The 72,089-nt window shown below is 39.7% G+C and overlaps 2 protein-coding genes across 2 annotated transcripts; one reads left to right on the forward strand and one right to left on the reverse strand.

The window, feature by feature from the left end:
- Positions 1 to 31,691: 31,691 nt before the first annotated feature.
- LOC125226440 lies at positions 31,692 to 34,076 on the reverse strand. Its single transcript, XM_048130423.1, has one exon. It carries the CDS (start codon positions 34,074 to 34,076, stop codon positions 31,692 to 31,694), a length of 2,385 nt encoding a protein of 794 aa, XP_047986380.1.
- A 20,462-nt stretch (positions 34,077 to 54,538) lies between these two features.
- On the forward strand, positions 54,539 to 71,936 carry LOC125226291 (interferon-related developmental regulator 2). The gene is made up of 9 exons (XM_048130228.1): positions 54,539 to 54,712; positions 57,143 to 57,262; positions 63,026 to 63,273; positions 63,487 to 63,585; positions 64,303 to 64,410; positions 64,812 to 64,994; positions 66,129 to 66,329; positions 67,046 to 67,261; positions 70,624 to 71,936. Exons 1-9 carry the CDS (start codon positions 54,682 to 54,684, stop codon positions 70,708 to 70,710), a joined length of 1,293 nt encoding a protein of 430 aa, XP_047986185.1. The 5' UTR covers positions 54,539 to 54,681; the 3' UTR covers positions 70,711 to 71,936.
- The last annotated feature ends 153 nt before the right edge of the window (positions 71,937 to 72,089 follow it).

A 72,089-nucleotide genomic window follows, 5' to 3' on the forward strand; every position in this document is an offset into this window, starting at 1 on the left:
CCGAGCTAGTGAGGGGAAAATAACTATTATACACTAGTGGATAAAATGCGTTTTTACCCGCTGCTATTAAAGGACAAAACAGATGTTTCCGAGCTGGTGAGGGGAAAAAGAGGATTTTATAAATTCTATCCTTTGAGGGGTGAAATGGGTGTCAAAATGTTTTATGGGGACCTAGGTTTCTTTTGACATATGAACATGAAACTTCGTGTTTAGGGTAATAAATTAAAATGGAAGAAAAATAATTTCAACGTTGGGGTGTGGGCGATGGGCTGGCTACTTGTCACATCAATATCACAGTAACGTTTTCTTTCATGTCATTAATGGCTAAGAAGAATGGCACTGACCCTTGAGCAGTTTCATGTGCTCTGCCTACCACGTTTGGGAATACACGCACAAAAAGATGCATAAATTAAGAATTACAGTATTTGTCTGCACGTGCGAAGCCGCGGGCAAAAGCTTGTAATATTATACATATGTATTGCCACAGAATATTATAATTATGTATACCTACCAAGTGTATTACGAGATAACAAGCGCCTGGTGCAAATTGATCGGCAAACATGCAATACATGACATGTTATTCATGTTTATAAATGAGCAGTAAAAAATGTGGTGATTTGACCGATGTCACGTGTGATTTAAATTTTATTTTGACAATGTCTCAAAAAAAAACAAATACTGCTTAACGATGTCTTCTGTGACCTTCTATGACTGATTGAACCTCCGAGTTCAAATCCTACCTGGGTTGTCCACCTGGGACGCTGCGCCGTCCTGCTGGCCATCATAAATATCTTTGGGCATATAGTGTGGACGCAAACCTCCGTGAACTCGGCGTCAGCAAGAACTGGCGAGAGGTCGCTCTGGACCGCGTAAACAGGCGTGCTCTTGTATTGGAGGCCAAGACTCACTTTGGATCGTCGCGCCAACAAAGTAAGTATAGGTAAGTTCAAATCCTAACATATAATCCGAGCTCATGTTTTGAGCAATCATAGAATTACTAAAAGTGCAAAAGTAATAAATAATGATTTATGTTTTAAATGATTATTTATTTCTTGTTTTATGTTCATGTTTGGAGAGAGTTAGCTAATTACACACAAATATGCAATATTACCGCCAAATGCTTTTACTCTGCTCAAAAAATAAATAAATAAATATGTATTGTGGACACCGTACACAGATCAACTTAGCCCCAAACGCAGCAAAGCTTGTACTATGGGTGCTAAGTGCTAAGCGACGATATACATACTTACATATGTACAGAAATAGTGATTTAAGCTGAAAAACCGTTTATAATTAGCTATTAATAATGGAGGTCACTGTCCTATTTCCCAAGACTTCGATTTGGACACCTATTTTGAATAGAAAGCTGGGTAAGCAAAGTTGCAGCATTTGACGATACTTATTATTTTTAATGCGTAGGTAAGTGCGTTTTCACATTATCCTATCCGATATCGGATGTCGGAAGGATTTCAATAGAAAAAATCCAATATGACGCCTGTAATGTATGGGATAACGGTCCGACATCCGATATCGGATCGGATAATGTGAAAACGCACTAAGGCAGAAGTAATGAATAATTTATGTGCATTTATTACATGTATTACGAGAAAACAAGCGCCTGTTGCAAATTGATAGGCAAAACATACATAATAACATAATGAGCAGTAAAATTTTTTGTCGTTGATTTGACCGATATCACGTGTGATTTAAATATTATTTTTGGCAGTTTTATGAGGTACAGTTTAGGTACAGTTTATTGATATATGATCCAGAACATAGTTCCCACACGTTGGGGCGATACACGGCTATGCGCGCCAACCTGACGTCAGAATGGCGTGTCCATGTAGCTATCTATTTAATGCGTGATTGCTTGAGGTACAGTTTTTTTCGCTATAGGTACAGTTTAGTACAGTTTTGGTACAGTTATTTGGCGCAAATTTTGTGACGATTCAGACATCGTTCACGCCATCCTGACGGACACTTCCCTTTGTGTTTGCGTCGCGATATTTTACCGTCACCCGACGCTTTTGAGTGAAACGGAATATTTATGCTTTTTTTTCGTATATTAGACTGTAATTGATGTGTTGTGATTTATACTTTGTATATTTGACGGGAGAAATGTAATGCGGATCGTGCGGCGGTCACTAGGATATTTATGAAAGAAAAATGTTTTCACGAATCATCTTTCATCTATCTTTCCATCCTTGCATTTAGGACTGACTTCGTGTTTTTAGTCTAAGACAAGGAAGAAAAGTGTTCGATCGCAACTGGTTACGAATAAGAAGAAATTAGACTTTGATCGCAACTGGTTACGTACAAGGCGGAAATAGTCTTCGATCGCAATTGGTTACGAAGCTCCGGTTGCGTACGCGGCCGAAGGGGAAATTCTCAAGTATTTGAAATACCTTATTTATTTACAGTATGCACTGTATGGGACGTATGTGACTAGAAGAGTACAGTTACCTGTAATAAAATGTTAACTTTTCAAATTCCACTAAAATATCTGACACGCGCGTTGTCATGGCTCTATAAATAAGATAGTGATAGATATTGTGGAGATTGCGTCCTTTGTACTTAATAATGAATTAATGATTGACACATCTATCAAAAATAGTTATTTGTTATACAAGGGGGCAAAGTTGTATTTTAACGCCGAGTGTGGAATTGAAAAACGAGCAAGTGAAATGATTCTATAGTTGAACCACGAGCGAAGCGAGTGGTTCGAGAATAGAATCCTGAACTTGCGAGTTTTTTAACACACGAGAAGTAAAATACATTTGCACCCGAGTGTAACACAAAACTTTTCCCCTCACTATAGCGAGGAAACTACAACGCAAAAAATGCGTTTATCACTGCTTCCAGTAGTTTCACAGGTGGTAAATCATCTTTATTACTAGATTCACCTACTTTTATCAATTTTAAAGCAGTTAATTTGACTTTATTCAAGGTCAAATTACTTTACCCACTAGTGGATAAAATGCATTTTTACCCGCTGGTATTAAAGGATAAAACACGTGTTACCGAGCTAGTGAGGGGAAAATAATATTACTGTCGCAGGGTGATAGTGCAACCAGACCCTTTAGCACAACTTGCCTTGTCGCGCGCGACTCCATACAACAAGCGCGACTTCAAGTATGGACAAGGCAAGTTGTGCTAGAGGGGCTGATGGACGTACTTTTGATTACAAAATTACTGAAGATCGTCTGGATTTTCTAAGATCACTGGAAAAACTAAGTGCTAAAAGACAGCTACTGGACCGAAACAGCTTTAGACAGGGACGATGGGACGCATGGTAATCTTTCCAAGATCAACTTCGGGCTATCGCACTAAGGAGTGGGCAGCCCAGAGAAAGTACCTAGGAAATCTAAAAACAATGAAGAATAATAATTATTGAGCAAAACTGTCTTAGGTGAATAGAATATAAAGTATTACCGAATAAGAAACTCAAACTGAAAATTCCGTACAAAATATTGTGAAAAATGGACGGTAATCTCGACATTTTTCTGCAACGGCGACTTCTAAATGAATTATATTCGTTTCAAATCAAATAAGCCCCAAGTCGGGCCACAATGGGCTCATCAATGAAATTAAGCGACATAATTATTCTTTTCTGGAATAAAAGAAGTTCTGTCGGAAGAAAACAATAATTCAAGTTTCTTTAGCGGTCCGTGTGGAAAACGACTTTAAATCTGCTGTCTTATGTTTTTAGCGCTTCGCTAGACGAGCGTTCGTTTACAGGATTTTCTAAAGAACCGACAAGCAGAGCCATAATTTATAAAACTCGAGGACGTTTTTTTCTTAAGTATTGTGTCGTGTAAGAAATGTAAGTTAAAATGTATTTTTATTAAACATTTAGATTAATTAAAAATGTCACACTACCTCACACTACGTTAGGTATGTTAAAAGCGATTATTATTGTATATTAGTTGTCTTATGATGTTATTCGTCGTGTTGAAAATTACATTAGTATTTTATAATAACAATGATTTGTCTGTAAACACTGCGATTGATTCAGTTGTGATTTTAATGTCCCTATGTACCAGATAAGAACAATCTAATAACTAATTCGATAAACTGTTTCAGCAAGTAATTAAACAATAGCCTTAACTGGACAAAAATAGCCGCACTAACAAAGTTTGGCCATGAAATCAGTCGTAACCCCAGGAGTCTACCTCCCAGCCTCTAATAGTAATTTCTGGAGAAACATTCACTGGCCCAACTTTTGATTAGATTTTGTGGTTCTGTTCTTTTATTGTGATTTTATTTCTTACTATGCTAACTTTTCCTAACTTACACTATAATATTTTTTACTAACTAAAATTTAACTTATGTATCTGACGTTAGGGTAAAAATCATCTTCTCTTCTCTTGACCAATCATATATATGTATAACATAATAGATATGATGGACGATCGCCCGATCGGTCTTACCTAGTGGATAGTAAATGCCTGGAAAACCGCTGTTCCTGACCTCGATTCCCGGTTGTAGCATTTATTTATGTAATGATCGCACAGTCATATTGTTTCTGAGAATTGTATGAAAAGTGGGTACATTCCTATACCATTTTCTAGTTATCCACAACACATTTCTTGAACTTACTGTGGGGTCTAGTCAATTCGTGTAAGAATGTCCTATAACATTTATTTATTTATGTAACTAACTAACCCACAACAAAATGGCAAAGAAATCCAGAACTCCATTTTCCTGACAGTCCGATAAAATTCTTATTGCGAGCGACAAAGTCCAACTCATTCCCGATTTAACTCAAATCTCTAAAATAAACAATTTTATTATTACAACGTACATAAAGAAATCTACTTTTCTCCAGCGCCATCTTGTCTCAGCTGCCTTAGACTCCAAAAGTAGCCTTAAAACGGTAGAAAGGGGAAGATCGGGCCTTTCATTACTTTCGTCCTGTTCGAGGGAGATACGTTAATCGTAAAACTTTGCAGTTGGTAACAATACATTTGGAGGAACGTTGTTATGAGTTTTCGGATTTCACACAAATCACTGAGAAAGTGTTGTTTATGAGAGATGGATTTTTCGCTGAAATGTGGCTTTGTTACGAGAGAAGGCTGAGATCTGATTAAAAAGGAACTTTTAACGATGATAAGTAGCTAATATTATAGAATGTCATCTCGGTCGTCTGTATTATTCGGCAGAGAAAATTGTAACAGTGGACAAAACGGCTACAAATCGCATCAGACCTTTAGACATATAATTACAACGACAAGTAATATCTCTTAATTTATTACATATTGTAGAATTCAAGTGTTGGTATGGTATTCATTACAATTAGGGGTGCCTACCTACTTGCTAATACTTGTCTAATTTGATAGTAAAAAAGTATCAAAAATATTTTTTCTACTCCAGCACTTAAATCTGTCAATTAGATTATTGTCAGCGGTATCCAAATTAAGTTCATTTGAGTAACGATGAGAAAGTCTATTTGTCTATAGGTTCATAGGATTACTGCTAGCAGTAATCATATGAATATAGGAGTTCTGTTAATTTTTTTTTAAAAGCACAACTTCCATTTATCAGGTATGTTTTCATTTACAGTAATAAGTAACTTTTAATAAATAATATAATATTTAGGTTCATAATTTAAATCAAGATGAAAAAATAAACTTAAATGCGTTTTACATATTAGATATTGCAAAACAAAGGTAAAAATCATAAGTTTATCCAATAATTTTACATTCGACATTTAAATATTCTTGAACGCAACCACATTTTTCGTAATTGAAAACCGGCTTATTTTCTATTTCTCTTGTCTATGGTATGTTTGACATTTGTAAACTTATCACGAAACTATTTTGAACTATTTCGGTGGTGTGTAGTTTGTTTTAATTCGACGTTATTGTGCAAAAACATAAGTAATTATGAGTGATTCTGGTGAAAAATTCACTTCCGAAGAAATCAAGGCTATGGGCGCTCAAAGTGACTAACAATTTGTTACATGAAAAGTCAGATAAAGCGTACCAAAAATGTTATGATTGTTTTGACATGGAAATTGCAAAAAAATGTTTCAACTTTCTCTGAAACGGCGTTGTTGGCATATTTTGAAGAATTGTGCAACAAGTTCTCGCCATCAACATTGTGGACAGAATACTCAATGCTACGACGATCCACACAAATATTCCCATTCATTACATGAAGTAAGTAACTACCCCATTTTATTATTCTCGAATAGGTATGTATGTGGCTGTCGTAGAAAAAGTATAGTATACAATCGTAACATTATGAAGGCTATAAAAGTCTCGTACCTTACTTAGGCCACTCGGCAAGCCTTCGTGGCCTAACCGCGGTACTCAACTTTTATAGCCTTCATAACGTTACCGTTATATAATATACTATTATGAATGGGGAATAATAATTGTTGCTTCATGGCTAAAATTCCAAAGTTATCAACACTATAATTTACAATTTACCAAACGAATTATTAATTTATTACAAACTAACTTTACCACGATTAATGAACCTCAAGAACTGAATTTAAATGCAAATACAAAACGTATTCTGATTTATTTACCAGCGGCACTATTTGCGTTGATTGCTCGCCGTATAAAATTACAATTCGATTAGGGTTGGCATCTCTCATTTGCATCATTGATGGTTACGGTGTTCGGGAAAAACGAGCATCTTCCAACCCTACTGGAACATGAAATACTTCTATTTCTAGTGGGATGTGGCATAATCATATATTAGGCTCAAATTATATTTTACAGCGTGGCAACAAAGAGTATTAGAAACCACAGAATTAGCTTTAGATCGAAGAAACAAGTTCATCTATTTGTATGGCAGCCGAGCGTGTCAGATTTTGTATTTTATTTTAAATATGTCTCAGGCCCTTGAGTGTTCATGATTTTTGTGTTTTTGCAATTAAATAGGTATCGCGTAACGAGGCATTTTTAATGTTTTTGTTGACTTCAACATACAAAAATTGAGGCCCGAAAGCTGCAAGCTGCGATTAAAGACGGACAACTCAGTGGATTTTACGGAGTTCACATGACACGAAAATGCTAGTTTTAGAGTATATTATAACAACCATACATTTATTACGTCACACAAATGCCATATCAAAACTATCCAGAGCGTCTCACATCCTATATTCATACATATTCAAGGACAAGTCCTTTCCGCATAGTGTCGTGCGTACCGACTTAATATCCCAAAATGTATATTTGATGATGTCCTCAAGTGTAGTCGTGTGAAAGGATTCTCGGGTACAGTGGCGAGCTACCGTTGTACTGGGTCAAAGGCTCAAGAATTTCAAATAACAAGATGTTTCGAGTGAAAGGGAAATACGATTATTAATACGATTTTGACGATAGAATTGAATTGTAATAATGCCCGTATGCGAAATGGCTTTACCGGGAACTATTTACATTTATAAACTTATTTAGTTTGGCGTTGAAACAAAAGATATGGAAGTTAATATAATGCAGTGAGCAGAGAGACCTTATACATCATAGAAATGTACCTACCTATATGGACGCCATTTGTGTCGCTTAACTTAAAACGGGTAAATCCATTCTGATATAAGGTTGACTATCCTTCAGATCATATTACATTTTTTATATAATCAACCTTAAAGCAGAATGGATTTACCCAAGTTTAAAGTTAAGCGACACATTTGTGCATCAGGTCACCAACGAAGATCCATGCAGTCTCTACGAAGTCAATCGAAAGTTTTGATTCAAAATAGATATGATATTATTCAGTTTCGGAATATCGGTGACCATTCTATAGCTTTTATATTCATTTGTATTTAATGAAAAGGTCTGCCTTACCTATGAACAAAGAAATGTCTTATTTGCTTCAGAACGCGACGAATCAGCAAAGACAGCGGAATTAGCGTTTTTACGGCGACGGCCATTACCGCGCTCGATAAAACCATAACTTCCCTCATCTAGCTGTGATTAGGAGCGAGTGAGTTACAAGAACGAGTTCCGTACCTTTGTCTAGTTTCGTAGTCTCTTGTTTAAGTTTCTTTTGAAGGCCATAACACTGACTATGCTAAGCACTACATAAAGCATAAATGCATAGAGCACTGTTCTACTTTTTCCACATACTGTAGTTTTCGTTGTCACAAAGAATAGCAAATAACTAAATAATAATTTTGCTTTCAGTAAACAAATCGCCTGGCCGTACAAGATAAGCTAAATAATGTATTTTTTTGTCTTTGTGTAGTTAGATACCTACATATTAACTAAACGATGACAAACGAAAATATATACTTACTGTTTGCAGAAAAGAACTAGTTTAAGAACATTAATTAGAGTTTTAAATAAAGGTGGATCTTCCAAATAAAATGTCAAATAAGTATATTCTCTACAAACTTAAAATATTTGTGCTGAAATTCTCTCCACCTTGTTATTTTAGCCAATACTTTTTTCACTTCTCCCTCGCTAAAAAGGTTTCCCACTTAGACACCGAACCATAAACAAAAAAGTTTATTTTTAAAAATGGCGGAAACTCAGGCAACTGGGTCAATATGCGGGCGCGAGTGGGCCCGTTTACCCTATTGTGTTCTTTATGAACTAGGGACGGGGGATTGGAGGTTGGTGATACTTTTATTTTCTTAAAAAGTTTAAGTTAGCCAAATTAAAATGAGTGAAGTCTTGTTAAAAAGAAGTTAAACAGACGACCAATGGAGCATTCCATAAAAAAGTCTATCAATGTCCCGTACAAACGCGAAATTTCTCCAAATTGGATGGGGACCCTTTTAGTCTTTTTCTGAAGTAATGTGCAGAATTATTATGCACAGAAAACTGATTGCATGCTTTAAACGCCGAAAAAAAATCGCAACAGACGAAACATGATGCGTTTGCACGGGACAGCATGTGGAATGCTCCCAATTCTGAATAAAGTCGAGAGAAGCAGCGGACGTTTTCAGACTTAGACTCAGTCAGACTTTCATGATGACACTTTTAATACCCTTCAAATCCCTGTAGTAGTGCAGTTTGTCGCCGCGAGATAGATCCCACGTCTTCTTCTAACTGTGTTAATGACATAAGGACGAGTAGTGTATCTCGCGGCGACATACTCTCGCTGCAATCATGTGCTAACCCTGCAGAGTTGACTTGATCCTACCGACTACGCCATATCGGGATATAGAAACGACCATTACCGAGCATAAACTACTTTATTAATTCACAGCTTAGCTGTGATTATCAAAATACCTACAATCTGATTCTAATTAATATTTTATTTACTCAGGTATCAAAATCAATACGTGCGCTTAAAGTATTAAAAAATACTATTGTCTCTAAATTCTGATATCTAAATTCACCAGAGACATACCTGAACTTTTTTACTGCCTGAAACTGGTTGGTTAGTCCAATTAATATAACTTAGATTGAAGGACGCACAACGTGCCTAGGTAGATATATTGTGAACATGGTGGAACATATTTTAAAAATACTTTCATGAATACTGAAACAGTTATATACCATTATATCCACCGCTTTTTCAATTAAAACGAAATTTCCACATGCTCCTAAAAATCACATACAAAAACGTCGCAAAAACCCAATTTAAATTTTCACGTCCAATCACGGGACTTAAAATGCATAATGGGCACTTCGAACATCATTTAAGCAGTTACAATGAATTCAATTAGTAGTGCAAACAAGGGGACTCGTCTAAAGTAGTATTGTTTACAGTGGGGATGGACTGCGTTTGGAGATTAACGCCATACATACATACTTTTATGTATATTGACGTTTGTTAAGTGCCTAATACAAAGCTCTCTAACAATCCTTAGGGTCGGTTGCATCAAACCGTCTGTCACCGTTAAAACGTTCGTTAAATTTTATTGTATGGGGAGTTCCATAGACGTCTGCTGTGTGACGATGATGTGTCTGTCAAATGTGTCGCTTAACTTCAAAACTGGGTAAATCCATTCTGCTAAAAGGTTGATTATCTTTCAGATCATATTATATTTTTTATATATTCAACCTTAAAGCAGAATGGATTTACCCAGGTTTGAAGTTAAGCGACACAAATGTGGTTGATGCAACTGGCCCTTAGCACATCTCGGACACTGGCGATCAAATGTATGAAAGAGGCGCGTTCCTAGCACACATTCTAAGCTCGTGTAGGTGAACGCGTACCATGCTTGTATGAGTGAGATATGACAGGTCGACTGTTCGCATATTTGACAGGCGGTAACTGTGAGGTAACCGAGAGGGGGTGGGCGGCATTTTCAGCGGGGAGCGGGAGTGGCCATACTGTACGATAGTACTCTTTATTATACTGTGCCCTTAGTGTATCTGATTCTTTTGCTCAGGCAATCATCCTTACTACTCTCCTCCATCTAATCTTCCATGTATTTATGTAACATACCTAGCTAAGCCCGACGCACACTATTTTGATTGCTATAATTAGGTGCTAAAACTACTAAAATGCTTACGCCCAATAGTATGCACGTTATCTTGCAGGATAGTACTTAATTTAACAGATCGACTGTTGCGTATGTATTTACCGGCATAATTACTCGTGTGGCGTCGAAATAGGGTTCATTATTGGGAACAGACGTACTGTCTGTAGGTAGTGTATCTAGTAGGTAAATTGTTATTTTTAGATAAGATGGAGCGCATCGCCAACAAACTGTTTTACAGTTTGGCGAAACTTTAATAATATGCTTGTGTACATTGTCTTTTTTGTTAAATAAATAAAAAAAAAATCATATTGAACGACTATTACATTACAGTTTATATTTTAAGCAGTAAAGAGACACTGAGGAATCCTAGAAAATTCCGCCAAGTCTACGTTGACTTACATATTAGAATAAATAACTGGTTCTGGTACCTGGGTACTTATAGGCATTTTAGATCTAGGCTTCAGTGACAGCTGAATTATTTCAGGAATCTGTCTAATATTTTGCTAACCTAACGATTCCGTCGCCAATAAAGTAAAAGAACCGATGAACTGCTATTTTAGAAATTAATGTTGAACCAAATATATGACTACGACGCAGAAATTCGGAGATAAGCACCTGCGGATAAACAACAACTGGATAAAGTTACTTAATAACATAAAGTAATTGAAGAAATTCAAACCCACCTTATGGTGAAGTCGCGAAGTGTTTCAGTGGAAGTGTTCGGGGCTTCATTCGAGTTATAATCGAAACGTGTGTTCTGTTGCGACTAGGAGTGTCGCTAAAGTATCCAATATTTGGATTTTACACGGACTCCTTAGAAATATAGTCTCGGTCTCCTAAACATATTCCAAATATTAAAACCTCAGAAAAAAATTGTTTTTTTTGTTGAGGGTTAGCTTATTTTCACGTTATTTTGCTATAATATGGAAAGTTAGCTATAAAATATCAATTTTTAGCGATTTGACAGAGGCTCCAAAGGTTAGTCTGACTAGATTGTCGACAGTATAATAAGTGCATATATTTTTCAATTTTTTTTCATGATCATCAATATCATCATTTAAAACTTTGTTCTTATAGGTGGAGTAATAGCCAATCCTTACTTTCCTGGACCAGTCTTTTACTTTGGTCGTCTCAGTCTCTTTTTATAAAACAGAGAAACAAACAAACAGACGGGTGCTACGTAGCTAAATTCACAAATGCTTACGATAATATTGACATCGTAGCTAGCTAATATCTCTATCACTCGTTTCGATCGGTTTCTAGCGTCAAAGATGGTCATTTCGGCAAGGCCAGCTAGTAGATCGTATACGATGCATTATTTTTCACTTGGCTCCAATGTGATCGACTGATCGTAGAATTTCTTAACAGGTTCACGGACGGCTAGTGACGTCATCTGTCATAGGCCAAAGAACACAAATGACTACGCGTTATGCTATAGCATACGTGTCCACGAAGTGTTAAGGTAGAAATTGTCTCATCAAATCACGTGGTAACCCCAGGCGTGACACTCGTGAACAAGTTGGCAACTTTAATGTTGTGAGGATTCTCGGCACCTGTTCGCCGCGAGTTCTCAACTTCAGGGAAGCAATACATATGCAATACATCTTATATCGTTTTTAATCGCCGTCTCGCAGTTTATTTAAATAAGAGAAGTGGAACAGTTTTTCCGGTTTGAAAATTATCAGAGATCCTATTTATTACCAAGTCGCCAAGTCACTATTAGGACGGTCCTTCTTTTAAGCGATTCCATTGCTAGAAATCACTTAGTTTTTATAAACTGTACCTACTGTTCAATTTCGGTCTATACTTATTATATTATAACGCAGTCACTGTCAACGTTTTTGTAGCGCCACCAGCGTCAAGCCAAGCACCGGGTCCAGAGTTTTTCCGAATTTTACAGAAATGTCACTACGAGTACAATGTGTTAATGAGATCGTTTGGATTCCATGATTGAACCCAAAATGTTGGGAAGGACATTCAAGGAATCATGACGCGGTACTATTCGTAACAAAACCTGGTAGGGAAAAATCTCGTAAAATTTGACTGTTTATTTATACCACACGGGCAATCTTAGGGATTTCCTTAACAACCTTGAGGATTCGTGTTATTTTCAGGTGAATGGATGAATGGACGTGCCTTTGTAGAATAAAATTAAACCGATTCGGTACAGATACTGAATTTTACGATGTCCATGAAGTAAGCGTTGTTTGCATTACCACCTTAAGAACAGCCTAATGCATCGATTGTATGTTTAAGATCCACATGTTAAAACTATTTTCGTTTACATAATCTTCTGTATGTATATGAATTGGAAACATTTCTTACCTTTTACAGAATCTTCGAAGCTATGTAACTTCCTAACGACGAAGCACCCGGAAATATAATCATTCGACGCTAACACTATGTGATAGTCACACAAAACATACTTCATTATTGCACTATTAATAAATGTCCTATTTTTTATTATACAACATTTCATATTTCACGGTTTTTCTTACAAAACGCGCAAAACAATATTTTTCAATAATTACATCGTCATAAATTGTCATAGCGTCAAGCTCATGTCATGTCAATCCTATCATCTAGAATGCGTTCCAGTTTCCAGCCTTAAAGTTAGGACTGTTGTTATATACAATCATTGCCAGTTGTAGATAGTCTCATATTAAGTATATTATTATACTACCCTTTAATAATTGATACCTAAGCTGCAAGGCATTTACGTCAAAAATTTACATAGTCCAAAGCCAAATATTGCTCAATTATTCGGTCGTGCTTAACATTTTTACTGGGATGCTCCATGAATACTCGAATTAGAACGCAACTGCCATTTTGACGCCTAAATTGACACAAAGGTATTATTTTGAAAGTATCATTATTATCACTTATCAGCTTATTTCAATATATAAATATACAGGGTGGGGCCTGTAACAAAAGCAAAAAATTAAACCGTAGGCTATACTCCTTAAACTGACCAACATTTGTTCAGCGACTTTTAAAAATTAAGACGTCTTGAATTTTTTAATATACAAAATAAATATTAGCTTCAATGTACGCATTATTGTTGTCATTGACGTTATCTGTCACGCTTTAGACTTAACAGAATTCGCAATACATTAACTCTTAGGAAAAACTTTCAAGGGTGATAAAAATCAAAATACACGTTATTTTTAAAAGTTGCTGAACAGACGTTGGTCAGTATAAGGAGTATAGTCTACAGTTTAATTTTTTGCTTTTGTTACAGGGCCCACCCGGTAAACTGCTTAAACTATGTAAGAATGAGAAATCGACATAACACAACGTCCTGAGAACAGCCAGTACACAATACCGTGGTATGACCAACTCCTGTATTTCTCTACGATTTCGGGGTTTTTAATCGATCTTTGTTATGAGATTTTATCATAAAATAAATGGAAAATTACTGCCTTGGATGACTTGAACTCACAGCCTCTTGATCGATACTCCAGCGCTATGCCAACTGAGCCATTAAGACTTCAACCAAACCAGCGAACACAGGTCCCATTGACCTATGTGGTGGAAAATTTCGCACACATACCTACATGTAGGTATATTAGTTATTGAACAATTCAACAACAGAACAATTTAATGATAAAGCAATAAATAGGCCGAATTCCATTTGTAAACTCTACAACAGTAACCTACGCAAATATGTGTATGTTTTCAAGTAAAGGGCACCGCGGGTGAGGCATAAGGACTCTTTAACAGCTCAGCCACGACATTGGTCTAAGCGCGACAGCGGTGAGCGGCGGCCATACATCGGAGCGAGACAGCGATGGGATTTTTCATTCGCACGTATGGCTGCCGCTTACCGCTGTCGCGCTTAGACCAATGTCGTAGCTGGGACGTAATAGTGTACCTACTTGTTTAAAGATACCGTGGCCGTCATTTGAGGACCGATCTGCCTAGCGGGTAGCCTGGTTCAAATCCCGGTATAAGGCGATTCATTTGTGTGATGACTGATACGATGAGTACAGAGATTTGTTCCTGAGACATGGACGTTTTCTATGTATAAAAGTGTTTGTATATTATATATAGAGGTATATCGTTATCTGAGTATCCACATCACAGGCTTTCTTGAGCTTACCGTGGGACAGTCAATCTGTGTAAGAATGTCCTATAATATTTATTTGTTTATTTATTTATTCGTCCTTAAGGTAAACGGCAAGGTAAACCAAGGCAAACCTTTTGATCGAGAACGCCACATGTAGTCTGCTCGTTATTTGTTTGTCGGTTTGCACAAACAGGTGCTTCGGAAGTTCCGAGTTCCAACTCGCAACTTCGCGAGTGAGAAGTTGAGAATGAGAAGTTGAGAATTGGAATACCTACTCCGGGAACAACTAATGAATTTCAGTAGAATAGTTGTGTAATGGTGAAAACTGAAAATGAAGTACAGTCAACATCAAACGTAGCGGGTCAAATAGCGCTTCAAAAAACTACCATTCTCTAACTAACTATTGATGTTGACTTGACTGTACCTGACACGTGCATACAAAGACCGAAACTATTCAAATAATAAACACAACATTAAAATTTTGAAAAAACCCCCGACCGCGACATTGTAGACCGATTTTCATGAAACATGGCTAAGAACACGACTTACTCAGTTTTTAGACAAAAAAACTAAATCCAAATTGGTTCATCCGTTCGGTAGCTACGATGCTACAGACAAACAGACAGACAGACAAACAGACAGGCAGTCAGACGGACAGACAGACAAAAAAACTAAATCCAAATTGGTTCATCCGTTCGGGAGCTACGATGCTACAGACAAACAGACAGGCAGGCAGACAGACAGACACAGACAGACCGTCGTTTTTGCGTCGGGGGTTAAAAAATAAAACTGCGTATTGGTACCTCCTAGATAGGTACCAATATTTTCAAAACTTTATTTAAAACTTTTTTACGATACCTAATTACATCTGTATAATCTATGTAAAAATATTTCAGCGAGTAACGGCCGGCGTAAACAGGACCCAGGATGATGACAACATTGACAACATATACTTCACATTACAGCCATATAAGGTAAATCCAAACTATTGGAATATTTAGTACAGTCGACTACAAAGAAATGTATCACTTTTTCAGCTTATTACAATGCAATAAGGTGAAAACAATGGATAAGTACATCTCTTTGTGGCGGGCTGTACCTATAATTTATCTTAGCTATTCTAACACCAATCAAGGTTGACTGTGATTTCTGAGGTATTGGTACGTATTTTAAGTAACACATACCTGGTTAAGTAAAACCGTTAACTGTCACTTTTGTAATTTTACCAAAATTCCGAAAAAATATTAAAGACAAGCAAAATCAATTTCTCTCCGAACACCGAAAAAGCCGTCACTTATTTCCGTAAAACATTGTTATGACGTCGGACAAAAACTAACCATAGCCGGCAGGTGGGGGCTTGAAATATGTATCAAAGTGCACCACGTGCTGTGAGCAACGCGCTTGTCAAACTGTCTGCCGGACTTGCGTGGACACACTGACATGAAGTTCGTCTAGTAAGGCGTAATGGGTGAGGGCTTGAAATACCGAATTATGTATGTATCAGGAATATGAAGGTAAGTTATCAGAGAGGGCCGCGTGCTGTAAACTACACACTTGTTTTTTCTGTGTCCTTTTTGTTTGCTGGAATTGTGCGGACACTGAGCCAGGAAGAACTTCTAGCAACGCGATAAGTGGATGTGGAGACCTAATATGCGACTTTATGTAAGGCGTTTCAGCGCCGTTTCCCGCAATTCTCTCTTGTCAGGCCTGTGGCGGTAGTCCATGTCGTGTCAGTCTATCCTGTTTGTTAATAAATCGGCTACTTTAGATTGCTAAAAATGATGAGGCAAAAAGTAGTTTTACAAAGAAGACTAGAGCTCAGTTCGAAACCATACATTTGAAAATAAAAATCATATGTTTAGTAGGTACTCTAGGTAGGGACTTTTATATCACGTGTCAAATAACTGTGCCCTGTAAGAGGTCAATACTCTTCATCACCAAAAACATTCTCAGGCATTTCAAGGTAAGGTGAGACATGCCAAGGTGTTCCTATCTGGACACCTAGAAGTGCCTTATATTCCGAAGGGAAGGACCTTGACGTTATTGGACGTCAAAACTTATGTTTTACAGTTGAGTGCTCGCCAACAAGTTAGCCAACGCCATCGGCCGTGTGTCCCGCGCTCAGGAGCACGTACCTGCGCGTGACAGGCTCTCGTTGCAGCCGATATTTTTCTGCTCCCTCCCCTCCGCCCACAGAACTGACGCTAGTCGGATACACTTCAAACTGATGGAATTTGAGCCGAACCATTTTTCTGGAAAGTTCCGTGTCGGAAGCGTCTGAGGTGTTAGGTTAGATTTCCTGGTTTTGTTTTGGCTGTTTGTTTGTTGTTCTTGGTTTGTGCCTCCTAGCCTAGAGCTACCAATATTATTTTTCCTCGTAAGTCGCGGCGTACTTATACAAGTACAATTTATTTTTGAGTTTTTAACTCTCATAAAAATAAAAGAAAGTTCCTTAATCAAAATCGGGAAAATTGGCCTGGGTCTCACGAATTAAGTTATTATTGGTTTTGCTTGTCTTTCATTTATATTCTTCTCTTGTTAGGTAGCAATATTTTTATTTCTCTGTTATTTTAATAGGCCGGCTTAAAATGAAGCTAGGTTTCGAAGCTTCAAACGTGTTATTCTTAGTTTCAATCGATATGGTCGTCGGAACGACAATACAATAAATGTTTAGAGTTCTGATTCAAAGAGCCTTCTAATACTCGTAACGTAATATAATTTTTCTACTTGTCGACTTTAATCTGTCAATTAGGCCACCACAGACTAAACTATAAGTGCTAACTTTTCAGTGTTGGATACTCTATGGCAGTTCCGACTCAATTATAATAAGCTCATTATAGTTGACTTTAGTTAACTGTAATAATTTCAAAAATAGAACTTCATACAATTTCTATACTAATTTGCGATACCTTTCAAATTTTCCTGCATCTGGAACACATTTTTTTTATCTGTCGCTAATCGGCCAAACAGAGACGGTTATTACAAACAATTGGTTGCTAGGTAATTCGATGTTGATATACAACGGTGAACGACTCTATTAACATTAATTTTAACTTGCATGAATGATGATATTTCCGTCCATTGATGATGAAGATTATGACTCGTAGAAAAAGTATTGTATACAATAGTGATATAATTAAGCTTTTCACTCTCGTACCGTACTATTAGGCCACTCAGCAAGCTTCGTGGCCTAAACATGGTACTCGACTGAAAAGCTTTGTATTATATCACGATTGTATAAAATACTATTTCAGTACAGATGGTCGTTTTTTTACGCACTAGTTCGAGAAGTGGTTCATTATATAACAGGTCGAAACTTCGGAGGCTCATCTGTACTGAAAAACGTCGTTCGATACACGTGCGAAGAGGAAATTCGTAACTCGTGTCGATTTAAAACACTCCCTTCGGTCGTGTTTTAATCTATCGCCACTCGTTTCGAACTTCCTCTTTTTCGCACTTGTATCGAAATGTACTATTTCAGTACAGATGGTCGTTTTTTTATGCACTAGTTCGAGAAGTGGTTCATTATATGCCAGGTCGAAACTTCGGTGCGTAAAAAAGGAAGTTCGAAACGAGTGGCGATAAATTAAAACACGACCGAAGGGATTGTTTTAAATCGACACGAGTTATGAATTTCCTTTTCGCACGTGTATCGTACGACGTTTTTGTGTTTGGTGTTTTTTTACGCACTAGTGTGAGAAGTGGTTCATTATATGCCAGGTAACAACTTCGGAGTGCTATCTCTACTCAAACGTGTTGCAGTTTTATTGATAAATGACTTGACTGGTAACAAAAAGCTGAGCTAAAACATGAACACAATACATTATTGCTTGATATTTCCAATCGCGAATTGTCCTCTTGATTTTGTAAAAATAAAGCCTAAAAAAGTATGGCTCTGATTTCCTATCTTGTACTAACGTCGAACAATTCTAACGCCATCGCCATAAGTTGTATTTTCCTCCAAATTGTCTTCCGAAGCCTGAAAGATTTTAGTTCCATACGTTGCCAAACTGTTAAAACGAGCGCATTTATCTTATCACATATATATTAAGGTTGATAATAGTATATTTTGTATCGTTTCGTTAGAGACAGAAACAGGGACAAGTGCCAAGCACGTAGATTCAGTTTCACGGCGTTTGCGGTCACGTGGTTTCGTCGTAGGAATTTATTTTCAACGGTGGAACACCATTTAGAGGCTGGTCTCGGTTGTTTGACGAAAATTTCGCCGAAAATTGTGATATCTTGGTGTGTGCAGATGTAGTTCTAAATCCTACTGCATTTTCATTTTGCTACTGCATTTTCTAGGAAATGTTCATTTTTGTCATGCTACTTCAGTAGGTACTTTTTAGTCAGACTGAAATGAAAATACATAACATAGGAGGAGGAGGTATCAGTTACCTTCATGAGAGTTGAAAAGTACACGACTCAATATATACGTTTAAAAATTAAAAGCTCCTCTACTCAAACGGTAGCTTTAATCCCTAGAGGTACCTACAATAATTTACCACAGATTCCGTTAATAAGTAAATCAAAATCAAGAATACCAATTCAATTTTGAAAATTAGAAGCTCAAAGAGTCAGATGATATTCGGCAACTAAACGAAGCCCAAATTTCTAGTTATCACGTTTTCGACCAACAAAACTTCGGTTAACCCTATAGCCTAGCCCAATGATTTGCTACAGATTCCACTGGCGGAAAAGCCCGCATTTATCTATTACACTTCCTGTAGCCTGTGCAGCAGGAAAACATCTAGCAGGAGGTATTTTATTCGCCGGAGACACGCGACGCTCTGCTTTATGGCAGAAATGCGAAAGTGGCTTCACGCACGTACGTCGGCTGGCACGAGTTTCGGAGTGCAGTGTTTGTGATAGAAAAGGGTTGTTGATAAAACTTTGAAGTTTGGTAAAATGTTTAATTTATTATTTTCTTTAATAACACGTAATCTTTGTACATCATTTTCGGCGTCTGCATTTGTAACTGACATTATTTACATAATGTTTATTTCCTGAACGATTATTATCTAGAAGTTAATTACTTCATCGGCAATACTTGATTTGGACGTTTATAGCACTTTCATCGTTTTTAAATTTGTGTTCTGATTACATATTTACGTAGTAGCACTAAGATAGCTATGTTTAATGGCATAAAGTCGGTTCAATCGGCTCAATAGTGAGGTGTTTTTTCGAGAATCATCCAAATAGAAAACATATATATATATATAAAAGAATACCTATAATACGCTTCGAAAGTGTGAACGATTTCTTCTTTTCTACGCCACGCAACCAGAATACGTTATCGAATAAGTCATTTAAAGGATCTTCACTAGTTTTATTCCACCTTGTACACTTACGAATTCCCTTAGTACTGATAGGTACTTAACACGTTTAAACATTCTAAGCTTCGGCAATATCTACTTCGGATTCGCGTGTTTACTAGTAACTCGCGATAAGCTGTGCGTAGGAACGTTTATTTGCAAAACGATTGCAAACATGGGGCGAGGCGAATGCAGTTTTATCCGAGGCGGCTAATTGCATGTGCGAGGCAGTGCTACTCTTCCTTTATTTACAATGTTTGTATCAAACAACGCAATCATGTATAAATACAATAGTTTACAAGGCGTGCTATAGAAAATACGCAACAGCCGAAATATCTTAAACACAAGAGTGAGGGACACTTTCAACTGAAATTGATCTCATGTTTGTCATAAGGATCATCATTCAAGACGGCAGGTATAAATAGGTCAAGTCAAAGTTCAAACCGTCTCAATAATTGGACGAAACGTTTGCGAAGGTTTTTGTTTTGACGTCTTCATGTTCTGCAGCTCAGGTTTATATTCTCAATTCAAATACTTTATAGTTATATTTATAGTTTATGTAAGTCGATCTGGAGCGGCCAGCCGCTGTTTCCGTAGCGCCGCCGGCTCGCGTGCCTCGTTAGCTACTTGTTGACAGCTCGCGCAATATTTATAGGAGACGTCAACGCTTGAAGTTACAGCTTACTCATGCTATCGCGTTTCGTGCTACTGCTATATTTTTACCTAGTGTGACGCCAGTAGCGGGGAAGGACTACGCTGCCGGAGGTAAGGGATTCAGACAGAGGAACCGTCGAACTATCCACGCTGTGTCCAAGATCACCGTGTTCTGCATCTGACCCTTGATCTAACCACCTAGCGAGTCTCTCAAGATTCTCAAGATGTTGGTCGAAACTGCGCTATGAGAGGCTTGCGTACTTCGTTAGTAGTTGTTGGCAACTGTCACAATATTTATAAGAGACATCAACGCTTGAATCTACAACTTACTCATACTATAACATTTTGTACTACTGCTTTTTTTAACACCGGTTATAAAAATACATTAAAACCTAATCTAGGGTGCCGCCAGCAGCGGGGCAGGGACCAAGCTGCTGGTGGTAACGGCTGCAGAGATAGAACCCATCGGACTGTCCACGCCGTGCCCATCTAGAATGATCAACTGTAAAAAAAGTACCCGTCTATACCTGCAAGCAAACTATGGACACTGAACTACAGAGAAAAATGAGAATAGTGCAACTGCATAGAAGTTTGAAGATATAATTCTTACATTGCTATTATTCATATCGTCAAATCATTATCTGTATTTAAGAACCTACACAGTTTCCGATTTGTAAATCTGTTTTCAAAAACAGCTGAAACGTATTCAATTAAATTTATAATATTCTAAAGGACCATCAAAGGCAAATAATTTAATCAGGTGCCGTGTCAATTTCCGGGAAAATTCGTGTTTGGAAAGTTAGGAGTGCGTAAAACTTTATCGGTACGAGCTTTGAGCAAAGCGCTCAAATATTGTGCTGATTTGACAATAAAATAAATAGGTAGGTACTTATAGAAACAACATTACTACTATTACTAAGGATTCTACAATTCGTTTATGTTTAAATAGTAGGTAACATAGGTAAGGTCGTAAGCAAGAAAAAAGTATAAAATCTTTTATGTTTTAGGTATATACCTAACTAAGACACCAAAGAAAATGTTTCAGAACGAAACGAACCTCAATTAATCCATACTAATATTATAAATAGGAAAGTGTGTGTGTCTGTTTGTTTGTCCATCTTTCACGGCAAAACGGAGCGACAAATTGACGTGATATTTTAAGTGGAGATATTTGAAGTGATGGAGAATGACATAGGCTACTTTTTGTCTCTTTCTAACGCGAGCGAAGCCGCGGGCAAGAGCTAGTAATAATATAAAATAAAGCCTCATACCTACTGACTAAATTGCTGCATTACCCTTCAATTTCAGTCACTACCAGAATCCCGAGTCAACCTTTCTCCCAATAGAAAATTAGAAAAGGTGAATCATTACAGAAAAACTATTATTGGGAACACATATAAATGAAAGCTGTCGGACCTGATTGTTCACAATCAATTCGGGGGGAGGCCGGGCAAAAAATTAATGATGGGAAATCGGGGAGATAAGGAAAAGTGATCAGTCTCGGCTGGGGGAGGCCCGGGTAATATTGATACTAAATTCAGTGGATAAGCGAGGCGGGTAGAGGTTTTTTCGAATTTTCAGAAATTGTATTTGATTTTTCTTTGATAGATAGAAAATGTTAGCGATATAAATTGTAGGTAGGTACCTAAGTATTTGGTTCATTGATAGATGGAGTAGGCGAACCAACTCGAAGTAATTTAAATTTTATGATTTGTGTATGTTGGGGACGATAAAGAGCTAAGTTTCATTTGATTTTGCTTGAACACACGCACATTTGCACCAATCGCACCAATCTGTCGCCAGAACCGCTACCCTTTAATGGCCAAGTCACACAACATAAACTATAATAATAAAGAAATCGCAATAAGGAACCTTAGACTTGCGACGACTTTGTCTAGATTTCATTACTTTTTAGAGATAAACAAGCAGCTCCATCGAGACTTGACTAGTTTAATACAGAATGTTTTTGGTGGGATTGTACCTCTAAGTTACAGTTTCCTTGAAGTATCAAATATCAAATTATACAAGAATATGGGTAGTAAGTAATATACTCATACCACGACCAAATCCAGAAACACATAAATATTCTCAAAATTAACGCATTAAGAAGTGACTTGCCTAGTTGGATATAATCTCTGAAAAGGTGATATCGTCACTACTTTTAAAAAAACTTGTATCTTCGTCTGTCAATGAAAAGAAAATTGTAGTAAGTATGTATGGAATGCATATAGACTTACTGCGTTTTAACTTTGAGGAGCAGCGTGAGATACGAGATTTTTTCAAAGTAGTGACGATATACCTACATACATAACAAACTTCAGCACATACAATATACATTAGCAAGCTTTGGAGGCACCGGAGCATATGTTTGTTTATCACTAGCCTCTCAGCTGGCGGACTTCCGGCGTCCCCTCGACGGCGCATCCGGCGTTTCCGGTCGTGACGTCACAATTAATCTTGCGCCGGTCTTCCGGTTGCGGTTTTTTCACTTGGCGCACCGCTACAGGAACAAACTACAAACCATTTTATATACTAAATTATATTATTGTAGAGAAATTTCTCGAGTAGATGTAGATACGAGTAATGTGTAAGAATAACCCAACAACGTGCGCTTCTTTATCTTTTTAACCCCCGACGCAAAAACGACGGGGTGTCATAAGTTTGACGTGTCTATCTGTCTGTTTGTCTGTCTGTGTGTGTATCTGTCTGTGGCATCGTAGCTCCCGAACGGATGAACCGATTTAGATTTAGTTTTTTTTTTTGTCTGAAAGCTGAGTTCGGGGGTTTTTTCAAAATTTTAATTTTGTGGTTCGGTTATATAATTTATTTATTTAATCAAAAAGTAACACAGCATTACAGTTTACACTAAGGCACTGTGAAACTACAAAATACAAAACAAGACATAAGCGATAAATATTACAAAAAAGAATACAAATTAAACATTAGATTTGGGCGACGACGTAACAGCGTGGCTCCGTTGCGTCGTCTGACTCGGTGTAGGATTCGGTAGGTTGCCCCGGAACCGCCGAAATACCACACCCTTCGGCCAGAAGTCTGCGCACGCGATGGTGTCCTGCAGCGTGCGCGGCACGCGCACAACAAATGAAGTGAATGCGTGTGTTTAGAATATTATCTAATATTGTAAATGGGAAAGTGTGTGTGTCTGTTTGTTCGTCCGTCTTTCACGACAAAACGGAGCGACGAATTGTCGTGATTTTTTAGTTGAAGGTATGGAGAGTGACATATCGTCACTACTTTTAAAAAATCTCGTATCTCACGCTGTTCCTTTAAGTTAAAACGCATTAAGTCTATATGCATTCCATACATACTCTTACTTACTACAATGTTCTTTTCATTGACAGACGAAGATACAAGTTTTTTTTTAAAGTAGTGACGATATGCTACTTTTTGTCTATTTCTAACGCGAGCGAAGCCGCGGGCAAACGCTATATATATATATATATATATATATATATATATATATATATATATATATATATATATATATATATATATATATATATATATATATATATATATATATATATATATATATATATATAAGCAACACGTTTTAATGTCAGATAATACTTATATTTTCAGTACATAATCATGTTTTGAAATAACTATTGGGGATAAACACCAGCCCAACCTACAAGAGCGTTTAGTTAGTCGTACAATAATAACACAGAATGTTTAATAACATTTTTAAATAATATAAAAATACTACGCACAGCTAAAGATATATCGATGAAAAATTAAATGCATTGATCGCTTTATATAATCTACCTATTTATTTATTTATGTTCCTCATCATCATCATCATCAGGCCTTGTACATCTTTACAGATGATTTAAGCAGCGTATCTGATCTAGCGACAGCGGCGCTTGTGGCTATATAACCCGATTCGTGATCGGCATAACCTTCCACATCTGTCACAAATAAATCTAGAATTAGTCTTTATCTCTACACGAGCGCGATCCTCATTATTTCCTAAAACACCATTATTTTCCAATCACTGTTTTATCATGTGCATGAAAGTTTCTATTGTTACCAAAACCTGAAGAGAGCTACCTGTAGGTACTACGGTACATACATTTAGAAGTAAGTTGATGCAGTTGTTGATTGAAAAGAGCTATCACAGTTCAAAAGATTTCCTCTTTGAAGGTATACAAATAGTAAAATAATAGTTAATTGAAAATGTTTGCATGCTACTTAGTACCTGTATAGCAGGTAAAAATTGCAGAATAAGCAACCAAATGTCACCTACCACCTAAGTTTTCACATTATCCGATCCGATATCGGATGTCGGACCGATACATTACAGGCGCCATCTTGGATTTTTTCTATTGAAATTCCCCCGACTTCCGATATCGGATCGGATAATGTGAACACTATTTTATGTACCTACTTATTCTTTGCAAATAAACTTACTTTACTTACTTTCAGCTCACAGAACACACCCCACTAGAAGCCAAATGCAAGCGATATTGTTCGAGACGCAAATCACCAATCCTTGCGGGGTGAGGCGGGCGCGCACGGTGCTGCCATTGGTCGTTTCAAATAATGGCGCGCCTTTATGATTAGCAGTAGGGATGGGAATGGGACATGTCTATTATAGACAATGGTACCGGTACCAGTACTGTGGTGAATTTGTTTTGCAACAAATTATAATATTATAATTAAATTATAATAAGGCCTAGTTACCCTTCGGGTTGGAAGGTCAGATGGCAGTCGCTTTCATAAAACTAGTGCCTACGCCAAATCTTGGTAGTAGTTTCCAAAGCGGACCCCAGGCTCCCATGAGCCGTGGCGAATGCCGATGCCGGGATAACGCAAGGAGGATGATAATTGTGATAGCATCTCAATAAAAATCATTCTAGTAACTAATAACTAAACTGTGCATTTTTACTTACGTTTACTAAGTTAAATAACCAACTAAATATTCTAAACTAATCAATGAACTAAATACCACTACAGACTCTACAGATTCTAGATAATTATTCACTATTACAAATCTGCTTTCTTTTATATTTCATAAAATGGTAGCACATGGTACGAACGGCAGTACGAAGTTCCCGCAACAGACATAAACTAACATGGCCCCATGCCTAGTCGTTTACGTGAAAGGGATAGCATATCACATTGTTAACTCGGTAAAGAGGGATGGACGCGCCTCGGCGCCGCTCAGCACAACCATATTGACCAGTATAAATGAACTCCGCGGACAATAAACAATATTCAACAAAATAATTAATTTGACTTAACTGTGGAATGTTGTTCCATCTTTTTTACATGTAGAAGTGTTAGAAGACTTGCCACACCACTTTATGCTGTAAGAGACCATTGTTTGCAACCAAAATTGATTATTTAAGATTTTTTCCCGAGCGGACACGGACACTGTCAGCGGGTCGTATACTTGGGCGCTACTGATCGGTGTCGCACGCGTTCAAACTTTTATAAACCTGATTTGTCGTATGCTTGGTGACCGCGAGTCGCCCTGTAAGGGCCATCTTGTTGTATTGATCTGTGTTTCAGCTACAAGCACCCACAAAATACGAATTCCGCATTGTAACTGGAAAGTTCCATTCATCATAATTATGGTCCGTCTGACTGCTCCCGCTCGTATCAACTGCAACTCTACTTTAAAATTACAAACAGTCCGAGAAGTTTTACAAAACTCATCCTTGTTCTGCGTGTGTGTCGGCTCTTAGAACGAGGTACAATCACTAGAATAGTCGTATAAAGTCAGTTTGTACACAAACTGCCGTGAAATAGTAAACAGCCCCTATAATTGACATGGCACCAATAATGGACATGCGCCAATCTTCTTCAAAATAGCATTTTCCCGGCTTAGCGACAGGGTCCGCTTGACATATTGAATTTCCTGTAAAATTAAATATTTAACTTCAATTTTTAAACACATGCAATATTTCGCATAATTTAATTATGTTTACAGTTCTTAACTAAAACCCTAGTTTACATATTAAGGGCTGGTTGCATCAAAACGTCAATCACCGTTAAAGCGTTCGTTATATTTTATTGTATGGGAAGTTCCATAGACGTCTGCTGCGTGACGATGATGTGTCTGTCAAATATGGTTGAAGCAACTGCCCCTAAATAAGTATAGAGCTGCTTAAGTTTTTTAAAGAAAAACCACTTTACCTGTAGTACTGTTTATGACTGGATAATGCGTAGTTATTTTTCTAACTCGTGTAACACATTAAAAACAAACGACTAACGGACTCATACTGTTGGAACCTAGCGTTCTTCGGTATTACAGTTACTTAGTCTGAAAGGCGACGAAGTCAATTGGCCGCACAGCGGGACAGGAGCTAAGTACTCCCAGACACGATCAAAGCCAACGACCAGAACGAATTTTCTACCTCACCGCTGTCCGATTTCTTAATATTTTCTTGTGTTTTATTTAATTAGAAAGGTAAATTGATTTCGATTTATTTTCAAAGGTATAAATACAAACAGATTTCTAATTTCGGAAATTGGGAATCCAAATTAGATATTACAATCCTCCAATTCCAAAATTATGATTAAAAATTAGATATTACAATCTCCAATCACGCCTGTATCCCGTAAAGGGGTAGGCAGAGCACATTAAACTACTAAAGCTTCAGTGCCACTCTTGGCAAAATAAGGGGTTGAAAGAAAACGAAACTGTGGCATTGCAGTGACAGGTTGCCAGCCTCTAAAGGAAATCTATAAATAAAATATCCTAAATACACAATAAACGAAGACCAAACATCCATTAGCGCGAAGCAATCTCTTCTGAGCCAGTGAGCTATGGATGATAATGTTAATGAAATCACTTGGTGCCGCTTATCACCTGTCAGTGTCACGTTATCGGCGCCCCTTGACAAGTGTCACTCTGTTTGGTAAAAGCTTGTGTAAAGATTACTTGGCTTTTTTACTGCCCTTGTTGTTTACCCGTTTATTTGATAGTATAATTGGGGACATAAGAGGTTCAGGTTCAGCTGTCGTTATACATTCACAATACGAAGACCATGTTTGGGCATTATGAAGTAGAATTACCTACATAGCGCATAGTTATGTTATGGATGAGCAAAGTAACATGTTGATTTCTATATTAGTCAAACAAGTTTAATTTTAGCTGATTTTTATTATTTTGCCGTGACCAAATTGTTATCCACTTTTAGGCCTACCCAACTTTCCATGCTACATTTTTTGGTAAACGCGGGTGGTCGCAGCATATTAGGTACACTATGAGCTATCTCACTATAAAAATCACAGCAGCCATTGTAAACACAACTCAGCTATCTACTAAAGCAAAATTTCCCAGTAGGTACACTGTGTGGAATGTCTGATTAAATTCTCTCAACTAGAATAGCTCCTTAGAAAATAATTTCCATCGAGTCCAAAACTCATTCCTGGCTCTTCCAGGCACGCTCATCCCTGTCTCTGCATTTTGTAGTACTTTGCACATGAAGTTTCGCGATTTAGAGGCGAGTATGTGAAAACAATGGGGGAAGCTCGGCGCATTCACGGGGTATTAGCCCAATGGAACGAAAAGTAACGCTTTACGGGTATGTAAAGTACTCTTAATACGACTTACGGGAACTCTGTGAGTTGCTTCCTGGAAAGTATTGATATTTTACTAAAGCGTTCGTTTTGTTAGGTAGGTATTACATTTCGATTCTTAAGAAAAACTGAACCCTTATAGAATCACTTCTGCGTCTGCCCATATGTATGTCAGTTTGTCATAGCCTATTTTGCTCTTGAGGGTAAACGAAAAAGTAAAAATAAAAGATTAAGATACAAAAAAATTACGACACGCCCTTGGCCGGTTTTAAGACCCCTCGACTCACTTTTTCATAGAAAACAGATAACATTAAGTAACACATACAATCCAAACAAAATGCAAAGTTTCAAACAAACTTAAGATTATGTTATAAAATACATATGTATCTACCTCCGTTTACTACCAACAGTATCAAATATGTACATTAAACCAGTAACTAAATCCACTGCATGCGCTGTAGTGCGAACCCACACCTCATAACTCATCTCCACTTCCGTCTTGGTGATGACCACAGCCTTCTCGCTCTATCTCTGCGAAAACACTTATGCGAGAAAGAGCAAGTTGCAATTTTAATAACCCTGTACACGACGTCTGATAAGCCGGGCTTTGATTTATGCTTAGACATGAACCGTTAGGAGGTTGAAATTGATATTCTAGAGTCTAGGCAACACAACCTAGCCGCCCATGATCTCTTGCACAACAGTATTTTTGCGACTATATTGTGCAGGGAGAGATCGTCGTCGTTAAGGGCTATTTCTAGTTCCCACCGTTCAGGTGCCCAACTAGAGCATTCCACCATTGTGTGGTAAGCCGTGTCATCTGGGTGACCGCAGTGATGACAAATCGGTAGTGGTTCCCTCTTTATCGTGTACAGGTAATGACCAAAGCAGCCATGGCCTGTCATTACCTGTACCATTCTATATGTTAGGACGCCGTGTTCGCGGTCAAGCCATGCGTCAAAGGACGGGAGGAGCGCACCTATTGTGTAGGTTCCATAGGGCTCATCTTCCAATTGGCTCTTCCAGCGGTCCCTCTCTCTTTTCCTTGTTTCTTGCAGTCGTGCCTCTAGTTCCCGAGGTGCCAGACGCTCATCGGTGGTTCGGAGTTCTACCCTCTGGTTGTAGCGCTCGGCCAATATCCGAGCGTCCAGCTCCCAAGGCATTTTGCTAGCGAGGACACATGCAGCTGCGTGTCCAATCGTCGAGTATCCTCTAATAATACGCCGTGCAATAACCCTCTGAGGTCTCCGGAGCAGGGCCCGGGATTTGTTGTTCAACCTTCCGGCAGTTCCGGCCCATATCGGCGCACCATAAAGCGCCATGCTGCGGATGACGTTTGCATATAGGCGCCGACATGGGTCTTTGGGCCCTCCGACATTTGGCAGGAGTCTGCTCAGCGCCGAAGCAGCCCCGATGAGGCGAGGGACCAAGTCGGTAAAGTGTCCCTCAAAGTTCCAATTTCGGTCTAGAATGAGACCCAAGTATTTAATTTGGGGCTTTAGAGGGACCGCCTCAACCCCAACAGGAATGACTTCATCGGGCCGAAGCCGCCAGCCCTTTCCACCGAAGACTACGGCATCTGTCTTGGCTAGTGACACCGTGAGCCCGAGCATATTGATTCTCCCAACTGTTAGTTCAGTTGCCACTGCGGCTCTCCTTAGAGTTTCTTGGTAGTCTCTTCCCCTCACAGCCACCATCGTGTCATCGGCATAACAAATGGTGGCCATGCGGGGAAGTTGAGCTCCTCTTATGGCCCAGTCGAAGCCGATATTCCAGAGCAGGGGCCCCAGTACTGACCCCTGTGGAACACCGCATTCCATTCGGCGTTCTAAGCGTGTACCTCCTGATTCATAGAGCACTACCCTATCTGCAAGGTAGTGCTCTATGATGGTCCTCAAATACACGGGCACGTCATGGTAGCGAAGCGCCTCTTTTATTACCGAGTAAGGAAGAGAGCCGAAGGCATTGGCAATATCAAGAGATACTGCGATGGCACCCTCCCTTTTCTCCGCTGCCAGATTGCTGAATTTTTGCAGCTCACCGATTGCGTCTATTGTGGATCGCCCCTCTCGGAACCCAAACTGCCGATCACAGATGTTTGGGCCTGTGTCCTCCAGATGTTTGATGATGCGCCTTGCGATGATGCGCTCTAACATCTTGCCCGTTTCATCCAGAAGGACAATGGGACGGTATCCTGAGGGAGAGTCAGCTGGACGACTCTCCTTTCGCAGTAGACACAGCCTGCCCTCTTTCCAGCAACGAGGAAATGTACCCTCTTGAAGGCAGTCGTTGAAGAGATCACGCAACCTGGTCCCTAGGTGTTTCATAGCTAGTGATAGAGCCTTCCCAGGCACGCCGTCCGGACCAGGAGCTTTCTTGCTGGCCCTCATTTTGAGTACCGCCCTCATAAATTCGTCATCAGTGACTAGCGGGACAACCGGGAGACCCTCCGGCTCTTCCTCTGGGGCAGCCATGACAGGTGGAACAAAATTTGGCGCTTCCGGGAAAAGACCCTCTACTACCCTCCTCAGTAGCTCCGGTTCCATAGAGTCCATTGGGGTAGCGCATTTCAGTTTGTTCCTGACCAGCTTGTATGGCCGCCCCCATGGATCTCGATCCAAAGTACGGAGGAATTCCTCTCGAGCCTCGTCCTTGCGCTTGGATATGGCTACTCTAAGAGCCGCCTTTGCAGCTACTAGGGCCTCATGGAGTGTTTCCTCTTCATTCGCCGTGTGATGCCTGCGCCTGCATCTGACATACCTACGGCGAGCAGCATTAGCAGTTACTCGAAGAGCGGCAATTTCTTCCGACCACCAGTAAACCTGTTTTCTCTCAGGTAGCTTCCTCGTTCTCGACATGCCGGCATCACACACTGTGGTGACAGACTTGCGGAAGTGGGCTGCTCTTTGTTCAGTCCCTATGTTGTCTGGTGGAGGGGTACACCACGCCTCGATTATCGCAGCCTCCTCGATTAAGTCCCTATCTAGGCTGGACAAAGACCACCTAGGGAAGCCGTTGGGGCGACGCCCACCCGCTGCTTGGAGCGGAGCCTGTGTTGTGATCGCTGGAGACGGAGAGACAGTCATCCTAATGTAAACATGATCAGAGAGAGTCTCCACGTCCTCCAAGACACGCCAATTATCGATCCGGTGGGCAACAACAGAGGTTGCAAAAGTAACATCCACAATGGATCCTCCCTGTTGGCGCACACATGTATTAGCGCGTCCCCGGTTCAGGACCACCAGACCTAATGCCGCCACCCAGTCCCTAAGTGTTTCGCCCCTCGCATCGGTGACTGCAGACCCCCAGGCTGCGCTCTTGGCATTGAGGTCCCCCATCAAGAGTACTGGAGTTGGTGCGAGTCTCATTATAAGTCTTTCAAGATCGTCCAGGTATGACTCAAAATCCGACAGTGGCCTGTTCGGGGAGAAGTAGGTCCCAATGAGGACGCTGTTGCCCCATTTGGCTGCTGCGACACCAGGGCCTTTATGGACTGCAGTCAGGGGAGGAAAATTGCCAACTGCTGGTACCACTAATGCCACTGTCCCGTCACTTGCCCCTACCCAGTTAGGCTGAGGAAGAACGAAATATGGTTCCGCTGCGATGGCCGCGCCTATGCCCCACTCTGCTATTACCTGCATCAGCAGATCTTGGGCGCGGGCGCAGTGGTTTAGGTTCGTCTGTAATATTTCAAACGGGCGTGGATGCATTACAGTTCCATCTGTTGTCCCTCATCAGCCGTATCGGTGTTCCTCTGGTTGGGCCGTTGGATCCGGGCGGGCTCCGTACGTCCTTTTGTTGGTGGGGGGCAGCAGGATATACCTCCCATATAATGGCCCGCTGGTTTTTTTGCATGGTGGCATACTGCGCAGAAGGGCTTTTCTGTGCATTCAGGCGCTTTGTGCCCCGGCTTGCTGCATCTAAAGCACAGGCTGCCCCTGTCCATTTGCGACGGGCACGTTGCACGTGTATGCCCCGCCCCCATACATTTGTAGCATCGGAGTGGCGCTGGCTCGAGTGCTTGAACGGTTGCACTTGTCCACCCTATGAGTAATCTACCCCCCTCTAAAATTTTGTTGGCCGCAATAACCGGGCACTTTACAAGGGTGGAACCCGTTCCGTTGTAAGAAGTTCGTATGGCCCCGACCTTGACCTCTTCAATTTTGCAGCCACCCTTAGTTGCCACTGCCGCTGCAACGGACTCGGTTGTTTCAGACTCAATGATGCCTGAGATTCTAAGTCCGGCCATTTTAATTGGTCGGTACACTCTCGCATCATTGCCGATCAGCCCTTCCAGTTTTTCACAAATTAAATCTGCCGCTCTACCGTTGTCCGTGCCGGCAACTTCTATGATACGCGCTCCGTCAGCAGTTTTACGGACATTGACGTGATCTACCCCCACCTCAGCGAGGCTAAACGACGTTGTTGCCTTGGACAGGAGCGAGGCATAGGTGGCCTCTGATTCTGGTTTTAACGCCAGTACTATGGCCGCGGACGATGGGGCCACCAATTTTCGCGGTTTCGGCTTGGCAGCTGGTTTAGCGGCTGCTGCCGTGGACTGCACGGCTTTTTTCCTTGCCTTCCTGCCCAAGACTTCTGTCCATGTCTCATTAGAAGAAGTCGGTGGTGTTTGCGTAGCCGCCTGGGGGACCCTCTTTGCTCGGGGAGCCGGGGTAGGTATTATATCTCCCGCAGGAGGAGAAGTCTCTTGGGGCATCTGCTTGGTAGCCCCTTTTTTCTTCTTGGGCCCCGCTTTAGGGGCCGGTGCAGCCCTTGCAGGGGGCATTAGTGTTGACCCTGATGATTTGGCCGGTTCCTCTGCCACTTTCCTGGCTTTCGTGGCTCTAGAAGCAGGCTCTGGGGCTGGCAGCGGGGTCCAGGGATCATCCGGCAGATCAATGACTGGGTCTCTAGGGGAAGATGAGACTGCAGCATTTTCCGCATCTGCATTTCTTCGGTCCGACGCTAATGGCGGCCGAGCAATCGGCGCCGGGGGGAGTCTGCTCTTTAGGTCGTCAATACGCGCATTCACCATGTTACCTATCGAGCGATGGAGACTCGCGGATAGTTCCTCTCTGAACTCCGACAAAGCCTGCGTCACGGTGGTCAGCATGCTGTTGCCAGCCTTAGGTGTTTTCAGGCTGAGGTCGCCTGACGGGGCCTCCTTGTTCCGCTCGGAGAAGGCCCTTCTTAACGCCTTTACCTCGCTAGTCGCGTGGGCTAATTGCTCCTTTAGCGATTTGTTGGATGCTCGGAGGATATTCAGCTCCTCGTTAGCCTCACGCGAGTCCAGTGTGTTCATCGCCTTCACAATTAGCTGGCAAGCCTCATTTATTTGACCGCGGATCGTCCCTTTGATATTCATACACTTCTTGACCTGATGCAGCACCAATTTCGCTGCCTTTCGGGCAACGTCCGCCACATCACCGTCAGCAGATGGGGATAATCGGCCCTCTGGGTCCATGATTTCATATGCTCCATCCCCATCTGACATGATCTGGTCCACCGGTTGTTCCTGTTCCAAAGGTTGCACACGTGTGGCATGCTTGTTGCTGTCTTTATCAGCAGACCCTCTTTCTATATTTTGCAGCAACAGTTTTGCTTTGGCAATACCCACTTGTGCCCCAAGGGACTTGGCTTTAGCGACGCTCGCATTTGCTGTGCGAGCCTTTGCCTTGCCCCATTTCCCGCCTCTGCGTGCAGTGTTGATTTTTGGCAGGTTCACGTGCCATGCTTCTTCATCCGAAAAAACGATATTTCGTTTCCGAGCTGACTTTTTATTAGCTTGTTCCCTCTCAACATTCTCATCAGAATCTGTTTCATCAGAGAGCCGGTGATATCGTCTTGATTGCTCTCCGGATTCACTCTGGTTTTCGACGACGGGGTCCTTAAGCTCCGACCTCCGTAGATCAACAGGGCTCCGATCCCTCTCCGTCACATCTTGACGGCTGCCTCCAGGCATCGACGCCAGGTCGATTACGTCCCTCTCTGGCTGGCTCTGAGAAGAGCCGTTTGCGCTTTGGCCTTTAGAAAGGCCGTTTTTGTGTTGGCCCTGAGAAGGGCCGTTGTTGTTTTTGAAAATTTTAGATGCCATTTGAATTCCCACGAGTAGGTAAGACGAACGCTCCACAGGGGCAGAGATTACCAGTACCCAAAACTGTGGCCCTATTAACACTGTGAGGCTAGGCCCCTAGGCAACACAACCTATTCCAACGAAAGTTTTTAACGAAATTAGAAATTATAATATACCTACTCGTTGGTAATTAAGTATTTTTTAAGTATTAGCGTTTTGCTACAGGGCAAATTTTCGCTCTCTTAGGGCCACTTGCACCAACGAAAATGGAAAGTTAACCCGGAGGTTAACCCACTATTTTTTATATGGAATTTGACAGATGACAGTCCACTCACCCTGAGTTGTGATTGGTGCAAGTGGGACTTAACCATACACCCATACCTTTAAATATCTAGTTCAAAAGCCACTTTGCGGGTCAACACTTTATACCAAAGATTCAGGAAAGGCGAATAAGTCTTGATGCCTTTTTCACTATAGTTGCATAAAGCCTGACCAAAAATATATACAGGGTGATTCATGAGTCGTGAGCAGGAGTGAACAGGGTACTGGGGAGGGTCACACTGAGCAACTTTCATAATGGGGCAACACTAAATTGTGATTTTTTTTTCTTAACTATGACTTATTGACTTAACTATGACTGATAATATATTTTATTATTTATCGCGCGACCATAATTGCCTGACTGCCGGCGTATCATGCTTCGAATTTTATCACTTATCCACGTGGATAAAGCATCCGTCACGCTTTAGCAAGTATGTCAGTGTGAGAGTGACAGATGTCTTATCCACGTGGATAAGTGATAAAATTGGAAGCATGATACGCCGGCAGGTCAGGCTTTAGTTGTAGGTAATACAAACTTGCTAAGTATGTCGCGAAGTTAAACTCCATTTAAAACGAACACAACCGGAATATGTAAAGCCTCGCGGAGAAAGAAATTCTTTGAAAAATTGCAACCTCCGACCGACAGTGGAAAAACATTTTGTTCAACTCCGTAAGCTATGCACATAATTCCCTATGTAAATTGTATAAAGTTCTCAATCCTTTGCCAACTATTTAGAGTCTAAGTTGTTGGAGATCACAAGTTTTCCCATATAAATGGTAATGAGGGAGAATTTCGTTTTTATCGCGTGTTTTTTCAATCTTCCCGCACTGATTGTAGTCGGGAAGTTGGCTCGTTTAGATAGTCTGCACTCTGCGGGAATGCATTGGCCTTTCACTTGGCGAGCTTGAGTGGAAATTTAAAAGCGATTAAATGGCGGACGCTCATAAGGCTATTAATTTTTAGAGGATATTTTAGAACAGTGTCACTGACATTAATGTCCATAAAATGTAAAAAAGTTCCATTATTTTGTAGAAGCCAATTTCCTTGAGAATATAATGGTAGATTACCTATTTAGTTTAACATAATTGTGACAAAACCGTTCTGTGTCTTCTTTCGTCAGAAAAATAGAGCTATTTTACGGCTGCGATTTCAAAGCTAGAAAATAAATGCACAAGTCCCGTAAACACTTTCATTTGAACACAGACCCAATTCGCAACAGATCTACCAATCTAACCCGAAGACAGCCCGATACAATCAAACGCATAACCCCCCATTTTTCATACGGACACGGAGTAGCGTGCCGCACGCGACCCAACACGTTCCAAACTCACTTAGGAACGTCTTATGCGGACAATTAGTAATATGGATCGTGCCATTCACGATAACGCACGTCTTGGTTCATCTTGTCATTCTATTAAAGGTTAGATCTCGCAAATTTGGGCGCCATCTTGAATGGCATAATCTATATGCTGTTACGTCCTTATGGATTTGTTGGAATGCTTGGTGATAATGCTAGTCTTCGCCGTTATGAAGTTATCCGTAAAGCGCGAACGGAAGGGAAGGTGATATTAATAAACGAAACTTTTGGCAAGATTAGAAAATTTAAACCAAAACCGAAATCAATACTTAATTTGATAGCACCAATAATGAGATATTTAAAAGAAAATATTCCATTATTGGTGCAATCAAAATATATTTTTGATATTTCATCGTTACTTATTAACGTTTCTCAGCTGTGTTTTGCAATGTTTTTTGTTCCAGTTGTGGACAGTGTAAAGTCATTCATTCATTTTAAAATAAATTATAATAAGTCAAACCTCTACTGTAAGCAACTCAAATATGTAATATCGCTCACAGACGTTTCTGCGTGATAAAAAAACAAACTCAAATATAAGTTAGAATAATAATAGGAGCGATATAACCGAAGCGAAAATATAACCGGTGTATAAGAAACGATTGATAAGCAAATGAAAAACTTTTTTTTACAGGATTTCCATCCATTACTGGCGTCAGTTTCATTATAGGTATGATTATGATTAGATACCAGATTACTCAAAATAGACCCCACCGACACAAATAACATCTTAATTGAAACCAGACATCTACAGCCATAACCTGGCAAATTATTCCAATTATTCATACAAATTCAGAAACTATGTGAAACCGAGCGTTAACGGGAGTTGCCAACTTGCCCGCAAAACAAGACCATTATGGATATTCGCCGGCATTCTGCGATTGAGAATACGTATCGGGTTTGTCTGTCTAGTTGGCAGTACATTAAATACTTAGCTACTTATACATTTATAGTTTTTCTGCCCAGCCAGTGTGCGTAGCCGAATGTACAAACGCTCACAAAACGCTCACGATAATATCTCTTTCGTAGGTATCTCGCGTCGCTCTTGCGTATTGGCGCGACAGAACCAGACTACACTTCTGCGGCGTTTCAAATGGTTTCGATGGCGTTTCGCGTCGCAGAAATGCCATTCGGCTACGGAGCCAGCCCAGCCAAATGACAATCGTTGACGCTAATAGACGCCGATCAAAACGCAGTCTGGCTCTGTCGGGCCAATAATGATATTAGCGTAAGCGTTTGTGCATTTAGCTATACATACCCAATAAATAGATACCTACCGTCAAATAGGCACTTGTGACAGTTGGGATAACTTAGGACAAAATAAATGTGATTTTCGTCTACATTGGAACATTTTAAACATCCTATTCTAAAAATACTTTACCTTAGGTTATCCCAACCGTCCTAAATTCCCCACTTTTGACGGTACCTACCTACTGTGTTGAAAACAGTCACTGCCACCGTCATACAAAATTACGCCCCCTGTCAGTGAATACGTTAATCCTATCTAGTATCTACATAGCTGCATGTGAAATAAATACTTAAACATCGGATCTAACCGATAGCACGTAGCTTTTTTCGGAATTGAAGTAAAATTATTTGAGGCGTAGCGTACATAAAAAACAGTCAATACTCATTTAATGACATCCTCTGCCCCTCTAGCACAACTTGCCTTGTCGCGCGCGAGACCATACTTGAAGTCGCGCTTGATGTATGGACTCGCGCGCGACAAGGCAAGTTGTGCTAGAGGGTCAGGAGGGGTCCTTAGTCTATCTCGCGTCAATTATGTGCTAACGCTGCTTATTCATCTGCTAAAAAGCAAAACTGCCCATTCACAGTAAATTACAAACCTAAACTAGGTACCATTCTATTTCCACCCACTAGACCAGATCTGTAATCCCCTGAAAATATAAATTATATTTATTGTTTCGGAACTCCCTAACTACTAGTTTTAACGAGGAAAGTTGTCACTATCCTCGGAAACAATAGATGCAGTTTCGCAAGCTTCATACGATTTTGAATCTTGCCACATTGTGCTAAGGAAGACTTAAATAGTTAAAAGTGAAAACAAAAATGAGGAAATAATGGACTTTGCTAACTTTTATTAGAAAAGGCCAGTCTGACATAACAAATAACAATAGAACGGGGTTTAGTGAAACATTAAACATTAAAAAGTTAAGCTTTAATTGGATCTAGGTATCGTTCTTATTTTTCAGAACTCATGAGCACCACAAAACTTCCCTGTTTCATTTTAGTTGATACCATCCTGAGACTGAGACCTTTGTGCTCGCTTGGTCAGTTAAGACGATACGATACATGTAGGTTAATTCTCCATACAAACGCTCTCGACTATTTCCTCCCTGGTTTTTGAAAAAAGAGCAATGATTTTTTCAACTTTGATTATTATTTGTATGTCTTTCCCATCACGGAACAATGGTGTTCCGGACCTTTAGGAGGCGTGCGCCAACGCCAACTACTAAGCCAACGCGTAGAGGCCCTTTTGACACTAATGAAATTGCCCGTATCATGGGACACACGCAGAGGCAGCACCCGCCAGGGTGTAAGGACTGATTATTATTATTGTTATCTGTGTCGGACCGTTTTGGTATTTTATTTTTATTTTAAAAGACGCTAGAGCCAATCAAAAATTTCTAAAAACGGCCTTTTTCAATATGGCTCAAAAAAGGTGTGATACTCAAGATCGGTAACAATTAGCCAAAAAATCTAAACGTTCCGACAGAGATTATTTCACTGTTATTCAGATTCTCAAATTTCGTTTGTTTAAATAAGTTTTGAAGGAGGAAACAGTCGAGAGCGAAACCTCGATTTAGTAAATTTTAAAGATTTTTTCAGTACAGATGGTGTTTTTTTTACGCACTAGTGCGAGAAGTGGTTCATTATTAGTAGGTATGCCAGGTCGAAACTTTGGAGGGCCATCTGTACTGAAAAACGTCGTACGATACACGTGCAAAAAGGAAATTCGTAACTCGTGTATATTTAACCCACTTGTATCGTAATGTACTATTTCGCAATATCTTTTAACTGAGTTGTTCTTAATGGCCCTTTTTTCCGATAAATCTAGTTAATAACACTAGTATATAATATTTAACTGAAATTCCCAAATTGAAAGGGGGACTCCTATCCATTTTAGCATTTTCGCTCCCGTAGCGTCTTAAGAATTGTGATTATGACATGTAATTAATTGAATGTTAGCTTAGCCCGACTCCATTCAAATCCCATTTTCATATTTAAAAGAAAATTAAAAAATAATATTTAAGCCATCTAGCGGATTATTCTGACACCAGGGTCCTCATAATGGCTCCCGCGAGAGCTACAATTTTCCTGCTAAGTCATGCAACGATCAACTTAGTGTGCATGCGTTTCTATAGATGGCGCAAAACTCAATAGATGATACCGTGTAAAATTAGCCTAATAACCGAGCAATTTAATTCAATTTTCGGCTACCCGGCGTGACAAATCACAATGAATTTAATTAAGATGGCTTAATAGATAATGATCGCATCCCGGACAAAAAACGAATAAGACTTGTCCGTTACAAACACATTCCCTGGCCTCCCTGGGGATTTTAGCTGCTATTAAAAAAAATATTAGATTAATTTAATACTTAGTAAACGTACGTACTTGTATTTATTACAATTATATTATGTAAGTATGTATGTTTTTTGTATTCCATGGGTAATTTAAATACAAAAAACAATCATTATAAACCATACGAGAACTAAATAGTAAACTTCATAGATAATATCTGAAAAGTGTTTTTTCACTTTTTTCAAGTGTAATAGTGATGGGAATATTATCAAGTTGCACGTTACACAGTCGAAAATCGATTAAAGATTTTGTGATTTTTTACGTGCATAGGTATGTTTTAATGTAGTAGAACCACCTACTTAATAAACTAATGGTAATAAATGTAAATATTAATTTAATGGTTTGATGCCAATACGTGAACTAATAAAAGCATTATGTATCATCAAAACCAATTTGTTCAAAGAGGTAAGTACCCAATTTGATTCGAGGACTCATTCAATCTAAAAGCAACGGTCATATCATATTGATCTCTAGTGCCATTAACAAAGTAATTTAAATTGATTTTACTAGCGAAGATATAATAACTAATCTGAACATAATGTCAGTTATTACAGTTTATAATATTTTATTTAAAACTCTTATTTGTCGGTAAATAGGCCATCCAGATTCGAAACCAGTATGATACTGTACTGACCAAACTGAGCCACTGCTGCTCCACTGGGTATGATTTGTCTCATTATTTCATTGACATAAGTAGGTACTGGTACTACAATGTTTATCAATCTGTAGTAGGTATTTATGGCGTAGGTACATAAGTTACATAAAATACAACCTAGCAGAAAAGAGAAAAGAATAATATTGGCTCCACCGTCTATGTAAACCGTTTTGCTTGTGGCAACAACTTTTCCAGTTTATAAAAAAAAAACTAAAAATGTAGGTATATCGAAAATTCACACAGTATTAAAACATGTTACTAACCCACTTTCGGTAGCATCCTCGAGAATGTAAGTGGCGCCTGCTTGCGTCCAAGCGTCCGGGTTACCGAAAGGTAAAAAATACAATTCTAGATGTGATTCACCTATCTAGATGTGATTAATGAAATTAGACGTTCCGGGAAAATCGATAACTTATTTGCTAAATACAACCATAGTTTGGTTAGAATCAGTGATTGATTTTACTAAGGCCTAGTCGGTGGGCTACAGCAGACGACAGCCAAGATAAGAATGAAATGCAGGAAGAAACAATAGTTATGTGAACTACTCTCATTCACCAACGTTGTCAACTTTGTCCACAGTCGATGTATCCACGTCTACTGCTGAGTGTCCTGATCTCAGCAAGAAAAGCTTTCCGTGTTAAGTGATACTTGTGAAACATGGGTAAGTTTCTTGTTTAATTAATAAGCCGGTAAGCACCCAGAAAGGTGGGCCAAAATGCTGACAGACTGGGACCCGCGAAATACCATAGCCGATCCAGGCCGGAGTTTGGGTAGACCAAAAAGGAGATGGAGAGGTCGACCTGGACGCTGAACGCACTCTATCCAAACTGGTAGGAAAACGCTGACAAGAGAGTCGAGTGGAAAAAACTAGGCCTTTGCAGCAGCAAGCAGTGGGACACTAAACGAGGCTAATTTAAAAAAAACCGATATAATGAAGCATTGTTGTCCGTGATGGTCAATTCAAATACGACAATGCCTGGTTTTCCTTCTTCCAACCCTCGCCCATATGGGGGAATTCAGCTATGAGCGCAAGTGTCGTTCGGATGCTGCTTCGGGTGCTGTCATTTGTCATGGATGTAAAGGACTAGTATTATCAAAATGAAACATGACTCACGCTGAAAGTCTAGAATTTTATCCATGATCGCCAGAATCAAATTGTATATAAGATATCCTGCAAACATAACTTTAATCCCCAGCTACTACGCTGATGCATTATTCAATTATACTGATATCACTTAAGATGATTACTTCAATATTGTACCTACCTAATGTCTTGTTTCCGAGACGGCGGCTGCGCGTGGGCACGCGAGAAATGACCGGTATGACTCCGACCGAACTGGGGTCAAACTTTTCAAAACATTTCTATAGGGACATGCTAGAAATTATATTTATTTTGAAAATAGGTTCAATATTCGACTGAACTTGTGTACCAAACCAAACCAAAACCAAAACCAAAATTTGCAAAAGCTAAACTAAATCTAAACATTTGTAATTAATTAATGAGCTGCAAAGATATATCAGTCAATATCAAATCATGTAAAACTAATAAATTTTAAACAAGAATCATTAAAAAAAAGTGCAGTGATATAATTAGGCATAGGTAGATACACTTATCAGCTTTCAGTTGCTAATTTATAATCACACTAGGCACTAAGTACTTTCTATTCAAAGTTACTAATAATTTATGTAATCAATGTGGGTCAACGGATGCATTACCATTATATATATACTTACTCTTAATAGAATTGTATCAAAAGTGGTTAGGTCAATAGTTTTATCTCTCAAAGTAACATAGATAATAATAGCGGTGGTTTATTCCCTGACCCCTATATGACAGGTTAACCTAGTTTAGGGCTCAGGACACTATCCCAAGGCTATTTTACATTAACTCCATTATTCATATGTACTTTAAGCGATAACATACATCTCATGTAAATGTAATAAGCTGACACTTTGATACCTAAATAAAGCATTTTTCATTTTCATATTCATTTTCAAAGATTACAAATGTTACTAACTGAAAAGAGCGGGCTTTTAAAGTAATTTTCTGTATTTTACAATCACATCCAGGAAATTTCTAGGTATAAATGATTCACGCAGTATCACGGGTAAACAGTATTATCACGGGTTTTTTACTGGCAGTGAATATTGTAATAATGTATTTGGTAAACACGGGATAGGGCTATAGATGCCTGTAGTATTTTTTAAAGTCGGTAAGTTTAACATAGTCTTAAATAAGCACCGCAGCGCCCGATACGTCAAGCGCGGTTGAAAGCCGCCGCTAATCTTGCGGCTGGCGCAGCGAAGCGGTCAAGCGCTAAGAGCGCTGACGGATCAAGCACACAAAACTGCACGGAAACCCCCGAGGCGAGCCGATCGGAGACCATCGTAAACAGCAAGATGTCAACACCGCGCGCAAACTCACCTACACTTAATAATACTTCAGAACTTGATCACTTAGAAACACCGAACACGGGAACGGATACAGTGAATGACGACTCGACTAGTCTCACGAATACCGAAAACAGTACCTACCAGACTGTGACGTACAAAAGAGGCCGAATGCATCTGAGGCCCAAGCGTGTCGCAGTTACCGGAACCGGCCCAGTAGATAGCGACTTGCACACGGCAGAGCGCGTCAAGAAAATCCATGCATGCTTTTTTAGGAGTGACACATCGCAGGATGCCATTAAAACGTATATTACCAAGAAAACCGGCTGTACAAGCTGCCTAGTAGATAAACTCCACCTTAAACACCAGCATTACGCATCGTTTTCCATTACCGTCCCATGTAGTAAATTTGACGAACTGATGTCCCCTGATACATGGCCACAAGGAACTGTAGTTAGTGAATGGTTTCGAGCCAGCGCCGGGCGCGCCGGGCGCGCTCCCCCCCGCCGCCGCGCCCGCGCCGCCAGCGCCGAGCGCCCCGCCGTCGCCGCCGGCCACAACAACACCGAGCAAATCTCGCCGCGACACACAGCCACCACAAACCAGAGTACTCACGGTTTGTCACCAAAATATTAGAGGTTTAAATTGTAAAACAAAACAATTAGAATGTTCATTAAATGACGATCTGAAATGTGACATATTAATTATTACTGAACATTTTTTAAGAGAACATGAGATTAAGTCTGTAACTCTAACTAATTATGATCTTTTATCGTATTACTGTAGAACAACCATAGAGCGCGGCGGAAGTTGCATTTATGCAAAACCCCACATTAAAGCTATAGATCGACCCGACTACTGCAAGCTATCTTGCGAGCAGATATTTGACGTATGTGCAATACATCTACTCGACGATAACCTATTATTAGTGGGAATATACCACTCAAATTTAACAAGTCACTCTGACTACCTTAAACTGTTCGATACACTGCTTGCCAAAATAAATGACGAAAAACTAAACGCAATTATTATGGGTGATATCAACATCGACCTCCTCGGTAGCGATAGTAACAAAAAACGTCTCCTCGATACCCTCTCTGCGCAACATTTCCAACAACACATAAAGGAAGTTACCAGGAAAGACGGCGATAGTGCAACTCTGTTGGACCACGCTTACTCCAACATTCGAGACGCCCGTGTGTCCGCGTCGTGCGTTATCACCAACCTCAGCGACCATATGGCGCAGCGCCTAGCCGTCCCGCGACCGACCCCACAGCCGCGATCCACCAAAGTTAAAAAACGTGTTTTAAGCCACAAGAATAAAAACTCATTTCTAACAGCGCTAGAAAGCATCGACTGGGAAATTCTAGCCGCTAAACACCATAATGAATGCGAGCAATTCGCGTCAAAAATTATTACAATCATTACTAACTTAATAGATACTCACCTGCCATATAAAACTGTCATAATAAATCACAATAAAAACCCGTGGATAGACTCCGAACTCGTTAACTTGAAATTGCTACTGTTCGACGTGATTGCCGTATCTAAAACATATCCCGACAACACTCACCTAAACTCTGTTTCGACCAAACTACTTAACACCTACAACCGTAAATTGCAGACAAAACGCACAGCATTTTTTAATTCTTCCATACATAATAGTTTTAACAAAAGCAGAGCAATGTGGCGCGCCATTAACTGTGAGCTGGCTAGAGCACCTCGCGAGCGTGTTGACTTCACAGACCTCCTCGTCGACGACGACGGGAACCCATTCGGGTCCAAGCAACAACTCGTCGATGCGTTGAACGGGGCGTTCATATCTGCGGGCGCCGCGTGCGGCGCACCTGCCGCTGATCGTGCGCAGTGCCTAACGTCTATACACTGCCACACGTCACATAGCATTACATCACTCAGACTTTCTTCCTTCACACCGAGCGAGGTCCATACAATTATATCGTCATCTATAGCGGCAAAAAATAGCACTGACATTTACGATATATCCGCAAATCTACTGAAGCATGCCAGTCCTGTATTATGCTTCATACTTTCACAACTTTTTAATAATTGTATGAGGTTAGGAACATACCCGAACCTGCTAAAGAAAGTGAAGATATGTCCTTTATATAAAGGTAAAGGGAGCAAAACCGACCCTAAATCATACCGCCCCATTGCGTTGGTACCGGCCCTCAGCAAGTGCCTCGAGGTGGGCTTAAACAAAAGATTACTGTCATTTTGGTTGACTAGGAACGTACTTTCAGATAGTCAGTACGCCTATCGCCAAGGCCGTTCGACCACCGACTTGATAAGGAGGTGACTCACTGCGCTCTGCGCGCCCGCGAGGCAGGACACCATGTGGCCATCGTTTGCTGTGACCTCTCACGCGCCTTCGACACCGCCGATCACGGGCTCGTGGCAGACAAGCTGGAGCACTATGGGATCCGTGGTCCAGCACTGAAGCTTTTACTCTCATTTATGACCGGTAGGGCCCAAGTGGTTGTCGGAGGACGCGGCAGTGTCAGATCGTCGGAGCGCCAAAATCTATTGGGGGTCCCACAGGGGTCTTGTCTCTCAAACACCCTGTTCAGCATCCTGCTTAACGACCTGCCGCTGGCAATAAAAGGCGCGGACATCTTCATGTACGCAGACGACGTTACAGCAGTTGTAAGTACGCCTACGAAAACTGAACTAGGCGCCGCGGTGAACAACGTAGTGCTGCAACTTAACGAGTGGTTTAAAGCGAACGGCCTAGCACTTAACAAGGCCAAAACCTGCTTCATGACAGTGAAACTTAACGGCCACTCAAGTGAAAGCCTACCCGTGAGTGTGGACGATTCTCCCATTCAGCAGGTGTCCAGCACTCGCTTGCTTGGGTTCCTCCTCGACACCGCTTTCACATGGGAGCAGCACATAGATGAGCTATGCAGCCGGTTAGGTAAGGCGTGTTTCGCTCTGCGCCGCCTGGCGCGAACAGCTGGCCGGGCTGCGGTGCGGGAGTGCTACTTTGCGACGGTCCACTCACTGCTAACATACGGTACGGAACTGTGGGCTCGAGCTGCCGATTGGTACCGCGTTTTCTCCCTACAAAAGTTGGCGCTTCGTGGTATGGCCGGTAAACCCAATGACGCTCCTGCTCGCGACCTCTTTGTAGAATTTAAAATCATGCCCCTGCCCTGTATACTTATACAACAAGTGGCTGTATTCACATACGTCAACCGCGAGAAATTCAAATGCAGAGGTACAAATGATAATTACCCCTTACGCAGCAATAAACACGCAGAAAGATTAATAGCAGAGCGCCACAAATTGGCGAAGTCGGCGAAATCGGTCTATTGTCTCGGTCCGTCAATTCAACCGCCTGCCAGAATGTATCAGGAATGCAACTTCCGCCGCCAGTTTTAAGACTAAATTAAACATGTGGCTGCTCAATAATATGTTCTATGATTATAATGAATTCTTCGACATGCCACTCACCTTGTAATGTTTACACTACTGGATATCGATTGTTTATTTAAATGCAATATTATGTAAAAGTTTAGTTCGACTAAACTGATTAAAATTAAATAAGACATGTAACTATTGTTATCAATAAATTTTTCATTTTCATTTTCATTTTTTCATTTTCATTTTCATTAAATAATATTTTTAAATCTAAACTAACTTTTATAAAGCAGAAACGTCTGCTAATAAATTCCCACTTTTTTTATATTAAAGGAAAATAGTACATTTCGATACAAGTGCGAAAAAGAGGAAGTTCGAAACGAGTGGCGATAAATTAAAACACGACCGAAGGGAGTGTTTTAAATCGATACGAGTTATTACGAATTCCCTTTTCGCACGTGTATCGAACGACGTTTTTCAGTACAGATGACCTACCGAAGTTTCGACCTATCATATAATGAACCACTTCTCGCACTAGTGCGTAAAAAATACACCATCTGTACTGAAAAAATATTTTTTTACGCTTCAGGCAGCACTTAAACCCGCACCATCTGCAATCCGTACAATGCTCTAAAACAACAGATTGATTCCTTATGTATACCTAGTATTTGAGGGCGCCTTGAGGTGGCGTATAGCGTGAAATCTATTCTACTGACTGACAATTGGGAAGACTTTTTAAAACCAGTTTTTAACAACATTTTAAAGCTTCCTAATTTCAAGTAGGTAGTCTCCGATGCACAATTTTCGAATTAAATAGGTACGCATTGATTATATTGACAAGCCAATGTTCCATTGATTAATTTAAATTTAACATTAAAATAAGAAATACAATATCAAATATCTTACAATTGGTAAGTCGATGTGAATCGAGTTAAGTAGTGTAAGATTCAACTTGCCCAATTGCTAAATTATAGTAGGTACTCAACCGGCAAGTGCTTGTCTTATTCGGATGACACATAAAAAGCGTTAGTCTTACGAGTTATGTACCTTTAACCCTGTCCCTGCTGATGATGATTCTCAATACTTAATTACATTTAAATTATTAAAATAAGTAGGCATTTAGAATCATGTATTTAGTTTAAATTAGGGACTAGGGACGTACAAAAAAAATACTTATATCACATCAATCATTCCATTACCAGGGTTGCAAAAAAAACCGTGAAAAAAAAACTTTTTTTTTTTAGTATGTTTTGTTTTTTCTAAAGTACGAAATACAAAATGTTTGCAACCCTATCCATGACTTTATATAAAATTAAAATTATCCGTTTATAAGATTTTTCAGTCCAGTGTTAAGATATTTTACTTTAACTTCAAAAAGCAAAAATGCAACATACCTAATTGAAAAACAGTAGCCCAAGGGTCTCCCCTAGTCCATTAGTTTAATTAGACAAATAACTATAATTATCATCCCGACACATGCTATTTATTAATAATCACCCCCAGTAATTTCCAACTACCAATTTAAATTTTGTCTATCTATTGAAAGCGACAAAAAATATATCCTGATCCTCGAAGGGATACGGCAGTTGAGTGTTAGGTTAATAAACGATTTAATTAAGAGAGCGTTGGGTTCGGCGAGGGCGCAGTGTGATGTTCGCGCGCGTCCAGGCACCATGCTGACGCTCGCGCTTGCGGTGCTCTCGATCGCGGCCGCGCACGCGCAACCGTTCAACATCACTCACTTCATCGTACCTGAACACGTCCCTCCGGGCCAAGACGAGGTTACCATCGAGTGCAGATACGACGCCAACTTTACCTTGCTCAGCTGGTTTAAAGGGCCAACCGAATTTTTCCGCTACATCCCTGGCAAAACACCTAGCACCAAATCATTCCCGATCCTCGGAGTTGGTAAAGTGGATTTGGTTTCCTGCGGACCGACAGCCTGCAGTCTCAAGCTTGGAGCTTTGACCGAAGACGCATCCGGTTTATATAGATGTGATATTGAAAGGAATTCACCGCCGTACTTATTCGAAACTCGATCTTCTTACATGGAAGTACATGGGCACAAGCACAAAAAGCCTTTGCTGGAAGGTCTTGCGGAAGAATTTGGTGAAGGGGATGAAATCCTGGCGTATTGCAGAGGTGCAAGAGATTCAGAATTTCGGTGGTACATTAACGGTCGAGAGGAGGAGGAAATGAAAGGATCGCAAACTTTAAGAAAGAGAAGTTCTAGACTTATATTTTCAGGAGTGCCCCCGACAGTGACAGTGCAGTGTGCTGAGTTCCGTCACGGAAGGCTCCTCGGATCTAAAGAAGCAAAAGCTCGTTGGAGAACATCCGCCCATCAGAATCAAATACCTCAAGAACAAAGAAATAACGGATCATCTCTTAGTGAAAATATGGCTATTCTGAGTCTCCTAATGTTAGTTTCTATATTCAATGAAAAATTATAAGTTATATTCATTCAGTTTATATTTTTCCAAAGACATTGTTCCTCATAGTTATTTTAAATGTAATAAAGATAAATATTATATGGATTAGAGAAGTTTTATGTTTTTTAATTACTTACTTCAAAATGTATTATTTAGGTTTACATCTTCTTATGTAGGTATGTAGTATATTTAGGGGTTACGTACAGTACAAAAAAGGTACAAAACGAACCCTTATGGTACGACTCTATCTAGTACTTGATTCTTCTTTCAATCCCAAAACACTAACATTCGTGGTACTCCTAAGCAGAATCCTTAGGGGTTAGGGGGAACTTGAATTCCCTTCAAATATTGGTGTTATTTTATCTAAAAGACATATAATTTGTAAAATATGTAAAATCTATCGTAATTACTAGTAATGTAGGATGTTTGTGAACAATATTTTCCTACACCCTTTCCAAGGGTCTATATGTATATGCCCATGTAACATATTTGAATGCAAATTTAAAGATCTGTTTAAATAATTTTCCTACAGAGTGAAGTGAGATATACAGCTTTTCAATTTACTTTGGGGATATTATCAGTTTTCTAAACCTTTTCTATGCTTAAAATAAATAAATAAAACCTATTAAGTACGATTAATGTGAAAAGGAAAATTTCAAAACAAATTTGAGTAAGGATAGGACAAGTTTAGATTTTCATTGAAGTTGTGAAATAATTTCGACCAAATGGATTACGAAATACCATTTTTTACTTCTTCCCAAAACGTTATTCCATAATAGGTTACATGCTACCTATGTAGTAGATATGTATAGTATATTCTGACCACAAATATGGGACTACGCGCTATGTTATAAAAATACTTTGTACTGTAAAATTGATTTTAACAACGGCTTTTTCCGTTTTGGCATAGGTACCTTGTCTAATTAGTAGAGAGTTGTCATTTTTGGTGCATTGGTTATTTTAACGTTTACACAAAGATAAAATTAATATTTTGTAATTCGTTCATCATCGTTGACGCTAGTGACGATTGCATACGCCTTTATCGCACTAGTGCGCAAAGTGGTACTTTTCGTGCCTTTGTTGGAACTTTTTTACTACGTCGGTGGCAAACAAGCATACGTTCCGCCTGATGGAAAGCGGCCACCGCCACCTATGGACGCCTGCAACTAAAGGAGAGTCATAACATGCGCGTTGCCAACCCATTAGAAACTTGTACACTCCCCTTTGTGTATGCTGTGTTAAAGCTTGGTATTTTTGCTTCAAAGAGGCGCGTATGTAATTTTGATATTTTTGATGAAGGCGCTTGTAGCGCAATCTCATCTTCATGTTGGTTGATTATATGGCTTATTATTAATCCATTATTTATCTTTTTTTAACCGACTTCAAAAAAGGAGGAGGTTCTCAAGTCGACTGAATGTTTTTTTTTTATTTTTTTTTTTATTTTTTGTATGTATGTTACCCGATATCTCCGAGAATCGTGGACCGATTTTCAAAATTTTTTTTTTTGATCGAACCGGTATAACCCCGAGATGGTTCCATTGGCACCAAGTCAGGGTCTGATGATGGGATCCTGGAGAAATCGAGGGAACTCTTCAAATGTTATAGGCACATGTAATGTTTTTAGTCTATTTTTCAAAGGTACACCAGTATTTACGTCTGATGGTAATAATTTTATGTGGCTGAGCTGATGATGGAAGGTCAACTCCTCAATGGTTAGGAGTTAAAGGATAATTCTTTCACTACTGTACATGTATTCGGACTGATACATATAATATCACTAGGAACCACTAAAAATTAACTGAGCTGATGATGGAAGGTCAACTCCTCAATGGTTAGGAGTTAAAGGATAATTCTTTCACTACTGTACATGTATTCGGACTGATACATATAATATCACTAGGAACCACTAAAAATCAACAAATAAATAAACTTTTTAACAAAAAATAAAACCGCCTTCAAAAATAAGCGCGTTACAAAACACGGAGAAACTAAAAAGCCAAAAATAATAAACCTTTCAATTCAGATTTCTTATCGTATAGCAATAAGCTAAACATCCAAATTATAAACAAATCAATTATTTTTGGAGTCGGTGCAAATAGTTTGAGATCGTCCATGTACAGAAGGTGAGAGATGACTTCACCCTCTCTCCGAAGCCGGCAACCTAGCCCAGAATCCTTCAGCAGGGTGCTGAGGGGATTCAGAGCTAGGCAGAACCATAAGAATAAGAATAAGAATAAGAATAAGAATAAGAAATTTATTTGCTAGAATACTTATAACTAAGGTACAGATGTTCGTGTAAGAAGACAAGTAAAAGTATTCAGTCATCGTCATGACGACATGCAAATGTTTCTTAAAACTAAGTATTAAATTTATTAATTATACAAAATATATACTTAACTAATATTAAAAAATTACAAAATTAAAATCTACACATTCAACAACAATAATAATTAACTTCATTCCATTGTTATATAAATAAAACCGGCCAAGAGCGTGTCGGACCACGCTCAGTGTAGGGTTCCGTAGTTTTCCGTATTTTTCTCAAAAACTACTTAACCTATCAGGTTCAAAACAATTTTCCTAGAAAGTCTTTATAAAGTTCTACTTTTGTAAATTTTTTCATATTTTTTAACCATATGGTTCAAAAGTTAGAGGGGGGGGGACGCACTTTTTTTTCCTTTAGGAGCGATTATTTCCGAAAATATTAATGTTATCAAAAAACGATCTTAGTAAACCCTTATTCATTTTTAAATACCTATCCAAGAATATATCACACGTTGGGGTTGAAATGAAAAAAAATATTAGCCCCCACTTTACATGTAGGGGGGGTACCCTAATAAAACATTTTTTCTCATTTTTTATTTTTGCACTTTGTCGGCGTGATTGATATACATATTGGTACCAAATTTCAGCTTTCTAGTGCCAACGGTTACTGAGATTATCCGCGGACGGACGGACGGACGGACGGACGGACGGACGGACGGACGGACGGACGGACGGACGGACGGACGGACAGACATGGCGAAACTATAATAAAAAAAGTATGTCAACGACTAAATATAATTAAAAGAGTTATTCTCACGTTAATCACAATTATTATTATTCAATATTTCAATATGTTTTAAAATTACAATTAAAAAAATTCAAATTGATTTATAAAATTCAATATATCATTACTAGGATGTAAAAATAAAAATTATAAAATAAAACAATATTCCATTCAGTCACTTCCGTTCATTCGTTCATGCTTCCTTCCCGTTCCACTACCATCCATCCCTCATTCATTCCACGATATTGGCGGTAGCCACACATATCTTTGAAGTTGGCTCCTTCTTCATTTTTATTATCCTCCATTTTGTAAAATTATCTTAAAAATAAAAAATAATTTTAACTTACAAAACGAGATTTTGTGAACCCAGATAATGGACTCAAACTGTCACCCTGGAATATTCCTCACTCAATCCTTATGAAGTCCTGCGGGGGGTCATCCCTGCCTCCTGGTTGACGAAGGACTGTGGTCCACTGCCTCATACATGCAGCCAGGAAGGATATTAAAGCTGCATCAAGTTTATACAGCTCCAATACCCTTCTCAGCCATGAATGAGGCACCGAATCATAGGCCTTCTTATAGTCAATCCAAGCGGCCGAGATGGCCCCCTTGTTCCGCCGAACTTGTTGGCAGATGGTCATGTCTATGAGGAGGAGCTCTTTAGTACCACGGGACCCAACCCTACATCCATTTTGAGCGGGAGCCAGAATGTTGTTAGCGACAATATGCGCGTTAATTTTTGCTCTCAAAATGGATGTAAGGAGCTTGTAAAGTGTAGGCAAGCACGTAATGGGTCTGTAGTTTTTTGCTTCCGTGGTACTACCGGACTTATGAGCAGGAAAGTAACACCAGTTGTTAGGGAAGGTGGGAGAGAACCAAGATCGAGGGCTTGTTGAAATTGCGTTGCCAAACGCGAGTGCGAGCATCGAAACCATTTTAGCCAGAAGTTGTGCAATCCGTCCGGTCCAGGACTTTTCCAGTTCTGGGCCGTACATAGGTTCGATGTTCTCGCACTCGCGTTCGACAACGGTCAACTACGTCGTCGGGGCTGATGGTGATAGCCCCCATAGGTTCGATGTTCTCGCACTTTCTGGCCAGCCAATAAAAAATGAGTCCAGGTTATCCCGCCATCGCCGGTGTGGTCTGCCGGATCCCCGGTTTGACTCGTGGGGCTACCACTCTGTGGTTAATCTTGGCCCACAAGTCGTCCGGCATTCGGCGGACATGGCCAGCCCAGTTCCACTTCAGCTTAGCCGCTTTCCGAGCTACGTCTATTATTTGAGTCTTAGAGCGCAGCGTGGTGTTCCGGATCCGATCCCTTAATTTTACACCTAATATGCTGCGCTCCATAGCTCTCTGGCAAACCCCGAGTTTGGACTTCTGAGTTTTCATCAAAGACCAGGTTTGAGCACCGTAGGTGAGAACTGGAAGTACGCACATGTCCAATTGTCCATGAGCCTACGTTTGAGTGACAGAGGTAGGTCTCCTTTCATTAGGTGTTTCATTGACCAATAGCTCTTCCAGGCGTTTTCAGTGCGTCTTTGAACTTCTTTGTTTTGTCGCGCCTGGAAAGAGACTATTTGGCCTAAGTAAAGGTATTCATGGACATATGCGATGTGTTCTCCGTTTATCTCAATCCTACGATTTGTGCTGTTAGTCATGACCTTAGTCTTTGACATATTCATCTTCAGTCCAACCTCGAGGCTTGCGTTGCTATTAAGGTCTTCTAGCATGTGACGTAACTCGGATGAAGTTGAGGAAAACAAGACTCTTTTCGCCGACAGCTTAAAAATATATATACCTACCTAAATACATACTGACGATTCAACCTGCTCGCATTTAATTAACCTTCGTAGTTCGTAGTAATGCCGGTAACTGAACCTCGCTCACAAAAACATTTAAGACGCTACGGGAGCGAAAATGCTAAAATGGAAAGGAGCCCCCTTTCAATTTGGGAATTCAGATAAATATGCTAGTGGTATTGACTAGATTTATCGAAAAAAATATGTTAAACAACTCAGTTAAAAGATACCTATTGCGAAAAAATCTTTAGAATCGAGGTTCCGCACTCGACTGTTTCCTCCTTGAAAACGTATTTAAACGGAACGAAATTTGAGAATCTGAATAACAATGAAATAATCTGTGTCGGACCGTTTATATTTTTTGGCTAATTGTTACCGATCTTGAGTATCACACCTTTTTTGAGCCATATTGAAAAAGGCCGTTTTTAGAAATTTTTGATTGTAAAAGACGCTAGTTTTAAAATAAAAATAGCAAAAAAATCAAAACGGCCCGACACAGATAAAAATAATAATAATCTGTGTTGAAAAAATCATTGCTCTATCTTCAAAAACCAGGGAGGAAATAGTCGAGAGCGTTTCTATGGAGAAATTACCTGTATCGTATCGTCTTAAAAAAAAAAGTACCTAGGTTTTTTTTTTACCTACGCAAAGTTTACCAACATTTTTTTTTCAAACAATTGCACAACCCAGACGCTCGCTCAATGAGTGTCGAGTGTGTGAGTCATACATTATTTTATGGAATGACCTGTATATCGTCAGCAGTGATAGATATTATAGATTCTAAGCCAATTACAAAATATTGTTGTTATGTATCATTGCGTAAACTTTAAAATTAGCAATGCACAAAAAACGAATAATTATATATTAGGTATGCAACGTAAAAAGGAATTCTAATAGAAATCAATTATACAGTACGAGTACATTATTAACATGGCGCGAAGTCATATATTTGGTCAGACTTTAATATAGATACTATTAACTATTATGCAAGAAACGGTTGAAAAAATTACACAATTTTATTCAATCAAAATCGAAAATTGTCCTATCCTTAGTCAATTTTGTTTTGAAAGTACGTCACTAGTTGATGTCAGAATTCGCAGAAAATGTTACCAAGTATTAATAAAAATATCAAAAAAAGTGGAAAAAATTGTTGACTGTGCTGCTCGTAGATATTTCTTCAGGTACTTAAAAATAGATCTTATACAGATTATATGTTTTATTTATAAATAACATGGTTATAACTTACATGTAAAAAATGAACATAATCAATCGCTAGTATATTTATTGATGGTCCGTTTGAATTAAGTGTATGATTATAATTATTAATCCATTTTCAATTTATTTTACTGGCAACACTAAAATTCAAAATGGTGGCTTTAAATGACAGCTAGCCAACCAGACAGCGCATTGCTCAAAGCAGTGGAGTTGAGTGTGCATGTTACACGGTTAAACATGTTAAAAAGTTTTTCTGAAATTTTAGTTTTATGTTGCATTCGGTGCCCAAATCATTCTATAAGAACTGATATATTGAACTTTTCTCCGTCTTGATTAAGTGGGAAAGTTAGAAAATTATTTAGTGAATATAATTTAATTTCGTTTTAAGTCAGACAACAGCTTTGTGTAAAACCTACACCATGCCGAAAGGAAAGAAAAAAGGAAAATACGGTGAGTGTTATCCCTTTAATTTGGAAATGTTTGGAAGCTTGATGTTAAAACAACATGTGGAGCAGGAAATCACCACGGAATGCAATCACGCGGTGACCTTGTGCATGCAGACCCGTACCGCGTCCACGTATTTCACTTCGGTCGTTATACTTGGGGCATTACCTTTTAGACAGGTAGCATATGTTACACATCCACAAAAGCTTGGCACTAGCTAAAGCCACTAATTTCGCAAGCCAAGTACCTGCGTCGAGTGCTTGGCGCAAGAATTACTTTCACGATTTCATAACATGTGCCAATCTCAATGTTTTTATTCGCACGTTCATTGTGATCTAAACAACAATATCAATACAAAACATGTTTTGCATACAAACAACAGAAAATAATGTTGGGTTATTTAACCAGAATTTACTGACCTTGTAATCTAAAAACATCAATTATGTAATTTGGAATGATAAGTTTCATATTTGTAACGCAATAGTCTGGCAATAACTGTTTACATTCTTTAAGATAGGTAACATTTTATTACAATAGTAACCCACATACATATATTTTAAGTGCAGATAGAAAATTACGTATAAACCATGAAAAAATAGCAACATCAACATAGCTTTGAGACTATTAAATTACTGTAATAGTAACAGCTATTGTTCTAGCTTAGAAAGTGAAACAGTCTTTAATGTCAGTACTAAGTACACTTGTAATCCTATACTAAGCTAGTAAAAGTGACCAGCTGCTTTGTTACATTCACTATAAGGGTTAATATCCTGGGAAATGTACAATAAAATACATGTTTCATAATACAGTGTAAACTCTATATAACGGCACTGAAGGGACTGTGCATTTTATGGCGTTATAGAGAGTTGCCGTTAAGTGGAGGGAAGAAAAATTGGAATTAGAAAAAGAAAAAGTTTATTTCAGAATAGTATTAGTAGTAATATACGTTAGTCATGGTCAAAAACAGCCTACACATGGAAGCAATCCCAATTTGTAAACAAAAGAACCAATTTTTTTGAAAGTTCGGGATGTTTGATGCTGACCTCGAGTTTATTGCCGGCTAGGATAACAAAACGACAAAAGAACGTACACAGCTGCGCAGTTTTTACTAATTTTAGCAACTTAAAAGGTACTTTTTATTAGTTAATTGCTGCCGTTAATGCCGTTATTGAGAGTAGGCGTGATGCTATGTAGAGTGTATCATTGTATGGTAGACAAGCTAAACCAACCAAAGTCAATTGGTTTCGACGCTTTAGAGAGTGTGCCGTTAAATCGAGTGACGTTACATGGAGTTTACACTGTATATATTATTATATTTACAGATTTTTATATTTTGCTTTCTCATTATACAACATTATTCTTAAACAGACCCTGAATGGTACGGTTAAACAAAATACTTACAATTTATCTGTGAGAATTATTAAAAACATCAATATCAATAGTTGTGTAAGATGATGATGATTAATTTAACACAGTAACATTGTATTTCGTATTGCATATCAAATGATATTTGGAATGTCACATACCCCCTAAGGGGCGGACAAATTAAGATTTTCATGGTTCAACAATTATATAATGTAACTGTATTGACCACATGGACATGCAATATAATAAGGAAGTACAATGTTGCACCACAGTGCTAAAGGGGTATTGACTGGGTTTTCCCTGAAGTATTCAGTATTGCTTATGCTATTAGTAAAAAGTAAAAACACACTGCGCTTTAGTGACTTAAGTACTTTGTTATGTGTTTATCTATGGTCCATACATATGGTATAATAGTAAGGTGTGTATGCAAGGTCTATAAATACTGTTTGGCATTGATATAGATATAAGTGGAACCCTATAACAGAAAGCCTTCACTCCAGTAAGGCAGTGCAAGGTTGCTTTATTGATTATTTGCCTTCTGGTATTTCCCAGTTATTTACTTAATTTGTTGCTATTATGCAATTTCATTACATTCATTTCACAACATGATATGCAGATGATTTTTTGTCCTTATATAGCCAATAATAGCACTTCTACCAATTTGGAAAATTTCTGCATCTTGATAAGCCCTGACTCTGTCAGATGAATTTAAAACTTTCTTTAATCCCAATTCCCAGTGTAGTTCAAAATTCGACTTAATTTTGTTCTTTTCCTTTTAAAGCAACGGACTTAGGAGGATAAAGCTGGGATTAGCTTACTATACTGTATGATACATTCTAATGATGACTCGTCTAGTCTGATCTAATTAATAGTAATCCTATGGAGGTAATGGTATGGGGTAAACCCCAGTTAGGACAGTCATACTCGTATATTATCAGCTCAAGTGTATATTCTTAAGTGAAAGGTGTGTTTATGTATTTAAAAATGCATGTATTATAATTCCTTCTACCTATTTATCTACCATAACTTATAGCGCTACAGTTAGTAATTGTTTAACATTTTCTTCCGTAGAGCACAAGAGGACAGAGCAGTGCTACTCCTCCGACGAGGATGCTGGCATTGACATGACGATTGACAACATGTCCGAGACTTCGGGACAGTCAGACCTGCGGAGCATCCACGATGAAGCCGGTATGTATTCACTCTCAAACTTCAAACTCTATGAATTATAATTATATTTTTCTTTTCTATTTTGAAAATTAAGAAATGGATTACTTTTTCTTATATGGTAGTATTTTCTAAGAAACATGAAACATCAAGTTTCAATGGACATATCATTAGTAGGCAGGATGTGTTAAAACATAAATGTGGTGTGCCCTTCAATAAGGACCCTTACCTTATGCTCCAATACTAGGTACACACGACTAATTTTGTAAGAAAACCAAAGCTAATAATTAGGCATACTTTTGCCCAAATTCTATTTGTAGGCTATTTGGCCATTAAGTCATAGGAATGCTTCATCACTCCTACGAAATTGTTGACCTTGTATCCATTGTTGAAAATAACTGTCTGGATAAATTTAATTTGGTTCACAATTGAGAGTACAACCTCTCAGATTACACCACAGTAAGAATGTTTTCTAGTTATGAAATCTGATATTATCTTCCTGTTTATGCAGGAGTTCGTTTTTGTAGTACGGAAAGTTGTCTGGAAACCCCTTTCAAGCCCTATTGAACTGGTTTTAAATTTTACTATGTAATTATACAACTGATAAAGTCGTAACATTATGCAAACCAAATAAACGTCATATGAAAAATTTTACTTTGCAACACTTGTTCAGCTGGTTAAATAAAATGAAAGTGATGTCTTTACCTTGCCTTATAAAACTGTCGTTGCCTGACTTATGTGTCGTTACATACGTAAAGGATTATTATCCTGCCTTCCAGGCCAATGCCTTCTTGAGCTTACCATGTAAATCTATTTTTTTTATACTATGTCGGTGGCAAACAAGCATACGGTCCGCCTGATCGAAAGCGGTCACCGTAAATCCATCCGTATCTATGTAAGGATGTGGATGTATTTGTGTCGCTTAACTTCAAAAGTGGGTAAATCCATTCTGCTATAAGGTTGATTATATAAAAATTATAATAATATGATCTGAAAGATAATCAACCTTGTAAATCCATTCTGCTATAAGGTTGATTATATAAAAATTATAATAATATGATCTGAAAGATAATCAACCTTGTAACAGAATGGATTTGATGCCTTAAAGATGTCCACCTGTAGTGTGAAATGGTTGAAAGTTCAAATTTAAAAACAGACGGCATTACATTCCACAAATAAGTCATATTTATAATTTATTCAGAGCCGGCATAGGTCAACTTACATTGGCCACTTACGCGTATTTATTGGGTGATAAGGACCAGAGTAAAGTCAATACAATTTTAAAATAAAATGAGCCACATTGAAAGAAAAAAACGGTATGCATACAAGTTGTTTGGGTTTACCCCTCCCTCTCCATCCATCAACATTCATCTCCAACATTCTTTTGCCTATATGACACTCATCCCTCCTCATTACATGACCGTACCACGCCAACCTGCCACTCCTCATCTTTTCCGTTATAGGCGCAACTTTCAAACTTCCCCTAATATACTCATTCCTGATCCGATCCATTCTGGTCACTCCACACATCCATCTCAACATTCTCATTTCCGCTACGTGCAATCTCCTTTCATCCTCCACCTTTGTCGCCCAGCATTACAATATAACCATAATAACAATAACAACATCATCTTCATATGTTTAATACTGTTTGACAGATCGCATGTGATAAAAAAACGATAATTGAGGAAGTGACTCTGTGGCGTGACTGGCAAAAACACTAGTAGCACGGGGCACTAACTAGTATAGGTTGCTATTTCCACCACCTATTGTGGTTAGCCACAACAAAATACGCCAAATGATAATAGTAGATAAATGTATGCATAAGTGAAGAAAGTGTGACTGCAATGTCCTGAGGTCCCATTAAATAGTAGCTGGAACTGAGTTTGGCTCTGAAGCTGCTAACTAAGTTTAGTAATTTGCTAGAAATTTTGTTACTCTATTGGTAATCCAATGGCAATTAGTAGTAGTATAGTGGTTATAACGATAGATAGAGTTGGATTACAATCTAACTGGAACTTGTATTTGATTACAGTACATGCAGTCCGTTTGAATCGGCCCTTATGTCCAGTTTTTTTATAGGACATTTACGTGTTACCTGTTATTGGATGCTAAATGATGGCTCTCATTAGTCACAAACTATAAATAACCCAAACACCCACTACCCACGGTTGTTCATAATCGTAGTGTATTGTGGATAGTAGTCGCAGTTTTTAGATATTATTATACGATGACAATGTGATCCTATAATCGCTCAGGGACATAGAGATCTTGAATTCAAGCTCCTTCCAATCACTTGCGTCAGTCTCCTTCTCCACTGACCGCTTCCATGTCGTGGTACAAGGCCGTCCAAACCATCCACTGCTAGTTGATTGCCAGCAGACCCTGTTTAGACAGGTTGTCTGCTCTGCGAAGCAAGTGCTCTATCGCTATTAAAAAAAAATAGCGTACTACGTCAAAAACCGGTTGTAATCTATAACAAGGTGGCGGCTTGTATGGCCACAACCCGCCCAGTGGAATTGTCCAGCATCTGAGCAAAGATCACGGTGCCCACAAGGCGGGTTCTTGGTTGCGATAGTGTTCATATAATCGTCCCAAAATAAATGATATAGTTAATATTGGCCGTATCAAGGTTATTTGAATGATAAGCGTTTCGTAAGGTTAAGGTTGTATACGACCTTGGCGAATATTCCGAGACACCACACTGATTAATTGATTATACATGCCGACGCCAAATAAGCGCATGGTGATATAATACCTACTTATCGTGTATTTATAATCATACATAACCTAACCACAAAATTAAAATTTTGAAAAAACCCCCGACCGCTACATAGTAGACCGATTTTCATGAAACATGGCTAAGAACACTCCCGACTAACTCAGCTTTCAGACAAATAAAACTAAAATCTAAATCGGTTCATCCGTTCGGTAGCTACGATGCCACAGACAGACACACACACAGACAGACAGACACGTCAAACTTATAATATAACACCCCATTGTTTTTGCGTCGGGGGATAAAAAAATCTTGTAACGTTTTAATACGAACCTTACTGTTACTAGCGAATATCAGAATTCTAGTAACGTTGAATCGTGATAAATTTCAGCCATAAATTGTTTGATAGTTACGATACGAGTAATATTGTCCGTGAATAGTTATTTAACCCTAAACATTTGATCTAATTAAATTTCATAGAATTAAAAAAAAACACTTCTCATTATTATGCAAACTCTAACCCCCTTATTCATAAACGTACACTAAAGTTATCAAACCGATAAAGTTCGTATGTCCCTTTCTATCACACCAATTCGTCAGAAAGGGACAAACGAACTTTATCTTCTTATAACTTTAGTGTTCGTTTATGAATAAGGGGGTTAGACTTTGACTTGTGTCTCTAACGATTAATAAAAAGAAACAATAGAAACTCATTACTTATTATGATATGTAAGCCATTAGCTGTAGTGGGTAGTTACTTAATGGGTATTTAATCACAGGCTTGTGTTATTCGATAATAGTTTCCTGCAATTTACTGATGAGATTAAGGTACAAAACTATTCCGCACATTTGAAATACCTTGCGATAAGACCAATAGGTATAATAAAGTAAAGACCAATAAAGTAAATCCTAACTTAAAAAAAAATAAGTCTTATGTTCATTCCTTTATCCATACTATACCTAGATGCTATGTTTGCTTCTGTTAACTGATGTCGTGTGTAATATAAAAACAGTAAGCCATTGACCCTGCAAATGGAGTTTTTTACCTAAACCTTACAAAATTAAAGTAGGTACCTAACCTGTACATATGCAGACAGCAGACAGTGAAATTGTATCTATTTCAATATAACTTTAATTTAAACTTCACTTTTATCTCGATAAAAATATCGAGAATGACTTGCGAACTGGACTTTGGTACGGAACGATATCCTAAAGATTAAACAGAAATAACTTTTGTAGCACGACCAAGTTTCCCACGCGTAAAGCAGGTAGAAGGTTCCGCCGGCCTTTCCGATTCCAACGGTACCGCACCATTTTTTCTACATTGCGATGGCCGGCCACTGCAGATGCGCGGGTCCAGCGTCCCGTTACTCCCGTTACACCCCCTCCACGCGGGGTGACGCCACGCCGCAGGAAGGAAGGAAGCGTCGCTTTCACCCACGCCGTCGGGTGGTATAAAAGCCCGCCGGGACACATCCCAAGTCAGTTGACATCCCAGTCTGCTCCTAACTAGGACCTTACTCTAGGCCTAAGCTAGCTCCTTGCTAAGTACGGAGAAAGCCCGTTCCGATCACACATTGCGTAAACCCCTGCGTTTTGCGTAAGGTCGCAATTCCGATCACACACGGAGAGTCTTCTACTAGCAAGGCGTGAGCCCGGTTCGGAGTACGTCTCGTCACGTCACCTCTTTTCGGTACACCCGCTACCGTCGCGTCCATAGTCAAAGTGAAGTTCAGTGAAAGCAACAGTGTACAGTGCTAGATATACCACTCACGGCATTCGTGTTACTTAGTGTTACTAGACTACATTGTATAAGACTATTTGTGTAAACTTGCGTGTAACTCTTGTGTTGTCTAAATAAATCCAATTGGAATCGTTGTTGTTGTTCTGTTAAGCCAGGCCTGAACCCTCACCATCTTATAAGAGTGTCGACTTATTGGGACCCTCAACCCAATTAGTCTGCGCTCGGTAAAGGGAACAACATTACCCCTTTACCGCCTTTCACACTTTCTTAATGAATCTTTACGAATCCTCGCTAGTAACAGTTTACCTTGAGAGTATCTCCTTAAATTATAATTTTGGTTAATTAAATACGAACGAAAGGTCAGTCGTTTAACTGCACTTAATCGGTCGAAATACCGACCGCCCGCACCAAGTTTGTATCGTATGAGTCACGCCAGCTTACCGTGATAGGGCAAACCTACGTGTCTGTGTTCCCCCAGTTATTTGCACGCTCTGCCTTATTTTGACACGCTCACTGTCCTGCCAACTGAACTGCCAACAGTGCCAACCTTATTGAAATAGAGGCTTACCGGTATACGGAGAACGAGACAGTGAACGTGTAAACTGATCCGTTCGTGTTCCATTTTCGAAAACTTTACGCTGTGGCGACGAAAAACTTGTCGATTTTAAAATGACACGCCTCTCGGGTCATCCGCACAGAAATGGTTAAGACCTTAAGACAAAAAAATTCTTCTAAATCTCACCAGAATGAGTGTTTCCCTAAAATCGTCGCCACTTTACAGACATTGCCAAAGTTTAGCGAATCTATATTTAGATGATCTTGAATACTAAAAGGAAGATTCGTTCACCTCTGTTTACGAATCGAGTTATTCATCAATTGGCATCTTACAAATTATGCTTGCAGCTTTTATTTTTTGATGATTTTTTTAGTTGTCGATATGTTGTTTATGAATGTCATCAGACGTGTTTGCACATATTTCTTGCGAGATTTTGAGTAAGGATTCGCACGCGAGAACGCAACTCATAGGCGGTCAGATGCGGAAACCGTTCTTATGCCAACTCTAGTTATTTCACGTTAAAATGTATTAATAAACAAGGACAACCTTAAATTTTACCAAAGTAAAGAGTGTCTGTAACACTATTAAAATGCAATTATATTGTAGGTACTCGTAGAATAACTGGCGAGCTAATTTCTATATGAAAATTTAAAAGAGACTCCTCAACGTGATGCATTCCTACATATATCGATTGTAAGTGAACTGGACTAATTATATGTAAGAACGATTACTCAAATACAGATGTAATTGATGATTTTTTTTTCACAGACGCAGAAATCCAGGAGAAGTTCGAAGAGAAAGTTATGGAAACCATCGACGGTCTAGGTGCCCGCGCAAACGCCGCGCGTGCCGCCGCGTTCACATCACTACGGGCGGCGCTCCAACGAAGATACCTGGCGCCATTACTGGCCAACCACAGAGCTACGCTGGCCGACTATCTCACCAAGGCTATACGACGAGGCAGGGATGGGGAGAGGAAGGCAGCCGCGTCTCTTGCGCCTCTGCTGGCGCTACAGGTTAGTGCAAATTCAATCTTTACCTTATCTGGCGCCATTGCTGGCCAACCACACAGCCACGCTAGCTGATTGCCTTACCAAATACGACGAGGCAGGAATGGGGAGACGAAGGCAGCAGCTAGTGCCAACTTGAAATTTTTACCAGACCTGTTTCAAGATCGATAAACAGACAAAAACGTAACAACTTTAACGAATGAACCTAAACATTTACAGATCGGCGAAGACGGCACAGAGGAGTTCATGAAGGAAGTGCGGCCCGCGCTGGTCGCCTGCGCCGTGGACAAGTCTGCCTCCATCGAGACACGCACTGAGGTTAGTTACATGACACTACTTTCTTATTCCAAGGACTTGCAAAGGCAATTTTTCTCATGTCGTCAATCATCTGACAAAACACCGCCGATTAGACGAGGCAGAGGCAGACGAAAAAAAGAGATGGTGGAGTGACCTCGACGCATTTTGCGGCGACTGGCCGGAGCAAGTGGCAAATTGTGATAAGTGGGATTTTCGCGAAAAAAGATTTAAAACCTTTTTTTTTTTCTAATTTAATGTTTTTACTACTCAGAACTCAGAATCACGAGCCTTTCGATCCTACTTGCTGAAAAAAAAGCGTTCCAAATTTAATTTTTTTCACTTCGATAACATTTTTCAAAGACATTTTACAGCGGTTACAAAGTGGAAAGTATGTAAAATAATACAAAATTTTGGGACCATTTTTTGTATTTGTTTTCTGTTCTAGATCGAAAGGGCTCGTGATTCAGAGCAGGAAAAACCCACCTTAGAAAAAAAATTGTGATTCTTCTCGCGAAAATGCCCAAGTGGAGGAAGAAAGAGGAAGCCTTTGCCCAGCAATGGGACACAAAAATAGGCTAGAAAAAAAAATCACCGTAAAAATCGAAGTCCGAAGACCATGTCACATTTTCGGGCTTATGATGCATAACATAATGCAAAAGAAGTCCTTTCTTTGCAACCAACTCTTTAGTAGGCACTCGAAATGGTATGTGTTATTAATATTATTCTTGTAATTTGCAGTGTTGCCTGTCCCTCTCCGTGATTTGCTACTTGCTGGAGGAAGACCTCTCCGAAATTCTGGAGGTTATGCGGATGTACGAAACCATCTTCAGTGGCAGCTATCTAAAGGTACTGTCATCGTCATTAATTTATTATTATTGAGATTCAACATATAATGTACAATGTACATTTTCGATTTTATCTATCTGACTACATGTGAGTACCTATACATGGAAACGAAGGTATAGTGTCGTCGTCGGTGTCGTTGTCATTTTCGTTATGCATAATTTGTTTTTTCTCAGAAACGCGTAATTTTTTAGGATTGCCATAAAACAAACCTAACCTATCTATAGATGACCTTAAGGAAAGCCCTGAAAAGTTTAGGTACTACTACATTATGACTTTCAATCAATATGTCCAACAAAGTGATCCGAAACAGAAGACAGAAAAGAAGATGTATATAAACATACTATTACTCTATCTCATAAACATTTATCTAAGCGTTTGTATAACATTACATACATTTTCAGGGCGACGGTTCCGTCAAAGTATCCGGACTAGCCGTAGAACAGGGCTCACTACACGCAGCCGCGCTAGACGGCTGGGCACTTCTGCTGTCACTGCCGCCCGCAGAGCACACGGCGGCTTTACTGCGGACCACGCCGCCCGGCTTCTCGCGACTGGCTGACCTGCTGACAGCTGCTAGTCTCGAGGTGAGTCATTAACGAGTGTCAAGCTTTCCGTGGAGCAGGGCGCACTACACCGCGCTAGACAGCTGGCCGCTGCTGCTGTCACTGCCGCCTGCAGAACACATGGCAGCTTCTCGCGACTTGCGGACTTGCTGACCGCCGCTAGTCATGAGGTGAATTAAAGTGTAAATAAGTCGACGACATCAACGTATAGGGTACAGTCTGCTGCAGAGAAAATTATACCCCCTTACATACAAATTTGTATGAAATTGGGTCTACTTTTCTCTGCAGCTGACTGTACAATCTGCATTATTTTTTTCAGAATTTTGCACCTTACCCACCAACGTACAAGGTGCTATCTGCTACAAAAAAAATCGCAGATTGCGCCTTGTACGTTGTTGTCGTCGAAGTATCAATGTTAGCTGTGGAGAACGGAGAGAACGGTTGGGTGCTGTCGTTGCTGCCTGCGGAACACTTGTCAGCTTTTCTGTAGGCTATGCTTCCCAGCCCACTGCGGCTCGCTGATTTGCTAAATGTGCGTTGAAAGTATCGGGGCTAGATATGGAGCAGGGCTCGCTACACGCAGTCGCGCTAGATGGCGCTGCTTCATTCACTGCCACTTGCAGAGCTGCTTAAATCATGAATATGATAATAGAGGTCGTTAATTAATTGAAATAACTTCAAAATTCTAACTCCCTTATTCATAAACGTTCACTAAAGTCATCAAGCCAATAAAGTTCGTTTGTCCCTTTCTATCACACCAATACGTCGGAAAAGGACAAACGAACTTTATCGGCTTGATAACTTTAGTAAACGTTTATGAATAAGGAGGTAACTCATTAAAGATTAAGAGTGACATACGTAAAAGAGAGATCTTGGCTACACAAGGCATCAGCGAGACGTGTCGTGGCTAATTCCGCTAATCGTAACTACAACGCTCTCAATTAATTCCTCTAACGGCCCAGCCACGACATTGGTCTAAGCGCGACAGCGGTGAGCGGCGGCCATACACTGGAGCGAGACACAGCGATGGGACTTTTCATTCGCACGTATGGCTGACGCTCACCGCTGTCGCGCTTAGACCAATGTGGTGACTGGGCCGTAATGCACAAGATTGTATCTCCTAAAAACATAGACTAAAGTTAGTTTTTGTTGTAGGTCCGCATGGCGGCCGGCGGCGCGCTCGCCATCGCCTACGAGTGCATCGAGGACACAGACGCCGGCGACGACGCCTCCGACTACGTGGAGACTCTCCTGCCGCGGCTCGACTCGCTCGCGCGCGACTCGCACAAGTTCCGCGCCAAGAAGGAACGCAAGCTCCAGCGGGCCACCTTCCGGGACATACTCAAGTACTTCGAGGTGAGTACAGTACTGGACTACAGGTGGAGACATTACTGCCGCGTCTGGACTCGCACAAGTACCGCGCCAAGGAGCGAAAACTCCAGTGAGCCACCTTCCGGGACATACTCAAGTACTTCGAGGTGAGGACAGTACTGGACTACAGGTGGAGACATTACTGCTGCGTCTGTCCTCGCTCGCGCGCGACTCGCACAAGTTCCGCGCCAAGAAGGAAAGAAGGAGCGAGGTGAGGACAGTACTGGACTACAGGTGGAGACATTACACTGTACTTCGAGGTGAGGACAGTACTGGACAGCGGGCCACCTTCCGGGACATACTAAAGTACTTCAAGGTGTGTTCAGGACTGGACGAGTATATTACGTGGAAAGCTTACTGTCGTCCCTCTTTAGGTCGTTAAAGACTTCTACCTGCTGTATACTTCTACCTTTTTACATTTCAGAAGGAAAGCGTTTAGTGGATTCTTCTGTTTCCATGCACGCGCTGCACACGAGGCCGTGTGTTATACCTACATATGTTATTAGCCGGATTCTCGCAGCCGGAGTCGCTAGGTAATGTGCCCGCGTGGCAAACGGCAGACGCGCCGTGCCAAGGCACATTTTTCGCGCGAGGAAATCACTCAGCGCCGTGCCTCGCTCTGGGCGGACCCGGCTATTGAGCCGTTCGTTTAGTCTGTTGTGTCAAATATAAGTGTAATTAATATAGTATCGATATTGCAGGAGGACACGGTCCCGGCGCTGTCCGTGCGCGTGGGCTCGGAGAAGGCGGAGTTCGGTACGTGGAGCGGGCGCGCGGCGTACGGCGCGCTGGCGGGCACGCTGGGCGCCGGGCTGCAGGCGCTGGCGCCGCACGCGGCCGCGCTGCGCGGAGCGCTCGGCCTGCCCGACGCCGTCGCCACGCTCCTGCCCAAGAAGAAGCTCAACAAGCTGCATCGGGTACGCTACATTACTACACTTTACACTACTATATTATTCTTTGTTAAATTCGATAATTACAAACTCCGAAACGATGAATGTACTAACCTACAATCTTGCCTACGCTTCCACACGACCTTCATAAATAACTCACCTTTCCTTAAGGTGGCTCGCTTTCCATACAAAAAACATCTACCATTTATTTAGTCACCGCACACTACAACTAAATAAAAATATGCGCATACATCTACTATACATTATCCGTCGTCGCGGTAGTGAATGAAATACATTGTTTCATACAGAAATCATGGACAAATCCATGTGAATTTTTTATTAATTTTACGTAAATGTGCGTGCCAAATTTTGTGTACAGACACAGAGCCGTCATATTTCGCGCATTTTTAATTGACATTGTCATCAGTGACACTTGGCTCTTGACAAGTAATTATTAAAGATATTGGTTTAGTTAACTCAAGCAGACTCAGAAATAATGACGCATTTTGTCAATAAAGATACATATCGTATATTTCGGCACTGCTAATGTAAATCGAAATGGCGTCTTGGTCAAATGCACCGATTATGAAGCAGGTGATTCTGAGTTCCATCCCGCAGTTTTTTTTAATCATTTGAACTTTTTTTGGATTTTTTTATATATTTTTTAAATGGAATATTTGACTATTACTATATTGCTTTCCTATTTTTTATTTTCATACAAAAATACAATACAATCCTTTATTATGCCTTTGTTGATAAAATAAAATATTACACGTCTGGTATAATACATTACACATAGGTCAAAGTGTGGGCATAGTATTAGTAATGTATTGCATTTACTGAGCTGGTTGACCTATGTTATTGTTGTGTGAATGTTTTTCTTCAACAACTAAATGGTTATATACAAGAATATGGGTAGCTTTTGCACATTGTAATTTTTCCTCAGTCACCCGTTGGCCGTTGACCACGAACTCTGTAAAAGTGTTCGAAACATCGGGATGAATTTTAAACTCATTATACGCGATTTAATCCGTTTTCATAGTTTTTATTTCATGAGTAACTATCGCGGTAACTGAAGACAATATTAACTAATTGGTTACAAATAATAATTATCATCAAATTATCATCAATATAATCTGGTCCAGGCAGGCAATTATGGTCACGCGATAAATGATAAAACATATATCTGGCCGTCCCTATAATCGCACTTACTAATAGTGCGACAGGGACGGCCTGATATTTTATCGTCTATCGCGCGACCATGCTTCCCGTGCTGTACTAGCTTTAGCCCGCGGCTTCGCTTGCGTTAGAAAGAGACAAAAGTAGCATATGTCACTCTCCATCCCTTCAACTATCTCCACTTAAAAAACATGTCAATCCGTCGCTCCGTTTGGCCGTGAAAAACGGACAAACAAACAAACACACATTATCTTTGGTGAAACAACGAATTCTTCCACTTCAGATTATAGAGTAACCAGCTTTTCCCATTTATAATAAACTAGCTTTTGACCGCGGCTTCGCTCGCGTAAGAAAGAGACAAAAAGTAGCCTATGTCACTCTCCATCCCTTCAACTAAATCCCCTTAAATAATCACGTCAATTCGTCGCTCCGGTTTTGACGTGAAAGACGGACAAACAAACAGACACACACCCTTTCCCATTTGTAATATTAGTATGGATTTGACATTATTATTTATATTTAAATAATTATATATGTATAGCCCAATTTCGTCGGTAACAGCGTGTTATGTAATGGCGTCGTTGGGGAACAATCGTCTGTCACGCCGTGAAGGTGCGTTCGATTCCCAGGATTCTATAAACTTTTTGTATTTTTTTGGATATAAATTTCGTTTTTTTTATTGACCGAGCAAGAATGGAGAGCCGAAGGTATCAATTTTATCTTAGAGAACATATTGATTTTTTTATTGTCATTTTGATTTTCTATTTATTAAGTTGAGATATAAAACACAACTTTTAATACCCTCGCTAAATATAATATTTTATCGAAATCACTCCTTAGATAAAAAAAGTCCACTTGAGTTTTTAAAGCATTACGTTACTCAGTTAACTATTGCATTTTCATTTACTAATTTAAGATTTCAAAAGCGATTTGAATACCCTTGCTCCATCAAAAATAAACAATTAGAAAAAAAAATCATTCGGATCGTAGTTTAGAAACTAAAATTTATCTATACTTTTTGGAATTTTTTAAAATATCAGATTAGGATAATTATGTTAGAAATTCTGAGTTCGACGAACCCAAAAATTATTACCATGTAAGATAATAGGTTTTTAATCTTTTTTGTGGACTCTCAGTAACTACTGTACGAGTACATATACATTTATGTATAATAATAAAACAAAAAATAGTGTCACATAGTGTTGTGTTCCTGCCGGTGAGTAAGGCTGCCAGAGCTCAACGAGGGTGCGGGGTGCTGACGACGGGAGGACTTACGGAACTAATTTGTTCCGTCTATTGTCCTTTGAGTCGTCGGCAATCCAAACCCTCCTTTGAACTTGTACACTCCTTTTTGCTGTGCATACGCAGCAAAGGGGAGTGTACAAGTTTCTAATGGGGCGGCAACGCGCATACGACACTCTTCGAGTTGCAGGCGTTCATAGGTTACGGTGACCGCTTTCCATCAGGCGGACCGTATGCTTGTTTGCCATCGACGTAGTATTAAAAAAAAAAGAGAAAAAGTCCTGGATTCGAACCCAGTACTTCCATGCAAATCATGCGATGGCACGTATTTACCGCAAGGCTATTTAAACAAGCTGTCGCCGCGTGAAATTATCGACTAGAAGGAATACAAAAACACTGTTTGTATGTGTGAGTGGTACTTAAAAATAGTGTAAAATAGTAAATTTATTTACATTAAGGGGATTAACGTTACAATGAGAAATTGAATGTTTGTTGTAATACGTCAATTTTAATATTAAATGTTCGCGAAGCATAATTGAAAGTATATAAATGCCTGTACGACTCCACAAAAAAAATAAGACTGGTAATTTGCAGATTAACGCCATCTAACGCAGCCTGAGCTTCGGGTAACCTAGGCGAGCCACCTTAAGGCGGGAGTAAACATTTCTCCACACGATTATACTCTACTGTTTCCTCTGTGGTTTTTGAAACGACAACAATAATTCACTTAAAATAAAACAGATTATATGCACATTACGATACGAGTGCGGAAAACGGAAGTTTGAAACGTGTGGCGATAAATTAAAACACGACCGAAGGAAGTATTTTAAATCGACGCGAGTTACGAATTTTCTCTTCGCACGTATGTTCCACGACGTTTTTGCAGTCTTTTCCGCACTTGTATCGTAGTATTATATCCTATTTTTGTTCCAATTATTCAAATAATGAATATACCATCTCTATTCCAGCATCTGGCCAACAACGCCGCAGACAAGGCACGGACGGTGGCGCGCGGCAAGAACCGCGACAAGCGCTCCGCCGCCCTCGCCATCTGAACCCGACACGCGAGCCCGACCCCACACCCGGCAACCGACGGAACCCGACTCGCGGGCGCACTGGTATCTGGGTTACACGATCCGCCTGCCCTATCGCTATACTTTTATCTAAGGACCTTTAACCTTTTGAACATCTAAGGATGTAAGCACAACTTCTTAGTTACTGTGGCGTACGGTGTTTCTGCGTAAAAAGTTATGTAGAGGATATGATGTTCAACTCTACTAATCGTTATTAACACAGTGTCACCGTTCAGTAAGCATCCGTATGAAGCGAAATGCTCCTACAAACCGAAAACCCGATATCGAGTCAGTGGCACAGGCCCAATATAGGGCAATTACTTAGAATTCAAATTACATGCAATAAGGGATTAAAAATTTCAAGTAAGGTTGACACTTTCGCAACCAAGAACCCGCCTGGTGAACTTTACTCAGATGCCGGCCGCCATACAACGGGCGGTTACGTTCGATCTCTGACGTAGTGCACTATTTTTGGCCTGGTAGTGAATGTGTTAAAAAGGTGACGTTATTGTTTATAATTTAAAGTAAAAAGGTTAAAGATATCGAAGGATAAAAGGTTATTTGTGTAATTGCGTCACAAAATCTCAACGAACACGCGTAGTTGATAGGACTGTAACCGCTTATACCATGTGCTTATATCTCTCAAATGATCGATTTGTTGTTAAGTTAGGCTTAGATTATAGCGGTTGTTTTGCGTTTTGAAATGTGATTAAAATGTTAAATTACTTGTTGATTTGATATCGATTTTGGTTGTATATTGGAAAGAATCCTTTTTTGTAGTTAAATATTAGTGTCAACGCGTAACCCACATACCGCGACGGTATATTCAAACTATCCCAGTCATGATTGGGATAATATATTATAGTTGTTTTTGGCTTATTTTAGGTTCCAACGGCTAAAAAACTTTTTTTTTAATTACGCTAGAGTAGTGCTGTAGTATAGAACCAAAGAAATTCTTTGTATTGGATTTTTGTATTAAAATTAAAAAGCAAAAAAATGTTGGAACCTATGTGCATCGTCTGATATGTCTGGTGCTGGATAACCTCGTGGTTTTATTTTATTAAATTATCAAATAGATTAGTTACAAACCTTTTATTAACACATTCAGTGCGAGCTACGAGCTTGGCCTATACATATAGCGCAAAGTCCCTACGAACATAGAACCCGCCTCGCGGGTCGCTGGCAGTGAATGTGTTAAGTTGGCTCAATCCTCGCGGGTCGCTCGGCAGATGAATGTGTTAAGTTGGCTCAATCACTCGTTCTGGGCCGTGCTTTATATCAGTACATTAACAACATCGACATTTAAACACAAATAATAAATAGATGACATCTATTTATTATTTGTTTCGTTGTTTTATTGT

Source organism: Leguminivora glycinivorella, chromosome 5, assembly GCF_023078275.1.
Source record: "Leguminivora glycinivorella isolate SPB_JAAS2020 chromosome 5, LegGlyc_1.1, whole genome shotgun sequence".
Lineage (NCBI taxonomy): Eukaryota > Metazoa > Arthropoda > Insecta > Lepidoptera > Tortricidae > Leguminivora > Leguminivora glycinivorella.

What these genes read in the sequence shown, in the direction of transcription:
- LOC125226440 (XM_048130423.1), bottom strand. Translation starts at nt 34,076, where the DNA reads ATGGCATCTAAAATTTTCAAAAACAACAACGGCCCTTCTCAGGGCCAA.
- LOC125226291 (XM_048130228.1), top strand. Translation starts at nt 54,682, where the DNA reads ATGCCGAAAGGAAAGAAAAAAGGAAAATACG. An exon ending in TGACAGCTGCTAGTCTCGAG is followed by an intron (nt 64,995 to 66,128) that starts GTGAGTCATTAA and finishes TTTTTGTTGTAG; the next exon opens with GTCCGCATGGCGGCCGGCGG. An exon ending in ACATACTCAAGTACTTCGAG is followed by an intron (nt 66,330 to 67,045) that starts GTGAGTACAGTA and finishes TCGATATTGCAG; the next exon opens with GAGGACACGGTCCCGGCGCT.